This window comes from Leuresthes tenuis, unplaced genomic scaffold (assembly GCF_036924035.1).
Source record: "Leuresthes tenuis unplaced genomic scaffold, fLeuTen1.0.hap1 SCAF_4, whole genome shotgun sequence".
Lineage (NCBI taxonomy): Eukaryota > Metazoa > Chordata > Actinopteri > Atheriniformes > Atherinopsidae > Leuresthes > Leuresthes tenuis.
Genome location: NW_027325358.1, coordinates 32,544,840 through 32,616,928, shown reverse-complemented (window position 1 = coordinate 32,616,928; position 72,089 = coordinate 32,544,840). Strand labels below are relative to the sequence as shown.

General features: G+C 44.2%; 9 non-coding genes across 9 annotated transcripts; 3 read left to right on the top strand and 6 right to left on the bottom strand.

Annotated features, from left to right (window-relative positions):
* Positions 1 to 43,053: 43,053 nt before the first annotated feature.
* LOC140306139 (U2 spliceosomal RNA) lies at positions 43,054 to 43,241 on the bottom strand. The gene has a single exon (XR_011915496.1). It is a non-coding gene; the product is annotated as a U2 spliceosomal RNA (small nuclear RNA).
* A 275-nt stretch (positions 43,242 to 43,516) lies between these two features.
* LOC140306372 (U5 spliceosomal RNA) lies at positions 43,517 to 43,630 on the bottom strand. Its single transcript, XR_011915687.1, has one exon. It is a non-coding gene; the product is annotated as a U5 spliceosomal RNA (small nuclear RNA).
* Positions 43,631 to 44,018: 388 nt separating this feature from the next.
* Positions 44,019 to 44,209, bottom strand: LOC140306047 (U2 spliceosomal RNA). Its single transcript, XR_011915411.1, has one exon. It is a non-coding gene; the product is annotated as a U2 spliceosomal RNA (small nuclear RNA).
* An 11,473-nt stretch (positions 44,210 to 55,682) lies between these two features.
* On the top strand, positions 55,683 to 55,873 carry LOC140306052 (U2 spliceosomal RNA). Its single transcript, XR_011915416.1, has one exon. It is a non-coding gene; the product is annotated as a U2 spliceosomal RNA (small nuclear RNA).
* Positions 55,874 to 56,284: 411 nt separating this feature from the next.
* LOC140306376 (U5 spliceosomal RNA) lies at positions 56,285 to 56,398 on the top strand. The gene has a single exon (XR_011915691.1). It is a non-coding gene; the product is annotated as a U5 spliceosomal RNA (small nuclear RNA).
* A 271-nt stretch (positions 56,399 to 56,669) lies between these two features.
* LOC140306206 (U2 spliceosomal RNA) lies at positions 56,670 to 56,857 on the top strand. Its single transcript, XR_011915557.1, has one exon. It is a non-coding gene; the product is annotated as a U2 spliceosomal RNA (small nuclear RNA).
* A 5,888-nt stretch (positions 56,858 to 62,745) lies between these two features.
* Positions 62,746 to 62,933, bottom strand: LOC140306138 (U2 spliceosomal RNA). The gene has a single exon (XR_011915495.1). It is a non-coding gene; the product is annotated as a U2 spliceosomal RNA (small nuclear RNA).
* A 275-nt stretch (positions 62,934 to 63,208) lies between these two features.
* On the bottom strand, positions 63,209 to 63,322 carry LOC140306297 (U5 spliceosomal RNA). The gene has a single exon (XR_011915618.1). It is a non-coding gene; the product is annotated as a U5 spliceosomal RNA (small nuclear RNA).
* A 411-nt stretch (positions 63,323 to 63,733) lies between these two features.
* On the bottom strand, positions 63,734 to 63,924 carry LOC140306044 (U2 spliceosomal RNA). Its single transcript, XR_011915409.1, has one exon. It is a non-coding gene; the product is annotated as a U2 spliceosomal RNA (small nuclear RNA).
* Positions 63,925 to 72,089: the final 8,165 nt, after the last annotated feature.

Genomic DNA, 72,089 nt, shown 5'->3' with positions numbered 1-72,089 from the left:
TTGTCTGGGTCCCGTTAAAACATGTATTTTTCCCATCTAATTCCTTGTTTGCTTTAAAACAAGTATTCCCCATTTTCTATCCCTTCAGTAGCCAACCAGTTTGTATGGAGTACACTGGAGCAACTTGACTGATCAGTAAAACACTGCTTTTGTTGTCACCGCAAGGCTTCCCCCGTCGGTTGTTTCACTGAGACACTACTGAGTAACTATAACTCAACACAGTTTATACACATAACATTCATATACATACTAACAAACAAACAAACAATTATTTATCGCAATTTTCTCATCTCTGTTTGAACGTACACCCAGGTAAATATTCCTGTAGTCTTCTCATACCGACTATGGACCCATTCATTGTTTAACTTCACTGTTTTGCAAATCCTAATTGAATATTACACATTGACATTGAACTTTACTTGATAAGCAGGTCTTCATTGCATTCAGCAGCCTATATGTGAGCATCTATGTGTAAGCTGTTCTTCTTTGCATTTATCAGCAGCAAGCAATTCTTCATTGCACATGCATATGAAAATAGTAAAACAATTCCAATGCGTTAGCGAAACCTTCTATATCAGGAGTGTCCATCATGATGCTGGGAATAAAACCTCTTTCCTAGAATATTTCAACCTTCATTACTCAACTGATCATAACTCCGCAATGAGCACATTTCAAAGTATCATTCCTCTACATGTATTCAAAAATCTATGTGTAAATGTTTAATATTTCTTATATTTGTTGATGTCATTCTGTGTGCATGTGGCCTAAACCCAATCTCTGTGTGGCAATTTTAATTTAAACAAGTTGAACTCTGCCTCTGATCATTTAAAAAAGGTGTGTACCAATATCAACCTTTCTCAGGTAATTACAGATCCTACAAAACCAAAGAGATCCTTCAAGGTTGTCCCTGATTGGCTCAATCTTAGCAAATCAAAGGTAGAAAATCCGCAGTATCTGAACTTGGTGTTAGTTATCACTGCTCAATAGCCTGTATCAGAATTGCAAAAATGAAAACATTAGGTCCACGCTTGGTATCCAGATCCTGAAACATCTCCATGAGCAGGCTTTTTTTTAACTGATCTGTTGAATAGTTATATGACACTGTTAAAATCCCAGATGAAGATCTAGCACTTGACCATTTTTGTAAATCTTCTAATTCCATAGTTGATAAACACGCCCCTTTTAAAAAGTATAGAACTTAGAACAGGTCTATCCCTGGCTTTCGGCAGAACTGTCTTCTTTACTTTTTTTTCCCCTTGTCCTGTTCAGCATTATGTCAGAAGAATTGTAGTCTGAATACCTTTGATGCCAAACAGATTTGTTTTGCCAAGGGAAGTTTTATAAATGTAAAGCTCCCCTTGATGCCCATTTATTTATTTCTGTTTACAATATATGACATGAACTGAACTGAACCGGACCGGGGGACAAGGAAAGAAGAAGAGGAAAGAAGAGGAAACAGAACAAAAATAGAAACAAAAACCAGACAACCAGCTGCTACACCTGTAAAAAACAAAACAGACAACAATCCATGGCTTATGAGGGGAATCCAGCCTTAGCGCCACCAGGAGCACCTGAAAGCAGACAAGCAGAGAAAAAACACACACAAACAAAAACAAGCACAAGAAGCGGCAATCGCATACAACACAGCTGTGGATATAGATGACCTGAGACGACATGATAATACATCAACTGCTTAGTGACCATGCTACTGGACTAATGAATGTGTGTGTGTGAGAACATGCAACACCCATGGCACAGGACCTACATGATAACCGTGCTTAGTTATGAGTGTATAAGCGTACAGGGCCACAATCCACAGCCCCCCCCCCCAAGCAATCAGAAGCAGGCAGAGAGGGCCACAAGACCCAGGCCACCAGCAGCCCCCACAGAGCACAGAACCCAGGCAGCCCACTGCAGGGGCAACCACGCATCCACCCAGAAGACTGCAGAGGAAGCCCCCGGAAAGAGCCCCCATAAGCATAGGGCAGAGGCACTCCGGGAACCAGGGGTAACAGCCCACCGACCCCGCCAGGCCCCAGCCGCCCAGACATGGGCCGTGCACTGGACCTGGGCCCCAGGAGCCCGAGCGCCCCCAAACCCCCCGGCAGAGGCCCCACCCAATACCCAGGAGGGCCAAGAGCCCCAGACAGCCACAAAGTGGGTCAGCGCCTGCCCCAGCGCCCCTGGCCAAGTGCCCTGGGAGTCAAGACGTGCCCACAGGTGGGTGAAGTCGCGAGCAGTGGGGAGAGGCAACGCTGATGCCCCATCGGGAGAAACACAGGCAGGCCAGGCGACAGCAAGTCCCAGATCCAGGCCCAATCATTACCACACACACTTTCACGTCCCATACATCCACACATCCTACCTCCCTCGACTCTGCTGGGGTGTAGTGCAGCGGGCACACCAGGAGGCCAGCAACCCCCCAGCCACCAAAGACCCCGAACCAGCAGAACAATTAATTAATCCTCCTGCCCCAAGCAGACACCAGGAAGCAGGGGTGTGCGAAGAAGACCCCTCCCCTCACCCTTCTGGCTCTTCAATATTTTCTAATAGTGAGCAATTAAAATTGAGGGGCAGCCAAACTTGTAGAACTGGGAGCGCGGCACTCTGGGCAGCCTACATACCCAAAGAGCCCCGCCCACCAGATGCCACTCAGTGTAACCACCCCCCAAGACCTAATGTGTGTGTGTGAGTGTGTTTGATAAGTACTAATGTCTAAGGTGTAATTAAAACAGGGGCAGGGAACTGCAGAGTGCAACCAAAGGGGACCACCTACGTGGCCCCATCCACTACACCCCACCGAACACACACGCCCCCAAAACCCTTCATGTGTGAGTGTGTGCTGTGTACAGGAGCCAGAAGGGAGAGGGGTATGGGGATATATACCGGGGGAGCTACTCTCCCCCAGAGAGGGCAGCCAGGGACTGGCTGCAATAGGCATCCCCGCTACCTGGGAGCCAACAATGGGCAGGAGGGCCTGATGTCCACCAGGCTCGGGGCCTGCAGCGACCATATTCCGGGAGCTACTGTACCCCCAGAAGGTACCCATCCCGCCCAACCCCACTCAACCCAACCCCACCCAGGAGGACCTCTACAAAAAACAAACAAACAACATCAAAAAACAAACAAACAAACCACCCGGTCACACCAGTCGCAGCAGCCCGGGCCTGAGACCCACCATCACCCAGCAACCCACCACCACCACTATGTGATAAAACTAATCAGAGGGGACCAGAGAGAATGAAATTCAGCCAATTGATGTTTTGAGGAGGCAGACATTGTTTCCATGCTAATATAATCTAAAAGAAAATTTCTAAACTGGTTAATACACAGATTGTTCTTCGCTTTCCAGTTCATGAGAATAGTTTTCTTTGCGATACATAACACTGTGACAACCATGTGTGCTGATTTAATTTCCATGTTGATGTTGTCTAAGTCACCCAGTATGCACAGTGTGGGGCATGCAGGGATGCTACACTTTAGCCATGTTGATAGGTCCTCACAGACTTCAAGCCAGAACTTCTGGACAGGCGCACAAAACCACAAAGCGTGTGCATAATCATCAGGTGTGTTATCTGTGCAATGTGAGCAGATGTTTGAGTGTGTTAGACCCATCCTGAACATCCTTTGTCCTGTATAGTGTGTTCTATGAAGGATTTTGTATTGTATGAGCTGTAAATTAGGATTTCGAGTCTTTATGAAGGTGTTCAAACATATTTGTGGTTAGAAGCTATGACCAGAACTGATGGATAAATCTGCCTCCAATTTTGAGGATGGAAGAGACATTGTGTCATCTATCTTAGACAATAATTTATATATTTTTGATAGTAGATTTGGGGTACAGATGCTTAGAAATTCTGCTACCCTAGTCGGGGGTTGTAAGTCTGGTTGGTGGAGGATATATCCATCCATCCATCCATCATCTGCCGCTTATCCGGGGGTCGGGTCGCGGGAGCAGCAGCTTGAGCAGAGAAACCCAGACGTCTCTGTCCCCGGCCACTTCCTCCAGCTCTTCCGGGGGGCCCCCGAGGCGTTCCCAGGCCAGCCGAGAGACATAGTCTCTCCAACGTGTCCTGGGTCTCCCCCGGGGTCTCCTCCCAGTGGGACGTGCCCGGAACACCTCCCCAGGGAGGCGCCCAGGGGGCATCCTAACCAGATGCCCGAGCCACCTCATCTGACTCCTCTCAATGCGGAGGAGCAGCGGTTCTACTCCGAGCCCCTCCCGGATGACTGAGCTTCTCACCCTATCTCTAAGGGAGAGCCCAGACACCCTGCGGAGGAAACCCATTTCGGCCGCTTGTATTCGCGATCTTGTTCTTTCGGTCACTACCCACAACTCGTGACCATAGGTGAGGATGGGAACGTAGATTGACCAGTAAGTAGAGAGCTTCGCCTTCTGGCTCAGCTCCCTCTTCACAACGACGGGTCGGTGCAGAGCCTGCAACACTGCAGGCGCCGCACCGATCCGCCCGTCAATCTCCCGCTCCATTCGTCCGTCACTCGTGAACAAGACCCCGAGATACTTGAACTCCTCCTCTTGGGGAAGGATCTCATTCCCGACCCGGAGAGAGCATTCCACCCTTTTCCGGCTGAGAACCATAGTCTCGGATTTGGAGGTGCTGATTCTCATCCCAGCCGCTTCACACTCGGCTGCGAATCACTCCAGTGAGAGCTGAAGGTCACGGCCTGACGACGCTAACAGAACCACATCATCTGCAAAAAGCAGAGACCCGATTCTGAGGTCGCCAAATGGGACACCCTCAACGCCCTGGCTCCGCCTAGAAATTCTGTCCATAAAAGTTAGGAACAGAATCGGTGACAAAGGGCAGCCCTGACGGAGTCCAACTCTCACCAGAAACGTATCCGACTTACTGCCGGAAATGCGGACCAAACTCTGGCACCGGTCATACAGAGACCGAACGGCCCCTATCAAGGGGTCCGGCACTCCATATTCCCGGAGCACCCCCCACAGGACTCCACGAGGGACACGGTCGAACGCTTTCTCCAAGTCCACAAAACACATGTAGACTGGTTGGGCGAACTCCCATGCACCCTCCAGGATCCTGCCGAGGGTATAGAGCTGGTCCACTGTTCCACGGCCAGGACGAAAGCCACACTGCATCTCCTGAATCCGAGGCTCGATTATCCGACGGATCCTCCTCTCCAATACCCCCGAATAGACCTTACCAGGGAGGCTGAGGAGTGTGATACCCCTATAGTTGGAACACACCCTCCGGTCCCCCTTTTTAAAGAGGGGGACCACCACCCCAATCTGCCAGTCCAGAGGCACTGTCCCCGATGTCCACGCGATACTGCAGAGGCGTGTCAGCCAAGACAGCCCTACAACATCCAGAGCCTTGAGAAACTCAGGACGGACCTCATCCACCCCCGGGGCCTTGCCACCGAGGAGCTTTTTAACCACCTCGGCAACCTCAGCCCCAGAAATGGGAGGCCCCGTCTCCGAGCTCTCCGACTCTGCCTCTTCCGAGCACGTGTTGGTAGGATTGAGGAGTTCCTCGAAGTACTCCCCCCACCGACTCACAACATCCCTAGTTGAGGTCAGCAAAGCCCCGTCCCCACTGTAAACAGTGTTGACTGTGAGCCGCCCCCCCCCCCCCTGAGACGCCGGATGGTGGACCAGAATCTTTTCGAGGCCGTCCGGAAATCGTTCTCCATGGTCTCACCGAACTCCTCCCAGGCCCGAGTTTTTGCCTCAGCAACCGCCGAAGCCGTGGCCCGTCTGGCCCGTCGGTACCTATCAGCTTCTTCCAGGGTCCCACTGGCCAAAAAGGCCCGATAGGACTCCTTCTTCAGCTTGACGGCTTCCCTCACCACTGGTGTCCACCAGCAGGTTCGAGGGTTGCCGCCACGACAGGCACCGACCACCTTACGGCCACAACTCCGACCAGCTGCCTCGGCAATGGAGTCACGGAACATGGCCCATTCGGACTCAATGTCCCCCACCTCAAATATGGTTGAAGCTCTGCCGGAGGTGGGAGTTAAAGCTCCTTCTGACGGGGGATTCTGACAAACGTTCCCAGCAGACCCTCACAATACGTTTGGGCCTGCCAGGTCTGATCGGCATCCTCCCCCACCAGCGGAGCCAACTCACCACCAGGTGGTGATCAGTTGACAGCTCCGCCCCTCTCTTCACCCAGTGTCCAGGACATACGGCCGCAAGTCCGATGATACAACCACAAAGTCGATCATCGAACTGCGGCCAAGGGTGTCCTGGTGCCAAGTGCACATATGGACACCCTTATGCCTGAACATGGTGTTCGTTATGGACAGTCTATGACTGGCACAGAAGTCCAACAACATAACACCACTCTGATTCAGATCGGGGGGGCCGTTCCTCCCAATCACACCCCTCCAGGTCTCACTGTCATTGCCCACGTGAGCATTGAAGTCCCCCAGCAGAATGAGGGAGTCTCCGGTAGGAGCATTCTCCAGTGCCTCCCCCAGAGACTCCAAAAAGGGTAGGTACTCTGAACTGCTGTTTGGCGCATAGGCACAAACAACAGTCAGGACTCGTCCCCCCACCCAAGGCGGAGGGAGGCTACCCTCTCGTTCACTGGGGTAAACCCCAATGTACTGGCACACAGCCGGGGGGCAATAAGTATGCCCACACCTGCTCTGCGCCTCTCACCACGGGCAACTCCAGAGTGGAAGAGAGACCAACCCCTCTCAAGAGTACTGGTTCCAGATCCCAAGCCGTGCGTCGAGGTGAGTCCGACTATATCTAACGGTCTGATGAAGTTTCAACAATAAACAACAAACTTTGTATTATGAGAAAGAACCAGACTCATTCTTTAGAATTCAGAAAATAAGCTCTATTTTACGAGTTATGCACGAATTCGGATTCTCCTATAAAACGAATTCCTTAACTCAAACCAAGTTAAGACTGCTTTGTCCTTCATATTTATTCATGTCTAATCAAGTTTCAATGATAAACAACGTTGTACTTTGTAGAATGAGAAAGAACTTCTTCAGCAATAAGCATCTCTCGACAAATGACGAAATACAGATTTTGCTATAAAATTAATTGCTATCAGCCTGACTTAAAACTGTTTGTCTTCCTTATTTATCCACTTCAAATCAAGTTTCAACAATTCACGGCCGATCAGACCTGGCAGGCCCAAACGTATTGTGAGGGTCTGCTGGGAACGTTTGTCAGAATCCCCCGTCAGAAGGAGCTTTAACTCCCACCTCCGGCAGAGCTTCAACCATATTTGAGGTGGGGGACATTGAGTCCGAATGGGCCATGTTCCGTGACTCCATTGCCGAGGCAGCTGGTCGGAGTTGTGGCCGTAAGGTGGTCGGTGCCTGTCGTGGCGGCAACCCTCGAACCTGCTGGTGGACACCAGTGGTGAGGGAAGCCGTCAAGCTGAAGAAGGAGTCCTATCGGGCCTTTTTGGCCAGTGGGACCCTGGAAGAAGCTGATAGGTACCGACGGGCCAGACGGGCCACGGCTTCGGCGGTTGCTGAGGCAAAAACTCGGGCCTGGGAGGAGTTCGGTGAGACCATGGAGAACGATTTCCGGACGGCCTCGAAAAGATTCTGGTCCACCATCCGGCGTCTCAGGGGGGGGGGAGCGGCTCACAGTCAACACTGTTTACAGTGGGGACGGGGCTTTGCTGACCTCAACTAGGGATGTTGTGAGTCGGTGGGGGGAGTACTTCGAGGAACTCCTCAATCCTACCAACACGTGCTCGGAAGAGGCAGAGTCGGAGAGCTCGGAGACGGGGCCTCCCATTTCTGGGGCTGAGGTTGCCGAGGTGGTTAAAAAGCTCCTCGGTGGCAAGGCCCCGGGGGTGGATGAGGTCCGTCCTGAGTTTCTCAAGGCTCTGGATGTTGTAGGGCTGTCTTGGCTGACACGCCTCTGCAGTATCGCGTGGACATCGGGGACAGTGCCTCTGGACTGGCAGATTGGGGTGGTGGTCCCCCTCTTTAAAAAGGGGGACCGGAGGGTGTGTTCCAACTATAGGGGTATCACACTCCTCAGCCTCCCTGGTAAGGTCTATTCGGGGGTATTGGAGAGGAGGATCCGTCGGATAATCGAGCCTCGGATTCAGGAGATGCAGTGTGGCTTTCGTCCTGGCCGTGGAACAGTGGACCAGCTCTATACCCTCGGCAGGATCCTGGAGGGTGCATGGGAGTTCGCCCAACCAGTCTACATGTGTTTTGTGGACTTGGAGAAAGCGTTCGACCGTGTCCCTCGTGGAGTCCTGTGGGGGGTGCTCCGGGAATATGGAGTGCCGGACCCCTTGATAGGGGCCGTTCGGTCTCTGTATGACCGGTGCCAGAGTTTGGTCCGCATTTCCGGCAGTAAGTCGGATACGTTTCTGGTGAGAGTTGGACTCCGTCAGGGCTGCCCTTTGTCACCGATTCTGTTCCTAACTTTTATGGACAGAATTTCTAGGCGGAGCCAGGGCGTTGAGGGTGTCCCATTTGGCGACCTCAGAATCGGGTCTCTGCTTTTTGCAGATGATGTGGTTCTGTTAGCGTCGTCAGGCCGTGACCTTCAGCTCTCACTGGAGTGATTCGCAGCCGAGTGTGAAGCGGCTGGGATGAGAATCAGCACCTCCAAATCTGAGACTATGGTTCTCAGCCGGAAAAGGGTGGAATGCTCTCTCCGGGTCGGGAATGAGATCCTTCCCCAAGAGGAGGAGTTCAAGTATCTCGGGGTCTTGTTCACGAGTGACGGACGAATGGAGCGGGAGATTGACGGGCGGATCGGTGCGGCGCCTGCAGTGTTGCAGGCTCTGCACCGACCCGTCGTTGTGAAGAGGGAGCTGAGCCAGAAGGCGAAGCTCTCTACTTACTGGTCAATCTACGTTCCCATCCTCACCTATGGTCACGAGTTGTGGGTAGTGACCGAAAGAACAAGATCGCGAATACAAGCGGCCGAAATGGGTTTCCTCCGCAGGGTGTCTGGGCTCTCCCTTAGAGATAGGGTGAGAAGCTCAGTCATCCGGGAGGGGCTCGGAGTAGAACCGCTGCTCCTCCGCATTGAGAGGAGTCAGATGAGGTGGCTCGGGCATCTGGTTAGGATGCCCCCTGGGCGCCTCCCTGGGGAGGTGTTCCGGGCACGTCCCACTGGGAGGAGACCCCGGGGGAGACCCAGGACACGTTGGAGAGACTATGTCTCTCGGCTGGCCTGGGAACGCCTCGGGGGCCCCCCGGAAGAGCTGGAGGAAGTGGCCGGGGACAGAGACGTCTGGGTTTCTCTGCTCAAGCTGCTGCTCCCGCGACCTGACCCCCGGATAAGCGGCAGATGATGGATGGATGGATGGATATATCCTCCACCAACCAGACTTACAACCCCCGACTAGGGTAGCAGAATTTCTAAGCATCTGTACCCCAAATCTACTATCAAAAATATATAAATTATTGTCTAAGATAGATGACACAATGTCTCTTCCATCCTCAAAATTGGAGGCAGATTTATCCATCAGTTCTGGTCATAGCTTCTAACCACAAATATGTTTGAACACCTTCATAAAGACTCGAAATCCTAATTTACAGCTCATACAGCTCAAAATCCTTCATAGAACACACTATACAGGACAAAGGATGTTCAGGATGGGTCTAACACACTCAAACATCTGCTCACATTGCACAGATAACACACCTGATGATTATGCACACGCTTTGTGGTTTTGTGCGCCTGTCCAGAAGTTCTGGCTTGAAGTCTGTGAGGACCTATCAACATGGCTAAAGTGTAGCATCCCTGCATGCCCCACACTGTGCATACTGGGTGACTTAGACAACATCAACATGGAAATTAAATCAGCACACATGGTTGTCACAGTGTTATGTATCGCAAAGAAAACTATTCTCATGAACTGGAAAGCGAAGAACAATCTGTGTATTAACCAGTTTAGAAATTTTCTTTTAGATTATATTAGCATGGAAACAATGTCTGCCTCCTCAAAACATCAATTGGCTGAATTTCATTCTCTCTGGTCCCCTCTGATTAGTTTTATCACATAGTGGTGGTGGTGGGTTGCTGGGTGATGGTGGGTCTCAGGCCCGGGCTGCTGCGACTGGTGTGACCGGGTGGTTTGTTTGTTTGTTTTTTGATGTTGTTTGTTTGTTTTTTGTAGAGGTCCTCCTGGGTGGGGTTGGGTTGAGTGGGGTTGGGCGGGATGGGTACCTTCTGGGGGTACAGTAGCTCCCGGAATATGGTCGCTGCAGGCCCCGAGCCTGGTGGACATCAGGCCCTCCTGCCCATTGTTGGCTCCCAGGTAGCGGGGATGCCTATTGCAGCCAGTCCCTGGCTGCCCTCTCTGGGGGAGAGTAGCTCCCCCGGTATATATTCCCATACCCCTCTCCCTTCTGGCTCCTGTACACAGCACACACTCACACATGAAGGGTTTTGGGGGCGTGTGTGTTCGGTGGGGTGTAGTGGATGGGGCCACGTAGGTGGTCCCCTTTGGTTGCACTCTGCAGTTCCCTGCCCCTGTTTTAATTACACCTTAGACATTAGTACTTATCAAACACACTCACACACACACATTAGGTCTTGGGGGGTGGTTACACTGAGTGGCATCTGGTGGGCGGGGCTCTTTGGGTATGTAGGCTGCCCAGAGTGCCGCGCTCCCAGTTCTACAAGTTTGGCTGCCCCTCAATTTTAATTGCTCACTATTAGAAAATATTGAAGAGCCAGAAGGGTGAGGGGAGGGGTCTTCTTCGCACACCCCTGCTTCCTGGTGTCTGCTTGGGGCAGGAGGGGCCAGGAGGATTAATTAATTGTTCTGCTGGTTCGGGGTCTTTGGTGGCTGGGGGGTTGCTGGCCTCCTGGTGTGCCCGCTGCACTACACCCCAGCAGAGTCGAGGGAGGTAGGATGTGTGGATGTATGGGACGTGAAAGTGTGTGTGGTAATGATTGGGCCTGGATCTGGGACTTGCTGTCGCCTGGCCTGCCTGTGTTTCTCCCGATGGGGCATCAGCGTTGCCTCTCCCCACTGCTCGCGACTTCACCCACCTGTGGGCACGTCTTGACTCCCAGGGCACTTGGCCAGGGGCGCTGGGGCAGGCGCTGACCCACTTTGTGGCTGTCTGGGGCGCTTGGCCCTCCTGGGTATTGGGTGGGGCCTCTGCCGGGGGGTTTGGGGGCGCTCGGGCTCCTGGGGCCCAGGTCCAGTGCACGGCCCATGTCTGGGCGGCTGGGGCCTGGCGGGGTCGGTGGGCTGTTACCCCTGGTTCCCGGAGTGCCTCTGCCCTATGCTTATGGGGGCTCTTTCCGGGGGCTTCCTCTGCAGTCTTCTGGGTGGATGCGTGGTTGCCCCTGCAGTGGGCTGCCTGGGTTCTGTGCTCTGTGGGGGCTGCTGGTGGCCTGGGTCTTGTGGCCCTCTCTGCCTGCTTCTGATTGCTTGGGGGGGGGGGCTGTGGATTGTGGCCCTGTACGCTTATACACTCATAACTAAGCACGGTTATCATGTAGGTCCTGTGCCATGGGTGTTGCATGTTCTCACACACACACACACACATTCATTAGTCCAGTAGCATGGTCACTAAGCAGTTGATGTATTATCATGTCGTCTCAGGTCATCTATATCCACAGCTGTGTTGTATGCGATTGCCGCTTCTTGTGCTTGTTTTTGTTTGTGTGTGTTTTTTCTCTGCTTGTCTGCTTTCAGGTGCTCCTGGTGGCGCTAAGGCTGGATTCCCCTCATAAGCCATGGATTGTTGTCTGTTTTGTTTTTTACAGGTGTAGCAGCTGGTTGTCTGGTTTTTGTTTCTATTTTTGTTCTGTTTCCTCTTCTTTCCTCTTCTTCTTTCCTTGTCCCCCGGTCCGGTTCAGTTCAGTTCATGTCATATATTGTAAACAGAAATAAATAAATGGGCATCAAGGGGAGCTTTACATTTATAAAACTTCCCTTGGCAAAACAAATCTGTTTGGCATCAAAGGTATTCAGACTACAATTCTTCTGACATAATGCTGAACAGGACAAGGGGAAAAAAAAGTAAAGAAGACAGTTCTGCCGAAAGCCAGGGATAGACCTGTTCTAAGTTCTATACTTTTTAAAAGGGGCGTGTTTATCAACTATGGAATTAGAAGATTTACAAAAATGGTCAAGTGCTAGATCTTCATCTGGGATTTTAACAGTGTCATATAACTATTCAACAGATCAGTTAAAAAAAAGCCTGCTCATGGAGATGTTTCAGGATCTGGATACCAAGCGTGGACCTAATGTTTTCATTTTTGCAATTCTGATACAGGCTATTGAGCAGTGATAACTAACACCAAGTTCAGATACTGCGGATTTTCTACCTTTGATTTGCTAAGATTGAGCCAATCAGGGACAACCTTGAAGGATCTCTTTGGTTTTGTAGGATCTGTAATTACCTGAGAAAGGTTGATATTGGTACACACCTTTTTTAAATGATCAGAGGCAGAGTTCAACTTGTTTAAATTAAAATTGCCACACAGAGATTGGGTTTAGGCCACATGCACACAGAATGACATCAACAAATATAAGAAATATTAAACATTTACACATAGATTTTTGAATACATGTAGAGGAATGATACTTTGAAATGTGCTCATTGCGGAGTTATGATCAGTTGAGTAATGAAGGTTGAACTATATGGGAAAGAGGTTCTATTCCCAGCATCATGATGGACACTCCTGATATAGAAGGTTTCGCTAACGCATTGGAATTGTTTTACTATTTTCATATGCATGTGCAATGAAGAATTGCTTGCTGCTGATAAATGCAAAGAAGAACAGCTTACACATAGATGCTCACATATAGGTTGCTGAATGCAATGAAGACCTGCTTATCCAGTAAAGTTCAATGTCAATGTGTAATATTCAATTAGGATTTGCAAAACAGTGAAGTTAAACAATGAATGGGTCCATAGTCGGTATGAGAAGACTACAGGAATATTTACCTGGGTGTACGTTCAAACAGAGATGAGAAAATCGCGATAAATAATTGTTTGTTTGTTTGTTAGTATGTATATGAATGTTATGTGTATAAACTGTGTTGAGTTATAGTTACTCAGTAGTGTCTCAGTGAAACAACCGACGGGGGATGCCTTGCGGTGACAACAAAAGCAGTGTTTTACTGATCAGTCAAGTTGCTCCAGTGTACTCCATACAAACTGGTTGGCTACTGAAGGGATAGAAAATGGGGAATTCTTGTTTTAAAGCAAACAAGGAATTAGATGGGAAAATTACATGTTTTAACGGGATCCAGACAATATTAAATACTCAGACAGATGGGATAAGAAGTGTAGTTTTGTAGGAAATCACAAAATTATTACATGAAATTAGTGAAATCAATTGAAGAATGCCTTTCTGAAGAGCTGTTTACCACAGATGAGCAGCTTTGCGACCAAGCACAATGTAGATCGCTTTACTGCCAAAATGATCTAATTTAATGGATTGGTTTAGACATGCATAACAGCATTTTAAGAACAAAGAGAGAAACAAAAAGGGACAACGCTTCATGGTGGAAGGTGATGTATAAATAAAAGTGTATATGATGAAGGGGGTGGCAACACCCATTCCGAAATCCCGCCATTCCGACATCCCGCTATTCCGACATACCACCATTCCGACATACCACCATTCCGACATACCACCATTCCGACATGCAAACGTCCCACCATTCCGACATTCAAATGTCCCACCATTCCGACAAGGCTTTCTGTATAAGGAAATGTGTGTTACTCAACAGGTGAGTCCCTTCTTTCTGTTCATGCAATTTATATGTTTAACACATGTTTATAGACAAGCGTTATTAAAAACACAAAGTCTCGGCAACTGGAGGAGGAGAAGCAGTCCGCGGTGGTTTTCAATCACACACTCCAATGCCACTTGTTTCAACTTCCGAAAATTTAATCCAGGAAAAAAAGGCTTACAAACATGGACCAAAACGGCTTCATAACACGCACAAGAATCCAAAAGAAACGAAAGTTAACTAAAAGAAAGCAAATAAACAGTATGAAGTGGTCAAAATTGGTTTTACGCATGCCTATGTGCGTCTGGCACATGCGTCTTCGGGCTCTCCCACATTGGTTTGTGGATGAAAGCTATATGTTCAGCTGTAATGTCATGTAAAAACAATCTCTACATGACATTTACTCCCAGGTGTGACCAGTTACGTCCTTAAGATATCAACAGGCTGTATAAAGCCTTGCGCAACGGCTGTGTGTTTGTGCCAAATGCGCAAAGCCCATCCGCGCTTCCCAAAATTGGAGCGAGTACTCATAAATCACGTGAATAACATGAATAAACGGTTTTACTGCATTTTGTTGTGTTTTATACGTTCTATGCTGTCATTTCTCTCTTCTCCTATTGGCAAGGCAAGGCAGAGTGCTCGCAACTGTGTCCTGTGCAGTAGCCGTGATATCTGTAATTGCAATTATTACTTTTGCATATGATGACAGCGTGCAAAAGACGCATGGGCTCTGTGGAGAGCTCCGCTCCAGCTGGCTGCTGTGACAGCTCACTGACACTGTATTTCTGCTTAATCAGTTTCAGTCTCGCCAGAGTTACATTAATATCTGTATTTTTATATTTGAAATTCAGGGGATTTTGATAATAGATTATTAAAGTTTGTTTGCGAGGCTGTGGCCTCTGCATGTGCAGAGCTTGTGCGCCAAACTGTAGGGCGTATTTGCGCCGGCATATCATTAGTGCAAAATGTTTTGGGTAAAAAATAGGCTATTAAAAGGAACTGTCGGAATGGCGGTATGTTAAAAAAAAAAAAACATACCGCCATTCCGACCATAGGAGGAAAAAAGTGTCGGAATGGTGGGACGTTTGATAAAAAATTAAGTGTCGCCATTCCGACAATTGGAGACCCATGTCGGAATGGCGAGATGTCGGAATGGCAGCATGTAACCATGATGAAGGAGAGACCATTTGAGCAGCACAGCCATTTCGCAGCACAGGGACAGCAGTCCAAGTTACAGGATCTCCCACGTGGTATCACCTGTCACATTGTGTCAAGGCATCAAAAGAAGAAAAAATCACCAAACTCAAGGACAAAAAGACGAAGACGCCGGTGAACGAAGAGAGAGTACTGACAAACCAGAAATACAAAAGGATTCTCGATATCAAAATCCAGAAGAAGAGGCTAACAATGCCACGAACACTTACGATGCTGGGAATGATGCCAGCAATGAACAGAGAAGAAGATTCAGTGTCATCAATCTGCAACACGTGCCTCTAATGAGGGGGTGAATATAGAATCCTCAACGATTACAACGTCTCTGGGAACTGTGACAAAAACAAGGTTTAAACCATTTTGATATATATTGTAACCTATTGGCTAAGGAATAGTGCTGAAAATGAGGTAAATCTAATCCACCATTGTCCTTGGTCTTCTGTAGGGTTTTTAAACTAATACGTGGTGGTTTGTTTTTCCACAGAAATTTGGAGATGCATGAATCTAGTTACTTAAACCAAGTAGCAGATGGTTTTATGGGGATCATTGAGAACAAATAGTTAACTTTTGGTAGTATCATCATTTTAATGGATGTAACTCTCCCCATAAGTGATATAGGTAAGGACTTCCAACGAGAGATCGTCCTCTACTGTCTTTAATAATTGCACATAATTTAGCTTTGTTAGCTCTGAGAGCCTGGAGGAAATGTTTATGCCTAAATATCTAATATTTACTGACTGTAAAGTGATCGCAGGTATATTATGGACCCTACAGTTAATGGGCAGAACTGTGGTCTTAGACCAGTTGATAGAGTAGTCAGAAAGTGTTGAGAATTTATTTATGAGTGTGATCGTGTGAGTGAGAGACGTCTGTGAGTTCTGAAGGAAAAGTAATACATCATCAGCATAAAGACTTATTTTATGCTCAATATTTTGGGATTAATTACTCACAAACGGGTAAGAAAAGGTAGTATTGCCAGACCATACATGATCAAAACAGGGAGCGGAGGTCGTTCAGCTGCAAGAAGGTGTGAATGTCCAACTAAAGTTTATAAAAAGCGGGTAAGACAAGGTGCGAATGCCCGACAATGCATGATCAAAAGAGGGAGCGGAGGTTTTCGGCTGCAAGAAGGTCTGAATGTCCACCCATAATTCCTGAAAAATGGGTAAAAAAAGGGTGCGAATGCCAAACCATACATCATCAAAAGCAGGAGTGGATGTGTTCGGCTAGAAGAAGGTTTGAATGTCCGACCATAGTTTGTAAAAAGCGGGTAAGAAAAGGTTCGAATGCCCAAACATAGACCATCAAAAGAGGGAGCGGAGGTGTTCCGCTGTAAGAAGGTGTAAATGTCCGACCATAGTTGGTAAAAAGCGGGTAAGAAAAGGTTAAAATACCCGACTGTACACAATCAATAGCGGGAGCGGAGTTGTTCGGCTACAAGAAGGTGTGAAAGTCCAACCATGGTTTGTAAAAAGCGGGTAAGAAAAGGTTCGAATGCCCGAATATATACCATCAAAAGCGGAAGCGGAGGTGTTCGGCTGCAAGAAGGTGTGAACGTCCGACCAAAGTTTGTAAAAAGCAGTTAAGAAAAGGTTCGAATATCCAACCAAACATAATCAAAAGCGGGAGCAGAGCTATTCGACTGCAAGTAGGTGTGAATGTCCAGCCATAATTACTCACAAACGGGTAAGAAAAGGTAGTATTGCCATACCATACATGATCAAAACAGGGAGCTGAGGTGGTTCAGCACCAAGGTGTGAATGTCTGACTATAGTTTGTACAAAGCGGGTAAGATAAGGTGCGAATGCCCGACAATGTATAATCAAAAGAGGGAGCAGAGGTTTTCGGCTACAAGAAGGTTTGAATGTCCGACCATAGTTTGTAAAAAGCGGGTAAGAAAAGGTTCAAATGCCTGACTATACACCATCAAAAGAGGGAGCGGAGATGTTCCGCTGTAAGACGGTGTGAATGTCCGACCATAGTTGGTAAAAAGCGGGTAAGAAAAGGTTAAAATACCCGACTGTACACAATCAATAGCGGGAGCGGAGTTGTTCGGCTACAAGAAGGTGTGAAAGTTCAACCATGGTTTGTAAAAAGCTGCTAAGTAAAGGTTCAAATGCCCGAATATATACCATCAAAAGCGGAAGCGGAGGTGTTCGGCTGCAAGAAGGTGTGAACGTCCGACCAAAGTTGGCAAAAAGCAGTAAAGAAAAGGTTCGAATATCCAAACATAATTAAAAGCGAGAGAGATTGTGTTCAGCTGCAAGTAGGTGTGAATATCCAGCCATAATTACTCACAAACGGGTAAGAAAATGTAGTATTGCCAGACCATACCTGATCAAAACAGGGAGCGGAGGTGGTTTAGCTGCAAAAAGGGGTGAATGTCCAACTAAAGTTCAAATATATTAACAAAAGCGGGAGGAGAGGTCTTCGGATTAGAGTGGTTGAGAATTTCCAACCATAATCTATAAAATGTGGTGAAAAAAAAAGGTGTGAAGGAATGAATTTTATAGCAAAATCCGAAATCATGCATAACTCCGCATAAGGAACGTATTGCTCAATCTCTTCTTTCTCATTCAGGGTAATATGAGGAACTTTATGCTTGATACATTTTAGACATGGATAACTATGAAGGACAAAGCAATTTTAACTTGGTTTGAGCAAAGCAATTAATTTTATAGGAAAATCCGAAATCGTGCAGGACTCATGAAAGTAAGCTTTTTCTCGGATTCCTGATCCTCCATTGTTGCTCTTTCCTATAATGAAAAATACAGCCTTGTTCTTTGTTGAAATTTATATAGACATTGTTAAATATGAAGAACAAAGCAGTTTCCACTTTGTTTGAGTGAAGGAATTAATTTTATAGCAAAATCCCAAATCAAGCAGAACGTATGAAAATAAGCTTGTTTTCGGATTCCTGATCCTTCAGTGTTGCTATTTCTTCTACTGCAAAATACAATGTTGTTCTTTGTTGAAGTAAATCTAGACATTGATAAATATGAAGGACAAAGCAGTTTTCACTTGGTTTGAGTGAAGGAATTCATTTTATACATAAAATCCCAAATCATGCAAAACGTATGAAAAGAAGCTTATTCTCGGATTCCTGATCCTTCAGTGTTGCTTTTTCTTCTACTGCAAAATACAATGTTGTTCTTTGTTGAAGTCGATCTAGACATTGATAAATATGAAGGACAAAGCAGTTTTAACTTGGTTTGAGTGAAGGAATTCATTTTATACATAAAATCCCAAATCATGCAGAACGTATGAAAATAAGCTTATTCTCGGATTACTGATGCTTCAGTGTTGCTCTTTCTTCTACTGCAAAATCCAGTGTTGTTCTTTGTTGAAGTCAATCTAGACATTGATAAATATGAAGGACAAAGCAGTTTTAACATAGTTTGAGTGAAGGCGTTCATTTATAGTAAAATCAATAATCGTGCAGAACTCATGAAAATAAGCTTATTCTCGGATTCCTAAAACTTTTGATTTGCTCTTTCTTTACTACAAAGTACAATGTTGTTCTTTGTTGAAGTCGATCTAGACATTGATAAATATGAAGGACAAAGCAGTTTTCACTTGGTTTGAGTGAAGGATTTGCAGCTGAAAACCTCCCGCTCCCGCTTTTGATTGTGTATAGTCGGGCTTTCGAGCCTTTTCTTACCCGGTTTTTAGAAATTATGGTTGGACATTCAGACCTTGCAGCCGAAGACCTCCACTCCCTCTTTTGATCATACATTGTCGGGCATTCGCACCTTGTCTTACCCGCTTTTTACAAACTATAGTCAGACATTCACACCTTGCAGCTGAACCACCTCAGCTCCCTGTTTTGATCATGTATGGTCTGGCAATACTACCTTTTCTTACCCGTTTGTGAGTAATTATGGCTGGACATTCACACCTACTTGCAGTGGAACAGCTCTGCTCCCGCTTTTGATGGTATATATTCGGGCATTCGAACCTTTTCTTAACTGCTTTTTGCAAACTTTGGTCGGACGTTCACACCTTCTTGCAGCCGAACACCTCCGCTTCCGCTTTTGATGGTATATATTCGGGCATTTGAACCTTTACTTAGCAGCTTTTTACAAACCATGGTTGAACTTTCACACCTTCTTGTAGCCGAACAACTCCACTCCCGCTATTGATTGTGTACAGTCAGGTATTTTAACCTTTTCTTACCCGCTTTTTACCAACTATGGTCGGACATTCACACCGTCTTACAGCGGAACACCTCCGCTCCCGCTTTTGATGGTGTATAGTCAGGCATTTGAACCTTTTCTTACCCGCTTTTTACAAACTATGGTCGGACATTCAAACCTTCTTGTAGCCGAAAACCTCCGCTCCCTCTTTTGATCATACATTGTCGGGCATTCGCACCTTTTCTTACCCGTTTTTTTACAAACCATGGTCGGACTGTCACACATTCTTGTAGCCAAACACATCCGCTCCCGCTATTGATTGTGTACAGTCGGGTATTTTAACCTTTTCTTACCCGTTTTTTACCAACTATGGTCGGACATTCACACCTTCTTACAGCGGAACACCTCCGCTCCCTCTTTTGAGGGTGTATGTTTGGGCATTCGAACCTTTTCTTACCCGCTTTTTACAAACTATGCTCGGACATTCAAACCTTGTAGCCGAACACATCCACTCCTGCTTTTGATGATGTATGGTTGGGCATTCAAACCTACTTGTTGCCCGCTTTTCATTAATTTTGGGTGGACATTCACACCTTGTCACAGCCAAACACCTCCGCTCCCTGTTTTGATCATGTATGGTTTGACATTCGCACCTTTTCTCACCCGCTTTTTGCCAACTATGGTCGGCTGTTCACAGCTTCCTCTCCACCATACTTGTATGGTGGGATATTCACACCCACTTGCATCCGAAGACCTTTTGTTGATATTTAGTCGGTCATTCGCAGCTTACCCGCTTTTGGCAAACTATGGCCTTCATGCAGCCAAACACCTCTGATCTCGCTTTTGATGATGTAAGGTTGGGCATTCAGACCTTGCTTCACCTGCTTTTCACCAAATATAGTCGGACATTCACACCTTCTTGCAGCCGAACACTTCCGCTCCACCTTTTAGTGTTCTATCACACCTTTTTTTTCACCGCATTTTATAGATTATGGTTGGAAATTCTCAACCACTCTCATCCGAAGACCTCTCCTCCCGCTTTTGTTAATATATTTGAACTTTAGTCGGACATTCACACCTTCTTGCAGCTGAACCACCTCCGCTCCCTGTTTTGATCATGTATGGTCTGGCAATACTACCTTTTCTTACCCGTTTGTTAGTAATTATGGCTGGACATTCACACCTACTTGCAGCCGAACACCACCTCTCCCGCTTTTGATGATGTTTGGACCGGCATTCTTACCTTTTCTAACACATTTTTCAGCAATTATGGTCGGAGATTCACACTTACTCACAGCCGAACAACTCCGCTCCCGCATTTGATTGTGTATAGTCGGGCTTTCGAGCCTTTTCTTACCCGGTTTTTAGAAATTATGGTTGGACATTCAGACCTTGCAGCCGAAGACCTCCACTCCCTCTTTTGATCATACATTGTCGGGCATTCGCACCTTGTCTTACCCGCTTTTTACAAACTATAGTCAGACATTCACACCTTGCAGCTGAACCACCTCAGCTCCCTGTTTTGATCATGTATGGTCTGGCAATACTACCTTTTCTTACCCGTTTGTGAGTAATTATGGCTGGACATTCACACCTACTTGCAGTGGAACAGCTCTGCTCCCGCTTTTGATGGTATATATTCGGGCATTCGAACCTTTTCTTAACTGCTTTTTGCAAACTTTGGTCGGACGTTCACACCTTCTTGCAGCCGAACACCTCCGCTTCCGCTTTTGATGGTATATATTCGGGCATTTGAACCTTTACTTAGCAGCTTTTTACAAACCATGGTTGAACTTTCACACCTTCTTGTAGCCGAACAACTCCACTCCCGCTATTGATTGTGTACAGTCAGGTATTTTAACCTTTTCTTACCCGCTTTTTACCAACTATGGTCGGACATTCACACCGTCTTACAGGGGAACACCTCCGCTCCCGCTTTTGATGGTGTATAGTCAGGCATTTGAACCTTTTCTTACCCGCTTTTTACAAACTATGGTCGGACATTCAAACCTTCTTGTAGCCGAAAACCTCCGCTCCCTCTTTTGATCATACATTGTCGGGCATTCGCACCTTTTCTTACCCGTTTTTTTACAAACCATGGTCGGACTGTCACACATTCTTGTAGCCAAACACATCCGCTCCCGCTATTGATTGTGTACAGTCGGGTATTTTAACCTTTTCTTACCCATTTTTTACCAACTATGGTCGGACATTCACACCTTCTTACAGCGGAACACCTCCGCTCCCTCTTTTGATGGTGTATGTTTGGGCATTCGAACCTTTTCTTACCCGCTTTTTACAAACTATGCTCGGACATTCAAACCTTGTAGCCGAACACATCCACTCCTGCTTTTGATGATGTATGGTTGGGCATTCAAACCTACTTGTTGCCCGCTTTTCATTAATTTTGGTAGGACATTCACACCTTGTCACAGCCAAACACCTCCGCTCCCTGTTTTGATCATGTATGGTTTGACATTCGCACCTTTTCTCACCCGCTTTTTGCCAACTATGGTCGGCTGTTCACAGCTTCCTCTCCACCATACTTGTATGGTGGGATATTCACACCCACTTGCATCCGAAGACCTTTTGTTGATATTTAGTCGGTCATTCGCAGCTTACCCGCTTTTGGCAAACTATGGCCTTCATGCAGCCAAACACCTCTGATCTCGCTTTTGATGATGTAAGGTTGGGCATTCAGACCTTGCTTCACCTGCTTTTCACCAAATATAGTCGGACATTCACACCTTCTTGCAGCCGAACACTTCCGCTCCACCTTTTAGTGTTCTAACACACCTTTTTTTTCACCGCATTTTATAGATTATGGTTGGAAATTCTCAACCACTCTCATCCGAAGACCTCTCCTCCCGCTTTTGTTAATATATTTGAACTTTAGTCGGACATTCACACCTTCTTGCAGCTGAACCACCTCCGCTCCCTGTTTTGATCATGTATGGTCTGGCAATACTATCTTTTCTTACCCGTTTGTTAGTAATTATGGCTGGACATTCACACCTACTTGCAGCCGAACACCACCTCTCCCGCTTTTGATGATGTATGGACCGCCATTCTTACCTTTTCTAACACATTTTTCAGCAATTATGGTCGGAGATTCACACTTACTCACAGCCGAACAACTCCGCTCCCGCATTTGATGGTGTATAGTCGGGCATTCTCACCCTTTCTCATCAGCTTTTTTCAAATTATGATCTGACATTCACACCTGCTTTTGGTAATGTATGGTTGGGCATTCGCACCTTTTCTTACCCATTTTTCAGGAATTATGGGTGGACATTCACACCTTCTTGCAGCTGAACACCTCCTCTCCCGCTATTGATTGTGTACAGTCGGGTATTTTAACCTTTTCTTACCCGCTTTTTACCAAATATGGTCGGACATTCACACCGTCTTACAGCGGAACACCTCTGCTCCCGCTTTTGATGGTGTATAGTCAGGCATTTGAACCTTTTCTTATCCGCTTTTTACAAACTATGGTCGGACATTCAAACCTTCTTGTAGCCGAAAACCTCCGCTCCCTCTTTTGATTATACATTGTTGGGCATTCGCACCTTATTTACAAACTATAGTCAGACATTCACACCTTGCAGCTGAGCCACCTCCGCTCCCTGTTTTGATAGTGTATGTTCGGGCATTCGAACCTATTCTTACCCCCTTTTTACAAACTATGCTCGGAGATTCACACCTACTCACAGCCGAACAACTCCGCTCCCGCATTTGATGATGTATTGTCCGGGCATTCTCACCCTTTCTCATCAGCTTTTTGCAAATTATGATCTGACATTCACACCTACTTGCAGTCGAACAGCTCTGCTCCCGCTTTTGATTATGTTTGGTTGGATATTCGAACCTTTTCTTAACTGCTTTTTACAAACTTTGGTCGGACGTTCACACCTTCTTGCAGCCGAACCCATCCACTTCCACTTTTGATGGTATATATTCGGGCATTCGAACCTTTTCTTACCCGCTTTTTACAAACCGTGGTCGGACTTTCACACCTTCTTGTAGCCAAACAACTCCGCTCCCGCTATTGATTGTGTACAGTCGGGTATTTTAACCTTTTCTTACCCGCTTTTTTACCAACTATGGTCGGACATTTACACCTTCTTACAGCGGAACACCTCCGCTCCCTCTTTTGATGGTCTATGTTCGGGCATTCAAACCTTTTCTTACCCGCTTTTTACAAACTATGGTCGGACATTCAAACCTTCTTGTAGCCGAACACATCCACTCCTGCTTTTGATGATGTATGGTTGGGCATTTTCACCTTTTCTTACCCATTTTTCAGTAATTATGGGTGGACATTCACACCTTCTTGCAGCTGAACAACTCCTCTCCCGCTTATGATCATGTGCGGTTTGATATTCGAAAATTTTCTTTCATGTTTTAAAGCAATTATTGCTGGACATTCAAATCTTCTTGTAGCCGAACACATCCACTCCTGCTTTTGATGATGTATGGTTTGGCATTCGCACCCTTTTTTTACCCATTTTTCAGGAATTTTGGGTGGACATTCAGACCTTCTTGCAGCCGAAAACCTCCGCTCCCTCTTTTGATCATACATTGTCGGGCATTCGCACCTTATCTTACCCGCTTATTACAAACTATAGTCAGACATTCACACCTTGCAGCTGAACCACCTCCGCTCCCTGTTTTGATCATGTATGGTCTGGCAATACTACCTTTTCTTACCCGTTTGTGAGTAATTAATCCCAAAATATTGAGCATAAAATAAGTCTTTATGCTGATGATGTATTACTTTTCCTTCAGAACTCACAGACGTCTCTCACTCACACGATCACACTCATAAATAAATTCTCAACACTTTCTGACTACTCTATCAACTGGTCTAAGACCACAGTTCTGCCCATTAACTGTAGGGTCCATAATATACCTGCGATCACTTTACAGTCAGGAAATATTAGATATTTAGGCATAAACATTTCCTCCAGGCTCTCAGAGCTAACAAAGCTAAATTATGTGCAATTATTAAAGACAGTAGAGGACGATCTCTCTCGTTGGAAGTCCTTACCTATATCACTTATGGGGAGAATTACATCCATTAAAATGATGATACTACCAAAAGTTAACTATTTGTTCTCAATGATCCCCATAAAACCATCTGCTACTTGGTTTAAGTAACTAGATTCATGCATCTCCAAATTTCTGTGGAAAAACAAACCACCACGTATTAGTTTAAAAACCCTACAGAAGACCAAGGACAGTGGTGGATTAGATTTACCTCATTTTCGGCACTATTCCTTAGACAATAGGTTACAATATATATCAAAATGGTTTAAACCTTGTTGTTGTCACAGTTCCCAGAGACGTTGTAATCGTTGAGGATTCTATATTCACCCCCTCATTAGAGGCAAGTAATGCAGATTGATGACACTGAATCTTCTTCTCTGTTCATTGCTGGCATCATTCCCAGCATCGTAAGTGTTCGTGGCATTGTTAGCCTCTTCTTCTGGATCTTGATATCGAGAATCCTTTTGTATTTCTGGTTTGTCAGTCCTCTGTCTTCATTCACCGGAGTCTTTGTCTTTTTGTCCTTGAGTTTGGTGATTTTTTCTTCTTTTGAAGCCTTGACACAATGTGACAGGTGATACCACGTGGGAGATCCTGTAACTTGGACTGCTGTCCCTGTGCTGCGAAATGGCTGTGCTGCTCAAATGGTCTCTCCTTCATCATGGTTACATGCTGCCATTCCGACATCTCGCCATTCCGACATGGGTCTCCAATTGTCGGAATGGCGACACTTAATTTTTTATCAAACGTCCCACCATTCCGACACTTTTTTCCTCCTATGGTCGGAATGGCGGTATGTTTTTTGTTTTTTTTAACATACCGCCATTCCGACAGTTCCTTTTAATAGCCTATTTTTTACCCAAAACATTTTGCACTAATGATATGCCGGCGCAAATACGCCCTAAAGTTTGGCGCACAAGCTTTGCACATGCAGAGGCCACAGCCTCGCAAACAAACTTTAATAATCTATTATCAAAATCCCCTGAATTTCAAATATAAAAATACAGATATTAATGTAACTCTGGCGAGACTGAAACTGATTAAGCAGAAATACAGTGTCAGTGAGCTGTCACAGCAGCCAGCTGGAGCGGAGCTCTCCACAGAGCCCATGCGTCTTTTGCACGCTGTCATCATATGCAAAAGTAATAATTGCAATTACAGATATCACGGCTACTGCACAGGACACAGTTGCGAGCACTCTGCCTTGCCTTGCCAATAGGAGAAGAGACAAATGACAGCATAGAACGTATAAAACACAACAAAATTCAGTAAAAACGTTTATTCATGTTATTCACGTGATTTATGAGTACTCACTCCAATTTTGGGAAGCGCGGATGGGCTTTGCGCATTTGGCACAAACACACAGCCGCAACGGTTGTAGCTTTATACAGCCTGTTGATATCTTAAGGACCTAACTGGTCACACCTGGGAGTAAATGTCATGTAGAGATTGTTTTTACATGACATTACAGCTGAACATATAGCTTTCATCCACAAACCAACGTGGGAGAGCCCGAAGACGCATGTGCCAGACGCACATAGGCATGCGTAAAACCAATTTTGACCACTTCATACTGTTTATTTGCTTTCTTTTAGTTAACTTTCGTTTCTTTTGGATTCTTGTGCGTGTTATGGAGCCGTTTTGGTCCATGTTTGTAAGCCTTTTTTTCCTGGATTAAATTTTCGGAAGTTGAAACAAGTGGCATTGGAGTGTGTGATTGAAAACCACCGCGGACTGCTTCTCCTCCTCCAGTTGCCGAGACTTTGTGTTTTTAATAACGCTTGTCTATAAACATGTGTTAAACATATAAATTGCATGAACAGAAAGAAGGGACTCACCTGTTGAGTAACACACATTTCCTTATACGGAAAGCCTTGTCGGAATGGTGGGACATTTGAACGTCAGAATAGCGGGATGTCGCAATGGTGGGATGTCGGAATGGTGGGACGTTTGCATGTCGGAATGGTGGTATGTCGGAATGGTGGTATGTCGGAATGGTGGGATGTCGGAATAGCAGGATGTCGGAATGGCGGGATTTCGGAATGGGTGTTGCCACCCCCTTCATCATATACACAGTTATTTATACATCACCTTCCACCATGAAGCGTTGTCCCTTTTTGTTTCTCTCTTTGTTCTTAAAATGCTGTTATGCATGTCTAAACCAATCCATTAAATTAGATCATTTTGGCAGTAAAGCGATCTACAATGTGCTTGGTCGCAAAGCTGCTCATCTGTGGTAAACAGCTCTTCAGAAAGGCATTCTTCAATTGATTTCACTAATTCTATGTAATAATTTTGTGATTTCCTACAAAACTACACTTCTTCTCCCATCTGTCTGAGTATTTAATATTGTCTGGGTCCCGTTAAAACATGTATTTTTCCCATCTAATTCCTTGTTTGCTTTAAAACAAGTATTCCCCATTTTCTATCCCTTCAGCAGCCAACCAGTTTGTATGGAGTACACTGGAGCAACTTGACTGATCAGTAAAACACTGCTTTTGTTGTCACCGCAAGGCTTCCCCCGTCGGTTGTTTCACTGAGACACTACTGAGTAACTATAACTCAACACAGTTTTTACACATAACATTCATATACATACTAACAAACAAACAAACAATTATTTATCGCAATTTTCTCATCTCTGTTTGAACGTACACCCAGGTAAATATTCCTGTAGTCTTCTCATACCGACTATGGACCCATTCATTGTTTAACTTCACTGTTTTGCAAATCCTAATTGAATATTACACATTGACATTGAACTTTACTTGATAAGCAGGTCTTCATTGCATTCAGCAGCCTATATGTGAGCATCTATGTGTAAGCTGTTCTTCTTTGCATTTATCAGCAGCAAGCAATTCTTCATTGCACATGCATATGAAAATAGTAAAACAATTCCAATGCGTTAGCAAAACCTTCTATATCAGGAGTGTCCATCATGATGCTGGGAATAGAACCTCTTTCCCAGAATAGTTCAACCTTCATTACTCAACTGATCATAACTCCGCAATGAGCACATTTCAAAGTATCATTCCTCTACATATATTCAAAAATCTATGTGTAAATGTTTAATATTTCTTATATTTGTTGATGTCATTCTGTGTGCATGTGGCCTAAACCTAATCTCTGTGTGGCAATTTTAATTTAAACAAGTTGAACTCTGCCTCTGATCATTTAAAAAAGGTGTGTACCAATATCAACCTTTCTCAGGTAATTACTGATCCTACAAAACCAAAGAGATCCTTCAAGGTTGTCCCTGATTGGCTCAATCTTAACAAATCAAAGGTAGAAAATCCGCAGTATCTGAACTTGGTGTTAGTTATCACTGCTCAATACCCTGTATCAGAATTGCAAAAATGAAAACATTAGGTCCACGCTTGGTATCCAGATCCTGAAACATCTCCATGAGCAGGCTTTTTTTTAACTGATCTGTTGAATAGTTATATGACACTGTTAAAATCCCAGATGAAGATCTAGCACTTGACCATTTTTGTAAATCTTCTAATTCCATAGTTGATAAACACGCCCCTTTTAAAAAGTATAGAACTTAGAACAGGTCTATCCCTGGCTTTCGGCAGAACTGTCTTCTTTACTTTTTTTCCCGCTTGTCCTCTTCAGCATTATGTCAGAAGAATTGTAGTCTGAATATCTTTGATGCCAAACAGATTTGTTTTGCCAAGGGAAGTTTTATAAATGTAAAGCTCCCCTTGATGCCCATTTTTTTATTTCTGTTTACAATATATGACATGAACTGAACTGAACCGGACCGGGGGACAAGGAAAGAAGAAGAGGAAAGAAGAGGAAACAGAACAAAAATAGAAACAAAAACCAGACAACCAGCTGCTACACCTGTAAAAAACAAAACAGACAACAATCCATGGCCTATGAGGGGAATCCAGCCTTAGCGCCACCAGGAGCACCTGAAAGCAGACAAGCAGAGAAAAAACAAACACACAAACAAACAAAAACAAGCACAAGAAGCGGCAATCGCATACAACACAGCTGTGGATATAGATGACCTGAGACGACATGATAATACATCAACTGCTTAGTGACCATGCTACTGGACTAATGAATGTGTGTGTGTGTGTGTGAGAACATGCAACACCCATGGCACAGGACCTACATGATAACCGTGCTTAGTTATGAGTGTATAAGCGTACAGGGCCACAATCCACAGCCCCCCCACAAGCAATCAGAAGCAGGCAGAGAGGGCCACAAGACCCAGGCCACCAGCAGCCCCCACAGAGCACAGAACCCAGGTAGCCCACTGCAGGGGCAACCACGCATCCACCCAGAAGACTGCAGAGGAAGACCCCGGAAAGAGCCCCCATAAGCATAGGGCAGAGGCACTCCGGGAACCAGGGGTAACAGCCCACCGACCCCGCCAGGCCCCAGCCGCCCAGACATGGGCCGTACACTGGACCTGGGCCCCAGGAGCCCGAGCGCCCCCAAACCCCCCGGCAGAGGCCCCACCCAATACCCAGGAGGGCCAAGCGCCCCAGACAGCCACAAAGTGGGTCAGCGCCTGCCCCAGCGCCCCTGGCCAAATGCCCTGGGAGTCAAGACGTGCCCACAGGTGGGTGAAGTCGCGAGCAGTGGGGAGAGGCAACGCTGATGCCCCATCGGGAGAAACACAGGCAGGCCAGGCGACAGCAAGTCCCAGATCCAGGCCCAATCATTACCACACACACTTTCACGTCCCATACATCCACACATCCACACATCCTACCTCCCTCGACTCTGCTGGGGTGTAGTGCAGCGGGCACACCAGGAGGCCAGCAACCCCCCAGCCACCACAGACCGCGAACCAGCAGAACAATTAATTAATCCTCCTGGCCCCTCCTGCCCCGAGCAGACACCAGGAAGCAGGGGTGTGCGAAGAAGACCCCTCCCCTCACCCTTCTGGCTCTTCAATATTTTCTAATAGTGAGCAATTAAAATTGAGGGGCAGCCAAACTTGTAGAACTGGGAGCGCGGCACTCTGGGCAGCCTACATACCCAAAGAGCCCCGCCCACCAGATGCCACTCAGTGTAACCACCCCCCAAGACCTAATGTGTGTGTGTGAGTGTGTTTGATAAGTAGTAATGTCTAAGGTGTAATTAAAACAGGGGCAGGGAACTGCAGAGTGCAACCAAAGGGGACCACCTACGTGGCCCCATCCACTACACCCCACCGAACACACACGCCCCCAAAACCCTTCATGTGTGAGTGTGTGCTGTGTACAGGAGCCAGAAGGGAGAGGGGTATGGGGATATATACCGGGGGAGCTACTCTCCCCCAGAGAGGGCAGCCAGGGACTGGCTGCAATAGGCATCCCCGCTACCTGGGAGTCAACAATGGGCAGGAGGGCCTGATGTCCACCAGGCTCGGGGCCTGCAGCGACCATATTCCGGGAGCTACTGTACCCCCAGAAGGTACCCATCCCGCCCCACCCCACTCAACCCAACCCCACCCAGGAGGACCTCTACAAAAAACAAACTAACAACATCAAAAAACAAACAAACAAACAACCCGGTCACACCAGTCGCAGCAGCCCGGGCCTGAGACCCACCATCACCCAGCAACCCACCACCACCACTATGTGATAAAACTAATCAGAGGGGACCAGAGAGAATGAAATTCAGCCAATTGATGTTTTGAGGAGGCAGACATTGTTTCCATGCTAATATAATCTAAAAGAAAATTTCTAAACTGGTTAATACACAGATTGTTTTTCGCTTTCCAGTTCATGAGAATAGTTTTCTTTGCGATACATAACACTGTGACAACCATGTGTGCTGAGTTAATTTCCATGTTGATGTTGTCTAAGTCACCCAGTATGCACAGTGTGGGGCATGCAGGGATGCTACACTTTAGCCATGTTGATAGGTCCTCACAGACTTCAAGCCAGAACTTCTGGACAGGTGCAGAAAAACCACAAAGCGTGTGCAAAATCATCAGGTGTGTTATCTGTGCAATGTGAGCAGATGTTTGAGTGTGTTAGACCCATCCTGAACATCCTTTGTCCTGTATAGTGTGTTCTATGAAGGATTTTGTATTGTATGAGCTGTAAATTAGGATTTCGAGTCTTTATGAAGGTGTTCAAACATATTTGTGGTTAGAAGCTATGACCAGAACTGATGGATAAATCTGCCTCCCATTTTGAGGATGGAAGAGACATTGTGTCATCTATCTTAGACAATAATTTATATATTTTTGATAGTAGTTTTGGGGTACAGATGCTTAGAAATTCTGCTACCCTAGTCGGGGGTTGTAAGTCTGGTTGGTGGAGGATATATCCATCCATCCATCCATCATCTGCCGCTTATCCGGGGGTCGGGTCGCGGGGGCAGCAGTTTGAGCAGAGAAACCCAGACGTCTCTGTCCCCGGCCACTTCCTCCAGCTCTTCCGGGGGGACCCCGAGGCGTTCCCAGGCCAGCCGAGAGACATAGTCTCTCCAACGTGTCCTGGGTCTCCCCTGGGGTCTCCTCCCAGTGGGACGTGCCCGGAACACCTCCCCAGGGAGGCGCCCAGGGGGCATCCTAACCAGATGCCCGAGCCACCTCATCTGACTCCTCTCAATGCGGAGGAGCAGCGGTTCTACTCCGAGCCCCTCCCGGATGACTGAGCTTCTCACCCTATCTCTAAGGGAGAGCCCAGACACCCTGCGGAGGAAACCCATTTCGGCCGCTTGTATTCGCGATCTTGTTTTTTCGGTCACTACCCACAACTCGTGACCATAGGTGAGGATGGGAACGTAGATTGACCAGTAAGTAGAGAGCTTCGCCTTCTGGCTCAGCTCCCTCTTCACAACGACGGGTCGGTGCAGAGCCTGCAACACTGCAGGCGCCGCACCGATCCGCCCGTCAATCTCCCGCTCCATTCGTCCGTCACTCGTGAACAAGACCCCGAGATACTTGAACTCCTCCTCTTGGGGAAGGATCTCATTCCCGACCCGGAGAGAGCATTCCACCCTTTTCCGGCTGAGAACCATAGTCTCGGATTTGGAGGTGCTGATTCTCATCCCAGCCGCTTCATACTCGGCTGCGAATCACTCCAGTGAGAGCTGAAGGTCACGGCCTGACGACGCTAACAGAACCACATCATCTGCAAAAAGCAGAGACACGATTCTGAGGTCGCCAAATGGGACACCCTCAACGCCCTGGCTCCGCCTAGAAATTCTGTCCATAAAAGTTAGGAACAGAATCGGTGACAAAGGGCAGCCCTGACGGAGTCCAACTCTCACCGGAAACGTATCCGACTTACTGCCGGCAATGCGGACCAAACTCTGGCACCGGTCATACAGAGACCGAACGGCCCCTATCAAGGGGTCCGGCACTCCATATTCCCGGAGCACCCCCCACAGGACTCCACGAGGGACACGGTCGAACGCTTTCTCCAAGTCCACAAAACACATGTAGACTGGTTGGGCGAACTCCCATGCACCCTCCAGGATCCTGCCGAGGGTATAGAGCTGTTCCACTGTTCCACGGCCAGGACGAAAGCCACACTGCATCTCCTGAATCCGAGGCTTGATTATCCGACGGATCCTCCTCTCCAATACCCCCGAATAGACCTTACCAGGGAGGCTGAGGAGTGTGATACCCCTATAGTTGGAACACACCCTCCGGTCCCCCTTTTTAAAGAGGGGGACCACCACCCCAATCTGCCAGTCCAGAGGCACTGTCCCCGATGTCAACGCGATACTGCAGAGGCGTGTCAGCCAAGACAGCCCTACAACATCCAGAGCCTTGAGAAACTCAGGACGGACCTCATCCACCCCCGGGGCCTTGCCACCGAGGAGCTTTTTAACCACCTCGGCAACCTCAGCCCCAGAAATGGGAGGCCCCGTCTCCGAGCTCTCCGACTCTGCCTCTTCCGAGCACGTGTTGGTAGGATTGAGGAGTTCCTCGAAGTACTCCCCCCACCGACTCACAATATCCCTAGTTGAGGTCAGCAAAGCCCCGTCCCCACTGTAAACAGTGTTGACTGTGAGCCGCTTCCCCCCCCCCTGAGACGCCGGATGGTGGACCAGAATCTTTTCGAGGCCGTCCGGAAATCGTTCTCCATGGTCTCACCGAACTCCTCCCAGGCCCGAGTTTTTGCCTCACAACCGCCGAAGCCGTGGCCCGTCTTGCCCGTCGGTACCTATCAGCTTCTTCCAGGGTCCCACTGGCCAAAAAGGCCCGATAGGACTCCTTCTTCAGCTTGACGGCTTCCCTCACCACTGGTGTCCACCAGCAGGTTCGAGGGTTGCCGCCACGACAGGCACCGACCACCTTACGGCCACAACTCCGACCAGCTGCCTCGGCAATGGAGTCACGGAACATGGCCCATTCGGACTCAATGTCCCCCACCTCAAATATGGTTGAAGCTCTGCCGGAGGTGGGAGTTAAAGCTCCTTCTGACGGGGGATTCTGACAAACGCTCCCAGCAGACCCTCACAATACGTATGGGCCTGCCAGGTCTGATCGGCATCCTCCCCCACCAGCGGAGCCAACTCACCACCAGGTGGTGATCAGTTGACAGCTCCGCCCCTCTCTTCACCCGAGTGTCCAGGACATACGGCCGCAAGTCCGATGATACAACCACAAAGTCGATCATCGAACTGCGGCCAAGGGTGTCCTGGTGCCAAGTGCACATATGGACACCCTTATGCCTGAACATGGTGTTCGTTATGGACAGTCTATGACTGGCACAGAAGTCCAACAACATAACACCACTCTGATTCAGATCGGGGGGGCCGTTCCTCCCAATCACACCCCTCCAGGTCTCACTGTCATTGCCCACGTGAGCATTGAAGTCCCCCAGCAGAATGAGGGAGTCTCCGGTAGGAGCATTCTCCAGTGCCTCCCCCAGAGACTCCAAAAAGGGTAGGTACTCTGAACTGCTGTTTGGCGCATAGGCACAAACAACAGTCAGGACTCGTCCCCCCACCCAAAGGCGGAGGGAGGCTACCCTCTCGTTCACTGGGGTAAACCCCAATGTACTGGCACACAGCCGGGGGGCAATAAGTATGCCCACACCTGCCCTGCGCCTCTCACCACGGGCAACTCCAGAGTGGAAGAGAGTCCAACCCCTCTCAAGAGTACTGGTTCCAGATCCCAAGCCGTGCGTCGAGGTGAGTCCGACTATATCTAACGTTCTGATGAAGTTTCAACAATAAACAACAAACTTTGTATTATGAGAAAGAACCAGACTCATTCTTCAGGAATCCGAAAATAAGCTCTATTTTACGAGTTATGCACGAATTCGGATTCTCCTATAAAACGAATTCCTTAACTCAAACCATGTTAAGACTGCTTTGTCCTTCATATTTATTCATGTCTAATCAAGTTTCAATGATAAACAACGTTGTACTTTGTAGAATGAGAAAGAACTTCTTCAGCAATAAGCATCTCTCGACAAATGACGAAATAAAGATTTTGCTATAAAATTAATTGCTATCAGCCTGACTTAAAACTGTTTGTCTTCCTTATTTATCCACTTCAAATCAAGTTTCAACAATTAAAAAAATTTTATAGTTTGAGAAAGAACAACTTAATCTTGAGCAATCAGTATAAAAAGAGGGTAAGCAAAGGTGCGAATGTCAAACCATACATGATCAAAACAGGGAGCGGAGGTGTTTGGCTGAGACAAGGTGTGAATGTCCACCCATAATTAATGAAAAGCGGGCAACAAGTAGGTTGGAATGCCCAACCATACATCATCAAAAGCAGGAGTGGATATGTTCGGCTACAAGAAGGTTTGAACGTCTGACCATAGTTTGTAAAAAGCGGGTAAGAAAAGGTTCGAATGCCCGAACATACACCATCAAAGGAGGGAGCGGAGGTGTTCCGCTGTAAGAAGGTGTGAATGTCCGACCATAGTTGGTAAAAAACGGGTAAGAAAAGGTTAAAATACCCGACTGTACACAATCAGTAGCGGGTGCGGAGTTGTTCGGCTACTAAAAGGTGTGAAAGTCCGACCATGGTTTGTAAAAAGCGGGTAAGAAAAGGTGCGAATGCCCGAAAATGTATGATCAAAAGAGGGAGCGGAGGTGTTTGGCTGCAAGAAGGTGTGAATGTACACCCATAATTACTGAAAAATGGGTAAGAAAAGGTGCGAATGCCCAACTATACATAATCAAAAGCAGGAGTGGATGTGTTCGGCTCCAAGAAGGGTTGAATGTCTGACCATAGTTTGTAAAAAGCAGGTAAGAAAAGGTTTGACTGCCCGAACATACACCATCAAAAGAGGGAGCGGAGGTGTTCCGCTGTAAGAAGGTGTGAATGTCCGACCATAGTTGGTAAAAAGCGGGTAAGAAAAGGTTAAAATACCCGACTGTACACAATCAATAGCGGGAGCGGAGTTGTTCGGCTACTAAAAGATGTGAAAGTCCGACTATGGTTTGTAAAAAGCGGGTAAGAAAAGGTGCTAATGCCCGACAATGTATGATCAAAAGAGGGAGCGGAGGTGTTCGGCTGCAAGAAGGTCTGAATGTCCAACCATAATTTGTAAAAACCGGGAAGGAAAGGCTCGAAAGCCCGACTATACACCATCAAAAGCGGGAGCAGAGTGGTTCAGCTGCAAGAAGGTCTGAATGTCCATCAATAATTGCTTTAAAACATGAAAGAAAATTTTCGAATATCATCCGCACATGATCATAAGAAGGAGAGGAGGTGTTCAGCTGCAAGAAGGTGTGAATGTCCATCCATAATTCCTGAAAAATGGGTAAAAAAAGGTGCGAATGCCCAACCATACATTATCAAAAGCAGGTGTGAATGTCAGATCATAATTTGCAAAAAGCTGATGAGAAAGGGTGAGAATGCCTGACTATACACCATCAAATGCGGGAGCGGAGGTGTTCGGCTCTGAGTAGGTGTGAATGTCCGACCATAATTGCTGAAAAATGTGTTAGAAAAGGAAAGAATGCCGGACCATACATCATCAAAAGCGGGAGAGGTGGTGTTCGGCTGCAAAAAGGTGTAAATGTTCGACTAAAGTTTGTAAAAAGCGGGTAAGACATGGTGCGAATGCCTGACAAGGTATGATCAAAAGCAGGAGCGGAGGTGTTCAGCTGCAAGAAGGTCTAAATGTCCATCAATAATTGCTAGAAAACATGAAAGAAAATTTTCTAAAATCAAACCGCACATGATCATAAGTGGGAGAGGAGGTGTTCAGCTGCAAGAAGGTGTGAATGTCCACCCATTATTCCTGACAAATGGGTAAAAAAAAGGTGCGAATGCCCAACCATACATCATCAAAAGCAGGAGTGGATGTGTTCGGCTACAAGAAGGTGTGAACGTCCAACAAAAATTTGTAAAAAGCAGTTAAGAAAAGGTTTGAATATCCAACCAAACATAATCAAAAGCGGGAGCATAGCTTTTCGACTGCAAGTAGGTGTGAATGTCAGATCATAATTTGCAAAAAGCTGATGAGAAAGGGTGAGAATGTCCGACTGCACACCATCAAATGCGGGAGCGGAGTTGTTCGGCTGTGAGTAGGTGTGAATCTCCGACCGTAATTTCTGAAAAATGTGTTAGAAAAGGTAAGAATGCCGGTCCATACATCATCAAAAGCGAGAGAGGTGGTGTTCGGCTGCAAGTAGGTGTGAATGTCCAGCCATAATTACTCACAAACGGGTAAGAAAAGGTAGTATTGCCAGACCATACATGATCAAAACAGGGAGCGGAGGTGGTTCAGCTGCAAGAAGGTGTGAATGTCTCACTAAAGTTCAAATATATTAACAAAAGCGGGAGGAGAGGTCTTCGGATGAGAGTGGTTGAGAATTTCCAACCATAATCTATAAAATTCGGTGAAAAAAAGGTGTGATAGAACACTAAAATGTGGAGCGGAAGTGTTCGGCTGCAAGAAGGTGTGAATGTCCGACTATATTTGGTGAAAAGCAGGTGAAGCAAGGTCTGAATGCCCAACCTTACATTATCAAAAGCGAGATCAGAGGTGTTTGGCTGCAAGAAGGCCATAGTTTGCCAAAAGCGGGTAAGCTGCGAATGACCAACTAAATATCAACAAAAGTGGGGGCGGAGGTCTTCGGATGCAACTGGGTGTGAACATCCCACCATACAAGTATGGTGGAGAGGAAGCTGTGAACAGCCGACCAGAGTTTGCAAAAAGCGGGTGAGACAAGGTGCGAATGTCCAACCATACATGATCAAAACAGGGAGAGGAGGTGTTTGGCTGTGACAAGGTGTGAATGTCCACACAAAATTAATGAAAAGCGGGCAAAAAGTAGGTTTGAATGCCCAAGCATACATCATCAAAAGAAGGAGTGGATGTGTTCGGCTACACGAAGGTTTCAATGTCCGAGCATAGTTTGTAAAAAGCGGGTAAGAAAAGGTTCGAATGCCCGAACATACACAATCAAAAGCGGGAGCCGAGGTGTTTCGCTGCAAGAAGGTGTGAATGTCCGAGCATAGTTTGTAAAAAGTGGGTAAGAAAAGGTTCGAATGCCAGAACATACACCATCAAAAGAGGGAGCGGAGGTGTTCCGCTGTAAGAAGGTGTGAATGTCCGACCATAGTTGGTAAAAAGCGGGTAAGAAAAGGATAAAATACCCGACTCTACACAATCAATAGCGGGAGCGGAGTTGTTCGGCTAAAAGAAGGTGTGAAAGTCCGACCATGGTTTGTAAAAAGCGGGTAAGAAAAGGTTCGAATGCCAAAATATACACCATCAAAAGCGGAAGCCGAGGTGTTCGGCTGCAAGTAGGTGTGAATGTCAGATCATAATTTGCAAAAAGCTGATGAGAAAGGTGTGAATGACCGACAATAATTGCTGAAAAATGTGTTAGAAAAGGTAAGAATGCCGGACCATTCATCATCAAAAGCGGGAGAAGAGGTGTTCGGCTGCAAGAAGCTGTGAATGTCCAGCCATAATTACCTAAAAACCGGTAAGAAAAGGTAGTATTGCCAGACCATAAATGATCAAAAGAGGGAGCGGAGGTGTTCCGCTGAAAGAAGGTGTGAATGTCCGACCATAATTGGTAAAAAGCGGGTAAGAAAAGGCTAAAATACCCGACTGTACACAATCAATAGCGGGAGCGGAGTTGTTTGGCTACTAAAAGGTGTGAAAGTCCAACCATGGTTTGTAAAAAGCGGGTAAGAAAAGGTGTGAATGCCGGAAAATGTATGATCAAAAGAGGGAACGGAGGTTTTCGGCTGCAAGAAGGTCTAAATGTCCAACCATAATTTGTAAAAACCGGGGAAGAAAAGGCTCGGAAGCCCGACTATACACCATCAAAAGCGGGAGCGGAGGTGTTCAGCTGCAAGAAGGTCTGAATGTCCATCAATAATCGCTAGAAAACATGAAAAAAAAATTTCGAATATCCAACCGCACATGATCATAAGTGGGAGAGGAGGTGTTCAGCTGCAAGAAGGTGTGAATGTCCTCCCATAATTCCTCAAAAATGGGTAAAAAAAAAGGTGCGAATGCCCAACCATACATCATCAAAAGCAGGACTGGATGTGTTCGGCTACAAGAAGGTTTGAATGTCCGACCATAGTTTGTAAAAAGCGGGTAAGAAAAGGTTCGAATGCCCGAACATACACCATCAAAAGAGGCAGCGGAAGTGTTCCGCCATAAGAAGGTGTGAATGTCCGACCGTAGTTGGTAAAAAGTGGGTAAGAAAAGGTTAAAATACCCGACTGTACACAATCAATAGCGGGAGCGAATGTGTTCGGCTACAAGAAGGTGTGAAAGTCCGACCATGTTTTGTAAATAGCGGGTAAGAAAAGGTGCGAATGCCCGACAATGTATGATCAAAAGAGGGAGCAGAGGTTTTCGGCTAAAAGAAGGTCTGAATGTCCAACCATAATTTGTAAAAACCGGGGAAGAAAAGGCTCGAAAGCCCGACTATACACCATCAAAAGCGGGAGCAGAGGGGTTCAGCTGCAAGAAGGTCTGAATGTCCATCAATAATTGCTAGAAAACATGAAAGAAAATTTTCGAATATCAAACCGCACATGATCATAAGTGGGAGCGGAGGTGTTCAGCTGCAAGGTGTGAATGTCAACCCATAATTGCTCAAAAATGGGTAAAAAAAAAGGTGCGAATGCCCAACCATACATCATCAAAAGCAAGTGTGAATGTCAGATCATAATTTGCAAAAACCTGATGAGAAATGGTGAGAATGCCCGACTATACACCATCAAATGCGGGAGCGGAGGTGTTCGGCTGTGAGTAGGTGCGAATGTCCGACAAAGCAGTTTTCACTTGGTTCTAGTGAAGGAATTCATTTTATATTAAAATCCGAAATTGTGTAGAACTCGTGGAAATAAGTTTATTCTCGGATTCCTAAAGGTTTAGTGTTGTTCTTTGGTATACTGCAAAGTAATACTTTCTATTTTGTTGAAACCGATTCAGACATGGATAAATATCAAGGACAAAGCAGTTTTAACTTGGTTTGAGTGAAGGAATTCAATTTTATATCAAAATCCGAAATTGTGTAGAACTCGTCCATCGACGCTTATTCTCGGATTCCTGAAAAGGTTTAGAGTTGTTCTTTCCTATCCTGCAAAGTACAACGTTCTTTTTTTGTTTAAAGCTATTTAGACATGGATAAATATGAAGGACAAAGCAGTTCCTTCTGTGGGTACAGTAGCTCCCGGAATATGGTGACTGCAGGCCCTGAGCCTGGTGGACATAAGGCCCTCCTGCCCTGTGTTGGGTCCCAGGTTGCGGGGATGCCTATTGCAGCCAGTCTCTGGCTGCCCTCTCCGGGGTGGGAGGGACCAGGCGGATGAATTAATTCTTCTGCTAGTTTATATATTTTAAACATAAACAATAAACATTTATAAAACTTCCCTTGGCAAGGCAAATCTGTTTGGCATAAAAGGTATTCAGACTACAATTCTGCTGCCATAATGCACAACTCTGGATTTTGATATAAAATGAATTCCTTCACTCAAACCAAGTTAAAACTGCTTTGTCCTTCATATTTATCCATGTCATAATAGCTTTAAAGAAAAAAAGAACGTTGTACTTTGCAGGATAGGAAAGAACAACACTAAACCTTTAGGAATCCGAGAATAATCTTATTTTCACGAGTTCTACACAATTTCGGATTTTGATATAAAATGAATTCCTTCACTCAAACCAAGTTAAAACTGCTTTGTCCTTCATATTTATCCATGTCTGAATAGCTTTAAACAAAAAAAGAAGGTTGTACTTTGCAGGATAGGAAAGAACAACTCTAAACCTTTTCAGGAATCCGAGAATAAGCTTCTTTTCACGAGTTCTACACAATTCCGGATTTTGATATAAATTGAATTCCTTCACTCAAACCAAGTTAAAACTGCTTTGTCCTTAATATTTATCCATGTCTGAATATGTTTCAACAAAAAACGAAAGTATTACTTTGCAGTATACCAAAGAACAACACTAAACCTTTAGTAATCCGAGAATAAGCTTCTTTTCACCAGTTCTACACAATTTCGGATTTTGATATAAAATGAATTCCTTCTCTCAAACCAAGTTAAAACTGCTTTGTCCTTCATATTTATCCATGTCTGAATCGGTTTCAACAAAATAGAAAGTATTACTTTGCAGTATACCAAAGAACAACACTAAACCTTTAGGAATCCGAGAATAAACTTATTTCCACGAGTTCTACACAATTTCGGATTTTGATATAAAATGAATTCCTTCACTCAAACTGAAGTGAAAACTGCTTTGTCATATTTTTCAGCAAGTATGGTCGGACATTCACACCTACTCACAGCCGAACACCTTCGCTCCCGCATTTGATGGTGTATAGTCGGGCATTCTCACCATTTCTCATCAGGTTTTTGCAAATTATGATCTGACATTCACACCTGCTTTTGATGATGTATGGTTGGGCATTCGCACCTTTTTTTACCCATTTTCACACCATCTTGCAGCTGAACACCTCCTCTCCCTTATATGATCATGTGCGGTTTGATATTCGAAAATTTTCTTTCATGTTTTCTAGCAATTATTGATGGACATTCAGACCTTCTTGCAGCTGAACACCTCTGCTCCCGCTTTTGATGGTGTATAGTCGGGCTTTCGAGCCTTTTCTTCCCCGGTTTTTACAAATTATGGTTGGACATTCAGACCTTCTTTTAGCCGAAAACCTCCGTTCCCTCTTTTGATCATACATTGTCCGGCATTCGCACCTTTTCTTACCCGCTTTTTACAAACCATGGTTGGACTTTCACACCTTTTAGTAGCCAAACAACTCCGCTCCCGCTATTGATTGTGTACAGTCGGGTATTTTAACCTTTTCTTACCCGCTTTTTACCAATTATGGTCGGACATTCACACCTTCTTACAGCGGAACACCTCCGCTCCCTCTTTTGATCATTTATGGTCTGGCAATACTACCTTTTCTTACCCGTTTTTGAGTAATTATGGCTGGACATTCACAGCTTCTTGCAGCCGAACACCTCTTCTCCCGCTTTTGATGATGAATGGTCCAACATTCTTACCTTTTCTAACACATTTTTCAGCAATTATTGTCGGTCATTCACACCTTTCTCATCAGCTTTTTGCAAATTATGATCTGACATTCACACCTACTTGCAGCCGAACACCTCGGCTTCCGCTTTTGATGGTGTATATTTTGGCATTCGAACCTTTTCTTACCCGCTTTTTACAAACCATGGTCGGACTTTCACACCTTCTTGTAGCCGACCAACTCCGCTCCCGCTATTGATTGTGTACAGTCGGGTTTTTTAACCTTTTCTTCCCCAATTTTCACCAACTATGGTCGGACATTCGCAGCATCTTACAGCGGAACACCTCCGCTCCCTCTTTTGATGGTGTATGTTCGGGCATTCGAACTTTTTCTTACCCACTTTTTACAAACTATGGTCGGACATTCAAACCTTCTTGTAGCAGAACACATCCACTTCTTCTTTTGATGATGTATGGTTGGGCATTCGCACCTTTTCTTACCCATTTTTCAGTAATTATGGGTGGACATTCACACCTACTTGCAGTCGAATAGCTCTGCTCCCTGTTTTGATCATGTATGGTTGGACATTCGCAGCTTTTCTCACCCGCTTTTTGCAAACTTTGGTCGGACGTTCACACCTTCTTGCAGCCGAACACCTCCGCTTCCGCTTTTGATGGTATATATTCGGGCATTCGAACCTTTTCTTACCCGCTTTTTACCAACTATGGTTGGACATTCACACCGTCTTGTAGCCAAACACATCCACTCCTGCTTTTGTTGATGTATGGTTGGGCATTCGAACCTACTTGTTGCCCGCTTTTCATTAATTATGGGTGGACATTCACACCTTGTCGCAGCCAAACACCTCCGCTCCCTGTTTTGATCATGTATGGTTGGACATTCGCACCTTTTCTCACCCGCTTTTTGCAAACTATGGTCGGCCATTCATAGCTTCCTCTCCACCATACTTGTATGGTGGGATATTCACACCCACTTGCATCCGAAGACCTCCGCCCCCACTTTTGTTGATATTTAGTCGGTCATTCACACCTTACCCGTTTTCTTGCCGCCAAACACCTCTGATCTCGCTTTTGATGATGTAAGATTGGGCATTCAGACCTTGTTTTTCCTGCTTTTCACCAACTATATATATAACATTCACACCTTCTTGCAGCCGAACACTTCCGCTCCACCTTTTAGGTATCTATCACACCTTTTTTTTCACCGCATTTTATAGATTATGGTTGGAAATTCTCAACCACTCATCCGAAGACCTATCCTCCCGCTTTTGTTAATATATTTGAACTTTAGTCAGACATTCACACCTACTTGCAGCCGAACACCACCTCTCTAGCTTTTGATGATGTATGGTCCGGCATTCTTACCATTTCTAACACATTTTTCAGCAATTATGGTAGGACATTCACACCTTCTTGCAGCTGAACACCTCCGCTCCCACTTATGATCATGTGCGGATTGATTTTCGAAAATTTTCTTTCATGTTTTCTAGCAATTAAAAATGGACATTTAGACCTTCTTGCAGCTGAACACCTCCGCTCCCGCTTTTGATCATACATTGTCAGGCATTCGCACCTTGTCTTACCCGCTTTTTACAAAATTTAGTCGAACATTCACACCTTTTTGCAGCCGAACAGTTTTTTGCAGCCGAATTTGGGCATTCGAACCTTTTCATACCCACTTTTTAACAACTATGGTCGGACATTCACACCGTCTTACAGCGGAACACCTCCGCTCCCTCTTTTGATGGTGTATGTTCGGGCATTCGAACCTTTTCTTACCCACTTTTTACAAACTATGCTCGGACATTCAAACCTTCTTGTAGCCGAACACATCCACTCCTGCTTTTGATGATGTATGGTTGGGCATTCGAACCTACTTGTTGCCCGCTTTTCATTAATTATGGGTGGACATTCACACCTTGTCGCAGCCAAACACCTCCGCTCCCTGTTTTGATCATGTATGGTTGGACATTCGCACCTTTTCTCACCCGCTTTTTGCAAACTATGGTCGGCCATTCACAGCTTCCTCTCCACCATACTTGTATGGTGGGATATTCACACCCACTTGCATCCGAAGACCTCCGCCCCCACTTTTGTTGATATTTACCCGATCATTCGCACCTTACCTGCTTTTGGCCAACTATGGCCTTCTTGCAGCCAAAAACCTCTGATCTCGCTTTTGATGATGTAAGGTTGGGCATTCAGACCTTGCTTCACCTGCTTTTTACCAAATATAGTCGGACATTCACACCTTCTTGCAGCCGAACACTTCCGCTCCACCTTTTAGTTTTCTATGGGGCATTCACACCTTTTTTTACACCGCATTTTATAAAAACACCACAGGAACACCGTATTGAGGCTTTGTTATGACCGCTCATTCGGTGTCGCGTATCTTTCAAGCAATTCTCCTGGTTAGCCCGCACTCGGCTCGCTCCCAGAGCCGTGTTAAAGTCTACTTCGCATTCACTCTCTTTTCTCAGCAGATTAAAAGAAACTTCCTTCCTGCACCGCTGTTTGCTTTTTCACAAGAGCAGAGGAGAGCGCACCGTTCCCAGCGGCACTGCAGTACCGGGTCGATGCTTGGAGTGAACGGAGCAAGCTCCTTTTTCAACTCCTATTGATAAAAATCCATTTAATATGTAGTCCTTGCATAGACATATCACATATTAAACTGATAAGTACAGATACTACACTTGATCTTAGCCAAAAGGCCGAGAAGCGATATCTGTCCACTGGTTCACGTCCGAGGGCCCTTCCTGGCACAATGCGCACTTGTAGCGGTGTTCGTTTTATGGCCATAGTGTCACTTTGCACCTCTGCCCACCCGCTGCACTGAGCACTCTTCAACCCTTTTAAATGGTATAACTTTACACTACCGCACGCTCCAGCGAGCACCATTCAAGCAACATCGGCACAGTCACAACAAGTAAGGCGACTCTACTCAGAGAAGTCACTCTGCACAGTAACAAGATTTCTTTTGCACAGACAGAAAGGGCTTCACCCGCAAAGGTAAAGCCTGCCAAAAATAGAAACAATTCATAAGTGCTGCTCTCTACGGATGTCTTTAGTAAAAGGCAAAAGACTTGTACATTATGAAGAGAAACCAGTGTACGATTATCCATCACTGCGGGAGCAGGGCATCAGGCTAGTTGGCATAGCCACCTTCCCCATGGTGAGCTTTGCTTGGTTGAGACGCTTGCTCCCCCCCCTTGCTCCTCGGCTGACCAAGTAGGAACAATCGGGCCCTATTCGATGGCTGCCTTGTTTTTTACTCTGTGCAAAAGACAAGGCAGCCACAAACAACACGGGAACACCGTATTGAGGCTTTGTTCTGACTGCTCATTCGGTGTCGCGTTTCTTTCAAGCAATTCTCCTGGTTAGCCCGCACTCGGCTCGCTCCCAGAGCCGTGTTAAAGTCTACTTCGCATTCACTCTCTTTTCTCAGCAGATTAAAAGAAACTTCCTTCCTGCACCGCTGTTTGCTTTTTCACAAGAGCAGAGGAGAACGCACCATTCCCAGCGGCACTGCAGTACCGGGTCGATGCTTGGAGTGAACGGAGCAAGCTCCTTTTTCATCTCCTATTGATAAAAATCCATTTAATATGTAGTCCTCGCATAGAGGACATATCAGACATTAAACTGATAAGAACAGATACTACACTTGATCTTAGCCAAAAGGCCGAGAAGCGATAACTGTCCACTGGTTCACGTCCGAGGGCCCTTCCTGGCACAATGCGCACTTGTAGCGGTGTTCTTTTTATGGCCATAGTGTCACTTTGCACCTCCGCCCACCCGCTGCACTGAGCACTCTTCAGCCCTTTTAAATGGTATAACTTTACACTAACACACGCTCCAGCGAGCACCATTCAAGCAACAACTTTGCACTCCAGCTTCGAACATCGGCACAGTCGCAACAAGTAAGGCGACTCTACTCAGAGAAGTCACTCTGCACAGTAACAAGATTTCTTTTGCACAGACAGAAAGGGCTTCATCCGCAAAGGTAAAGCCTGCCAAAAATAGAAACAACTCATTAGTGCTGCTCAACGTTGTACTTTGCAGTAAAAGAAAGAGCAAATCTAAAGTTTTAGGAATCCGAGAATAAGCTTACTTTCATGAGTTCTTCACGATTTCGGATTTTGCTATAAAATGAATTCCTTCACTCAAACTAAATTAAAACTGCTAAACCGCTAATCTGTTACATACAAGGCAGATGTCAAATTCACCGAAATAGGATCTAAGGGTATTTGGCCAATCGAGCTGTAGCAACTTCGGTAAAAGAGTATAAGTTGAAGAGTTTGTGAATAAAGGTGTGCGCACACATAGTGAGTTGTAGGAAAATAGGCAGGGAGCAATGCCGGCTGGGGTATATGTTCTTGTATGTTGTCTGACTGTTTGATTTGAATGTGTTGTGTAAGTGTCCTGTTGAATGTTACATGTTTGGGCTTTGACACGCTTCACTGTGGTTGTTAACTGTGTGGTGTGTCCTGAAATGTTATATGTTTGGGCTGTGTGACATGCTTAATGCTTTTCAGTAGCAACCCACTTATTCATATATAGCAACTGACAACATAAGAAGTCCGGACATACTTTGATAGTAGTTGTAGAAGTATCCTTATTGATAATAGATAAACTAATTCATAGTGATAGAACAGTAGATGAACAGGTGCCTGCACATGTCTCATGAAAATAAAATGGGTGTATGATTGCTGACGGCAGAGCAATACTGCCAAACTCATGAGTTCTTGTGGCAAACTTGATTCAGTGTCTTGACGTGTATACGTTGTTTCGCTGACTTGTCACAAGAAACAAAGTGTGTTTGATAAGATCCGACCATTTTATTACGGGAGGATCAGTATGTATGGATTCTGATGTGACTGATAAACCCATTCATATCTTAAGCATAATCTAATACGTGAGACAACGCCCTGGCACACAATCAAAAAAAAAAAGAGAGAGAGCGGTTTTGTGTCCCCATAGTCCATAATGTAGAAAAGAGAGAAAAAAGCCTTTCTGATTTGGTGTGTGTGCTCACAGTGCAGAGTGTAGAGAAAAGAGAGAAAAGAAAGCCATTTTGGTGTCACGGGTGTTGTGACTTACACACACACATTTCTGAATTGAGAAAGGAAATTATTTTAGAGAAAGCACTAGAGTTTAGATCCCACATTTTTTGATAGGCATTCATTTAATTTTTCTTTTAATCAGTTTTAAAGTGAAAACTAACTGAGAAATGAAAAAGGTGAAGAGTTTAGAAGCTTGGTTCAAGAGCAAAACTTGTTTTATGATCAGCTGAGTCTCTAAACAGAACAGCAAAGGGCTTCATCGAACATTTAAAAAAGATTCAGATTGTTAGAATATCCAGAATTTATAGGAATGGTGGTGATTACTCTTATTTTCTAGAATGGAAATAACTGCACCATGTCTGTTTTATGAATTTAAGGGGCTAAAAAGTTTTGTTCTCGTTTTTCTATGATTAACCGAATGTATGTGAGAGTCCAAACAGACAGAAGGGTTACGGCCGAGCGCTGGACCTTCCAAAAAAGATGAGACAGGCTGGACCTGTGCCATACTAGTTAAGACCTGCCTGTGGATAACAGGTTCTTTAAACTCTCACACACACAAACTCACACACGTTTGCACACATACACCCATACACACACACATTCTTGAACTTGCTGCAAGATTAAACATTTGCATTAACTGACTCCAGCAACTCTGAGTCTCATTGAGAGACTTTTCTCAACAATTGGGTCCTCAAACCAGATCTCAACGTTTTTTCCGCTTTCCAGGGTCGGAGCTGAAACCGTGCACGGGGGAGTCCAGTACTCCTAATGAAAGACCCCCTGCTGAATTGCGGTAATTAGGGGCCAGTGTCCACTGAAAGGGGGAAAAAGGGACGAGATCGTACTTTTGAATCAATGGCCAGAAGCCATTGGCAGTGCAGGCATCAACAATAATGGTGTTATTTCACCCATTAACACTTAAGGTACCTCATGCAGTGGCTGTGATATGTTTACTTAACAAAATATCTTTACCAGACATCTCTCCTACATAACAGTTCTTCTTTCACAGCCACACCTTGTTGTCGAGAGATGTGCTACACTTAATCCATCCACACTGCTACCTACCCCACAGATGGAAAGCCTCATGATTGCATGTCAGAAATAACCATCAGTGTTTTACCCAGGCCAGACTTAACTGATATACGTTATGAAAATGCAGAAATAACTATATTTATTAAACAGGTCAAGCAAAAAACCCTGATGGCACAAATCCTACAGGATTTGCAGTAGTAACAGAAACTGAAGTTTTCTTAAAACAACCACTACCAAAAAATTACTCTGTTCAAGCAGTCGAATTGGTAGCTTTAACTGAAGCTTGTAAATTAAATAACAAAAAGGTTGTTAACGTTTACACTGACAGTCAGTATGCCTTCTCAACTGTACATGTGTTAACACAGCATTGGAAAAACAGGTATGTTGACATCCACAGCTAAATGTATAAACTACAAATATTTTAGCATTATTAGATGTTATTCAATTGCCATCTACAATAGACTCGTATGAATGACCGGAAGGAAAACCATACTGCCAAAGAATTTGTTTAAATATGCTGCAGTATTGAGCCACGCACCATGTCATGTCTCAACAGGAGGGATGGAAGCAATAATGAACAAGGTTTTTACAGCATATGGTTTTACTAATTATTGAATTTTTTTTTTTAGAATAAATAAATGAATAAAGTTTTGTCTAGCAGGTCAAATATGTGCAAAATACATTCCACAGGGCAATCTAAGACCAAAACTAAGATAATTCCCTAAGCCAGTGTATCTTTTTCAACATATTTGTTTGGATTTCATTATTTCATTATTGTGTAGATTTCATTGAACTAAATTAATGTTAAGGGAAACGATTCTGCTCAGTGACAACAGAGGTTTTTACCAAATGGTCTGAAATATTTCCATGTGCACAAGCAGATGCACTCTCAGTAGCAAAATCACGCGTAAAATAACTCATTTCTAGATTTGAAATTCCTGAAAAGATCTTCAGTGATAATTTGACACACTTTGTAAACTATGTCATCTCACTGATGGCAAAGAACTTAAAATAGATCTTAGAAACCACTGTGATATAGAAGGTTTCGCTAACACATTGGAATTGTTTTACTATTTACATATGCATGTGCAGTGAAGAATTGCTTGCTCCTGATAAATGCAAAGAAGAACAGCTTACACATAGATGCTCACATATAGGCTGCTGAATGCAATGAAGACCTGCTTATCCAGTAAAGTTCAATGTCAATGTGTAATATTCAATTAGGATTTGCAAAACAGTGAAGTTAAACAATGAATGGGTCCATAGTCGGTATGAGAAGACTACAGGAATATTTACCTGGGTGTACGTTCAAACAGAGATGAGAAAATTGCGATAAATTATTGTTTGTTTGTTTGTTAGTATGTATATGAATGTTATGTGTATAAACTGTGTTGAGTTGTAGTTACTCAGTAGTGTCTCAGTGAAACAACCGACGAGGGAAGCCTTGCGGTGACAACAAAAGCAGTGTTTTACTGATCAGTCAAGTTGCTCCAGTGTACTCCATACAAACTGGTTGGCTACTGAAGGGATAGAAAATGGGGAATACTTGTTTTAAAGCAAACAAGGAATTAGATGGGAAAAATACATGTTTTAACGGGACCCAGATAATATTATATAGATGTCGCCACTGAAGTAAAGAACATTTACGTGGGATGGTGTGAGGGTCCTCATTTGGCTGACGTTCGCCGATATGCTCGCCATGCTCAGAACCAAGTTGAGACGCGTAAGACAACCAAAAGGGACAAGTGTGAAAAGAAGCTGCATTTGGCAACCATGACCATGTATTACGCAGTTGGTGTAAACAGAGGACGAGGCCGAAGTCGAAGACGTGGACGTGTGGGAGAGGAGGTCGAAATGGGCCACGCCAGAGCTATGATCCGAATATTTGTTTTTACTGTGGCTGTGTCCACAGCTGAAAATTGATGAAATTGGGCAAAAGGCTGACTGAGGGTGGGAGGCAGGTTCTGGACGTCACGCGGCAGCGGAGCCTCCACTAATGGGTGATAGCACAAACACACTCACACATTTTTCCTGCTCTGTGTAGTGAAGAAACGCTTGCCGACTGTGATTCACGTAGTAAAGTTTTGCATGCTATTTCCGTCCTAGAGCAAAGATATTTCTCTCAGAATATAGGAACTTATGTTCATCAGTAGTGACGTCAGGGGAGTTTGATTGTCCTCCAAAGTTAAGTGGAAACCACGTTTACTCTATGTCTGCATCAGGCCAGGTTGTGAAGGAGAAAATGACATCGCCCATTGCGTGTGTCACTCCCGATGGGCTCTCCTTCAAACACTCATTTTTGTTATCAGAGTTGTGTCCCATTAACCTGATGGGCTGTGATCTCATGTGTAAATTAGGCATTATTTTAACTTCTACACCAGAGGGTGTTAACGTTATGTTACAGCCTGACAAAGTTTTCACAGCAGTGCAGTTTGATTCATCTGCACTTACATATGCTTATGAGTGGAAACTTCCCAGCTCTCCTTTTTCACAACAACTAGTGGAAGAAGCAAAAGCGTTAGTTTCACCCCTTTCTGATTTCATGCAACCTGCTGATTTGCACTGCACATCACACATTTCTTTGGGGCCTGACAATGACTATGAGAAGAAGTGAAAAAATATGTGCGCCTACTTTATTGGATGTGTCGCTCACTCCAGAGCAATTCGATTTTTTTAATGTTTGTGGTACTCGCCCTCACATTTCCTTGGCCAAACCTACACACTGGCATTGACAAGGTGTGGGAGAGTTTGTTGCTACATGTCAGAAAGAAACAGATTGGACCGTTTCACCTGCTGATCCAAATTTGATGTTTTCTGAACGATTGTCAGCATACAAAAAAACATTTTTGAGTACAATGCATTGTCAAAGAACTGTGGAATTAATTCCTACCACAGAATCACATTTTGAAGCATGTTTTTAATCTGAAAAAGATTTGTCTTCGATACCCATGTTGGCGGAAGTGCCCAATGATCTTTGGGCGAAGAGCAAATATGATGTGGGGTTTGTTTATTGTTGAAACTAGATTAGAAGTAGATAAATATGAAGGACAAAGCAGTTTGAACTTGGTTTGAGAAAAGGAATTCATTTTATTGCAAAATCCGAATTCATGCATAACTCGTCAAATAGATAGTGATGTGTCGTTCGTGAGCGATTCGTTCGATATGAACAAATTTTTTATATGACTCGGGAGTAACGAGTTGTCTCAGTGAGTGATTCGTTCATTTTCATGCAGTACCCTTCCTCACCACATGGCAGGCGGCAGCTTCATAAGCTCAGTCAGCAGGACAGGAAACAGTATTGATTCGTTCATGACTCAACTCCTCGACTGACGGGTCCTCGCACAGGAAACAGTATTGATTAGTTTACGACTCAACTCCTTGGGTCTTCGTTCATTTGTCACGTTTTAAATTCTACGTTTCATTTGACAGGCTGAAGAGCAGTAGGCACAACAGTTCGTTCACAAACCGGATCATTAATCTCATAGACTATTCTACCATCAACAACTTGGAAACCACAATCGACTCTCTAGATGCAGAAAAAGCATTTAATGGAGTGAACTGGAAATTTTTATTCGCAGCATAAAACAAATTCGGGTTTGGGTCACACTTCATCAACTGGATAAGGATATTATATAGCTCCCCAAATGCAAGTGTCAGGACAAATGATCAAACTTCTCCAAGCTTCAGACTGCAGAGAGGTACAAGACAGGGTTGCTCACTTTCTCCCTCACTTTTTGCTATTTTCATCAAACCTTTAGCAGCTGCTATCAGACAAGATAGAAATATTAAAGACAACAACCCCAAAATATTGAGCATAAAATAAGTCTTTATGCTGATGATGTATTATTTTTCCTTCAGAACTCAGAGACGTCTCTCACTCACACGATCACACTCATAAATAAATTCTCGGCACTTTCTGACTACTCTATCAAATGGTCTAAGACCACAGTTCTGCCCATTAACTGTAGGGTCCAGAATATACCTGCGATCACTTTACAGTCAGGAAATATTAGATATTTAGGCATAAACATTTCCTCCAGGCTCTCAGAGCTAACAAAGCTAAATTATGTGCAATTATTAAAGAGAGTAGAGGACGATCTCTCTCGTTGGAAGTCCTTACCTATATCACTTATGGGGAGAGTTACAACCATTAAAATGATGATACTACCAAAAGTTAACTATTTGTTCTCAATGATCCCCATAAAACCATTTGCTACTTGGTTTAAGTCACTAGATTCATGCATCTCCAAATTTCTGTGGAAAAACAAACCACCACGTATTAGTTTAAAAACCCTACAGAAGACCAAGGACAGTGGTGGATTAGATTTACCTCATTTTCAGCACTATTCCTTAGCCAATAGGTTACAATATATATCAAAATGGTTTAAACCTTGTTGTTGTCACAGTTCCCAGAGACGTTGTAATCGTTGAGGATTCTATATTCACCCCCTCATTAGAGGCACGTGTTGCAGATTGATGGCACTGAATCTTCTTCTCTGTTCATTGCTGGCATCATTTCCAGCATCGTAAGTGTTCGTGGCATTGTTAGCCTCTTCTTCTGGATCTTGATATCGAGCATCCTTTTGTATTTCTGGTTTGTAAGTCCTCTCTCTTCGTTCACCGGAGTCTTCGTCTCTTTGTCCTTGAGTTTGGTGATTTTTTCTTCTTTTGATGCCTTGACACAGTGTGACAGGTGATACCACGTGGGAGATCCTTTAACTTGGACTGCTGTCCCTGTGCTGCGAAATGGCTGTGCTGCTGAAATGGTCTCTCCTTCATCATATACACAGTTATTTATACATCACCTTCCACCATGAAGCGTTGTCCCTTTTTGTTTCTCTCTTTGTTCTTAAAATGCTGTCATGCATGTCTAAACCAATCCATTAAACTAGATCATTTTGGCAGTAAAGCGATCTACAATGTGCTTGGTCGCAAAGCTGCTCATCTGTGGTAAACAGCTCTTCAGAAAGGCATTCTTCAATTGATTTCACTGATTTTATGTAATAATTTTGTGATTTCCTACAAAACTACACTTCTTCTCCCATCTGTCTGAGTATTTAATATTGTCTGGGTCCCGTTAAAACATGTATTTTTCCCATCTAATTCCTTGTTTGCTTTAAAACAAGTATTCCCCATTTTCTATCCCTTCAGTAGCCAACCAGTTTGTATGGAGTACACTGGAGCAACTTGACTGATCAGTAAAACACTGCTTTTGTTGTCACCGCAAGGCTTCCCCCGTCGGTTGTTTCACTGAGACACTACTGAGTAACTACAACTCAACACAGTTTATACACATAACATTCATATACATACTAACAAACAAACAAACAATAATTTATCGCAATTTTCTCATCTCTGTTTGAACGTACACCCAGGTAAATATTCCTGTAGTCTTCTCATACCGACTATGGACCCATTCATTGTTTAACTTCACTGTTTTGCAAATCCTAATTGAATATTACACATTGACATTGAACTTTACTTGATAAGCAGGTCTTCATTGCATTCAGCAGCCTATATGTGAGCATTTATGTGTAAGCTGTTCTTCTTTGCATTTATCAGCAGCAAGCAATTCTTCACTGCACATGCATATGTAAATAGTAAAACAATTCCAATGTGTTAGCGAAACCTTCTATATCACAGTGGTTTCTAAGGTCTATTTTAAGTTCTTTGCCATCAGTGAGATGACATTGTTTACAAAGTGTGTCAAATTATCACTGAAGATCTTTTCAGGAATTTCAAATCTAGAAATGAGTTATTTTACGCGTGATTTTGCTACTGAGAGTGCATCTGCTTGTGCACATGGAAATATTTCAGACCATTTGGTAAAAACCTCTGTTGTCACTGAGCAGAATCGTTTCCCTTAACATTAATTTAGTTCAATGAAATCTACAAAATAATGAAATAATGAAATCCAAACAAATATGTTGAAAAAGATACACTGGCTTAGGGAATTATCTTCGTTTTGGTCTTAGATTGCCCTGTGGAATGTATTTTGCACATATTTGACCTGCTAGACAAAACTTTATTCATTTATTTATTCTAAAATATTTTTTGTAATAATTAGTAAAACCATATGCTGTAAAAACCTGGTTCATTATTGCTTCCATCCATCCTGTTGAGACATGACATGGTCCGTGGCTCAATACTGCAGCATATTTAAACAAATTCTTTGGCAGTATGGTTTTCCTTCCGGTCATTCATACGAGTCTATTGTAGATGGCAATTGAATAACATCTAATAATGCTAAAATATTTGTAGTTTATACATTTAGCTGTGGATGTCAACATACCTGTTTTTCCAATGTTGTGTTAACACTTGTACAGTTGAGAAGGCATACTGACTGTCAGTGTAAACGTTAACAACCTTTTTGTTATTTAATTTACAAGCTTCAGTTAAAGCTACCAATTCGACTGCTTGAACAGAGTAATTTTTTGGTAGTGGTTGTTTTAAGAAAACTTCAGTTTCTGTTACTACTGCAAATCCTGTAGCATTTGTGCCATCAGGGTTTTTTGCTTGACCTGTTGAATAAATATAGTTATTTCTGCATTTTCATAACGTATATCAGTTAAGTCTGGCCTGGGTAAAACACTGATGGTTATTTCTGACATGCAATCATGAGGCTTTCCATCTGTGGGGTAGGTAGCAGTGTGGATGGATTAAGTGTAGCACATTTCTCGACAACAAGGTGTGGCTGTGAAAGAAGAACTGTTATGTAGGAGAGATGTCTGGTAAAGATATTTTGTTAAGTAACCATATCACAGCCACTGCATGAGGTACCTTAAGTGTTAATGGGTGAAATAACACCATTATTGTTGATGCCTGCACTGCCAATGGCTTCTGGCCATTGATTCAAAAGTACGATCTCGTCCCTTTTTCCTCCTTTCAGTGGACACTGGCCCCTAATTACCGCAATTCAGCAGGGGGTCTTTCATTAGGAGTACTGGACTCCCCCGTGCACGGTTTCAGCTCCGACCCTGGAAAGCAGAAAAAACGTTGAGATCTGGTTTGAGGACCCAATTGTTGAGAAAAGTCTCTCAATGAGACTCAGAGTTGCTGGAGTCAGTTAATGCAAAGGTTTAATCTTGCAGCAAGTTCAAGAATGTGTGTGTGTATGGGTGTATGTGTGCGAACGTGTGTGAGTTTGTGTGTGTGAGAGTTTAATGAACCTGTTATCCACAGGCAGGTCTTAACTAGTATGGCACAGGTCCAGCCTGTCTCATCTTTTTTGGAAGGTCCAGCGCTCGGCCGTAACCCTTCTGTCTGTTTGGACTCTCACATACATTCGGTTAATCATAGAAAAACGAGAACAAAACTTTTTAGCCCCTTAAATTCATAAAACAGACATGGTGCAGTTATTTCCATTCTAGAAAATAAGAGTAATCACCACCATTCCTATAAATTCTGGATATTCTAACAATCTGAATCTTTTTTAAATGTTCGATGAAGCCCTTTGCTGTTCTGTTTAGAGACTCAGCTGATCATAAACCAAGTTTTGCTCTTGACCCAAGCTTCTAAACTCTTCACCTTTTTCATTTCTCAGTTAGTATTCACTTTAAAACTGATTAAAAGAAAAATTACATGAATGCGTATCAACAAATGTGGGATCTAAACTCTAGTGCTTTCTCTAAAATAATTTCCTTTCTCAATTCAGAAATGTGTGTGTGTAAGTCACAACACCCGTGACACCAAAACGGCTTTCTTTTCTCTCTTTTCTCTACACTCTGCACTGTGAGCACACACACCAAATCAGAAAGGCTTTTTTCTCTCTTTTCTACATTATGGACTGTGGGGACACAAAACCGCTCTCTCTCTTTTTTTTTTTGATTGTGTGCCAGGGCGTTGTCTCACGTATTAGATTATGCTTAAGATACGAATGGGTTTATCAGTCACATCAGAATCCATACATACTGATCCTCCCGTAATAAAATGGTCGGATCTTATCAAACACACTTTGTTTCTTGTGACAAGTCAGCGAAACAGCGTATACACGTCAAGACACTGAATCAAGTTTGCCACAAGAACTCATAAGTTTGGCAGTATTGCTCTGCCGTCAGCAATCATACACCCATTTTATTTTCATGAGACATGTGCAGGCACCTGTTCATCTACTGTTCTATCACTATGAATTAGTTTATCTATTATCAATAAGGATACTTCTACAACTACTATCAAAGTATGTCCGGACTTCTTATGTTGTCAGTTGCTATATATGAATAAGTGGGTTGCTACTGAAAAGCATTAAGCATGTCACACAGCCCAAACATATAACATTTCAGGACACACCACACAGTTAACAACCACAGTGAAGCGTGTCAAAGCCCAAACATGTAACATTCAACAGGACACTTACACAACACATTCAAATCAAACAGTCAGACAACATAGAAGAACATATACCCCAGCCGGCATTGCTCCCTGCCTATTTTCCTACAACTCACTATGTGTGCGCACACCTTTATTCACAAACTCTTCAACTTATACTCTTTTACCGAAGCTGCTACAGCTCGATTGGCCAAATACCCTTAGATCCTATTTCGGTGAATTTGACATCTGCCTTGTATGTAACAGATTAGCGGTTTAGCAGTTTTAATTTAGTTTGAGTGAAGGAATTCATTTTATAGCAAAATCCGAAATCGTGAAGAACTCATGAAAGTAAGCTTATTCTCGGATTCCTGAAACTTTAGATTTGCTCTTTCTTTTACTGCAAAGTACAACGTTGAGCAGCACTAATGAGTTGTTTCTATTTTTGGAAGGCTTTACCTTTGCGGATGAAGCCCTTTCTGTCTGTGCAAAAGAAATCTTGTTACTGTGCAGAGTGACTTCTCTGAGTAGAGTCGCCTTACTTGTTGCGACTGTGCCGATGTTCGAAGCTGGAGTGCAAAGTTGTTGCTTGAATGGTGCTCGCTGGAGCGTGTGTTAGTGTAAAGTTATACCATTTAAAAGGGCTGAAGAGTGCTCAGTGCAGCGGGTGGGCGGAGGTGCAAAGTGACACTATGGCCATAAAAAGAACACCGCTACAAGTGCGCATTGTGCCAGGAAGGGCCCTCGGACGTGAACCAGTGGACAGTTATCGCTTCTCAGCCTTTTGGCTAAGATCAAGTGTAGTATCTGTTCTTATCAGTTTAATGTCTGATATGTCCTCTATGCGAGGACTACATATTAAATGGATTTTTATCAATAGGAGTTGAAAAAGGAGCTTGCTCCGTTCACTCCAAGCATCCACCCGGTACTGCAGTGCCGCTGGGAACGGTGCGCTCTCCTCTGCTCTTGTGAAAAAGCAAACAGCGGTGCAGGATGGAATTTTCAGGGAGCCTAAGATGAAACTTTCTTTTAATCTGCTGAGAAAAGAGAGTGAATGCGAAGCAGACTTTAACACGGCTCTGGGAGCGAGCCGAGTGCGGGCTAACCGGGAGAATTGCTTGAAAGAAACGCGACACCGAATGAGCAGTCAGAACAAAGCCTCAATACGGTGTTCCCGTGTTGTTTGTGGCTGCCTTGTCTTTTGCACAGAGTAAAAGACAAGACAGCCATCGAATAGGGCCCGATTGTTCCTACTTGGTCAGCCGAGGAGCAAGGGGGGGGAGCAAGCGTCTCAACCAAGCAAAGCTCACCATGGGGAAGGTGGCTATGCCAACTAGCCTGATGCCCTGCTCCCGCAGTGATGGATAATCGTACACTGGTTTCTCTTCATAATGTACAAGTCCTTCGCCTTTTACTAAAGACTTCCGTGGAGAGCAGCACTAATGAATTGTTTCTATTTTTGGCAGGCTTTACCTCTGCGGGTGAAGCCCTTTCTGTCTGTGCAAAAGAAATCTTGTTACTGTGCAGAGTGACTTCTCTGAGTAGAGTGGCCTTGTTGCGACTGTGCCGATGTTGCTTCAATGGTGCTCGCTGGAGCGTGCGGTAGTGTAAAGTTATACCATTTAAAAGGGTTGAAGAGTGCTCAGTGCAGCGGGTGGGCGGAGGTGCAAAGTGACACTATGGCCATGAAACGAACACCGCTACAAGTGCGCATTGTGCCAGGAAGGGCCCTCGGACGTGAACCAGTGGACAGATATCGCTTCTCGGCCTTTTGGCTAAGATCAAGTGTAGTATCTGTACTTATCAGTTTAATATGTGATATGTCTATGCAAGGACTACATATTAAATGGATTTTTATCAATAGGAGTTGAAAAAGGAGCTTGCTCCGTTCACTCCAAGCATCCACCCGGTACTGCAGTGCCGCTGGGAACGGTGCGCTCTCCTCTGCTCTTGTGAAAAAGCAAACAGCGGTGCAGGATGGAAGTTTCTTTTAATCTGCTGAGAAAAGAGAGTGAATGCGAAGCAGACTTTAACATGGCTCTGGGAGCGAGCGGCTGCAAGAAGGTGTGAATGTCCGACTATATTTGGTGAAAAGCAGGTGAAGCAAGGTCTGAATGCCCAACCTTACATCATCAAAAGCGAGATCAGAGGTTTTTGGCTGCAAGAAGGCCATAGTTGGCCAAAAGCGGGTAAGGTGCGAATGATCGGCTAAATATCAACAAAAGTGGGGGCAGAGGTCTTCGGATGCAAGTGGGTGTGAATATCCCACCATACAAGTATGGTGGAGAGGAAGCTGTGAATGGCCGACCATAGTTTGCAAAAAGCGGGTGAGAAAAGGTGCGAATGTCCAACCATACATGATCAAAACAGGGAGCGGAGGTGTTTGGCTGCGACAAGGTGTGAATGTCCACCCATAATTAATGAAAAGCGGGCAACAAGTAGGTTCGAATGCCCAACCATACATCATCAAAAGCAGGAGTGGATGTGTTCGGCTACAAGAAGGTTTGAATGTCCGAGCATAGTTTGTAAAAAGCGGGTAAGAAAAGGTTCGAATGCCCGAACATACACCATGAAAAGAGGGAGCGGAGGTGTTCCGCTGTAAGACGGTGTGAATGTCCGACCATAGTTGGTAAAAAGTGGGTATGAAAAGGTTCGAATGCCCAAATTCGGCTGCAAATAACTGTGTTCGGCTGCAAAAAGGTGTGAATGTTCGACTAAATTTTGTAAAAGACAAGGTGCGAATGCCTGACAATGTATGATCAAAAGCGGGAGCGGAGGTGTTCAGCTGCAAGAAGGTCTAAATGTCCATTTTTAATTGCTAGAAAACATGAAAGAAAATTTTCGAAAATCAATCCGCACATGATCATAAGTGGGAGAGGAGGTGTTCAGCTGCAAGAAGGTGTGAATGTCCTACCATAATTGCTGAAAAATGTGTTAGAAACGGTAAGAATGCCGGACCATACATCATCAAAAGCTAGAGAGGTGGTGTTCGGCTGCAAGTAGGTGTGAATGTCTGTCTAAAGTTCAAATATATTAACAAAAGCGGGAGGAGAGGTCTTCGGATGAGTGGTTGAGAATTTCTAACCATAATCTATAAAATGCGGTGAAAAAAAAGGTGTGATAGATACCTAAAAGGTGGAGCGGAAGTGTTCGGCTGCAAGAAGGTGTGAATGTTATATATATAGTTGGTGAAAAGCAGGAAAAGCAAGGTCTGAATGCCCAATCTTACATCATCAAAAGCGAGATCAGAGGTGTTTGGCGGCAAGAAAACGGGTAAGGTGTGAATGACCGACTAAATATCAACAAAAGTGGGGGCGAAGGTCTTCGGATGCAAGTGGGTGTGAATATCCCACCATACAAGTATGGTGGAGAGGAAGCTGTGAATGGCCGACCATAGTTTGCAAAAAGCGGGTGAGAAAAGGTGCGAATGTCCAACCATACATGATCAAAACAGGGAGCGGAGGTGTTTGGCTGCGACAAGGTGTGAATGTCCACCCATAATTAATGAAAAGCGGGTAACAAGTAGGTTCGAATGCCCAACCATACATCAACAAAAGCAGGAGTGGATGTGTTTGGCTACAAGGTTTGAATGTCCGAGCATAGTTTGTAAAAAGCGGGTAAGAAAAGGTGCGAATGTCCGAGCATAGTTTGTAAAAAGCGGGTAAGAAAAGGTGCGAATGCCCGACAAAGTATGATCAAAAGAGGGAGTGGAGGTTTTCGGCTACAAGAAGGTTTGAATGTACGACCATAGTTTGTAAAAAGCGGGTAAGAAAAGGTGCGAATGCCCGAACATACACCATCAAAAGAGGGAGCGGAGGTGTTCCGCTGAAAGACGGTGTGAATGTCCGACCATAGTTGGTAAAAAGCGGGTAAGAAAAGGTTCGAATGCCCGAATATATACCATCAAAAGCGGAAGCGGAGGTGTTCGGCTGTAAGAAGTTGTGAACGTCCGACCAAAGTTTGTAAAAAGCAGTTAAGAAAAGGTTCGAATATCCAACCAAACATAATCAAAAGTGGGAGCAGAGCAGTTCGACTGCAAGTAGGTGTGAATGTCAGCCCATAATTCCTGAAAAATGGGTAAGAAAAGGTGCGAATGCCCAACCATACATCATCAAAAGAAGAAGTGGATGTGTTCTGCTACAAGAAGGTTTGAATGTCCGACCATAGTTTGTAAAAAGTGGGTAAGAAAAAGTTCGAATGCCCGAACATACACCATCAAAAGAGGGAGCGGAGGTGTTCCGCTGTAAGATGCTGCGAATGTCCGACCATAGTTGGTAAAAAGCGGGTAAGAAAAGGTTAAAAAACCCGACTGTACACAATCAATAGCGGAAGCGGAGTTGTTCGACAACAAGGTGTGAAAGTCCACCAATAATTACTGAAAAATGGGTAAGAAAAGGTGTGAATGCCCAACTATACATCATCAAAAGCAGAAGTGGATGTTTTCGGCCACAAGAAGGTTTGAATGTCCGACCATAGTTTGTAAAAGGCGGGTAAGAAAAGGTTCGAATGCCCGTACATACACCATCAAAAGAGGGAGCGGAGGTGTTTCGCTGCAAGAAGGTGTGAATGTCCGAGCATAGTTTGTAAAAAGTGGGTAAGAAAAGGTTCGAATGCCAGAACATACACCATCAAAAGAGGGAGCAGAGGTGTTCCGCTGTAAGAAGGTGTGAATGTCCGACCATAGTTGGTAAAAAGCGGGTAAGAAAAGGTTCGAATGCCAAAATATACACCATCAAAAGCGGAAGCCGAGGTGTTCGGCTGCAAGTAGGTGTGAATGTCAGATCATAATTTGCAAAAAGCTGATGAGAAAGGTGTGAATGACCGACAATAATTGCTGAAAAATGTGTTAGAAAAGGTAAGAATGCCGGACCATTCATCATCAAAAGCGGGAGAAGAGGTGTTCGGCTGCAAGAAGCTGTGAATGTCCAGCCATAATTACTCAAAAACGGGTAAGAAAAGGTAGTATTGCCAGACCATAAATGATCAAAAAAGGGAGCCGAGGTTTTCCGCTGTAAGAAGGTGTGAATATCCGACCATAATTGGTAAAAAGCGGGTAAGAAAAGGTGCTCCCGCTTTTGATGGTGTATAGTCGGGCTTTCGAGGCTTTTCTTCAACGGTGTTTACAAATTATGGTTGGACATTCAGACCTTCTTTTAGCCGAAAACCTCCGCTCCCTCTTTTGATCATACATTGTCGGGCATTCGCACCTTGTCTTATCCGCGTTTTACAAACCATGGTCGGACTTTCACGCCTTCTTGTAGCTGAACAACTCCGCTCCCGCTATTGATTGTGTACAGTCGGGTTTTTTAACCTTTTCTTACCCGCTTTTTACCAACTATGGTCGGACATTCGCAGCATCTTACAGCAGAACACCTCCGCTCCCTCTTTTGATGGTGTATGTTCGGGCATTCGAACTTTTTCTTACCCACTTTTTACAAACTATGGTCGGACATTCAAACCTTCTTGTAGCAGAACACATCCACTTCTTCTTTTGATGATGTATGGTTGGGCATTCGCACCTTTTCTTACCCATTTTTCAGGAATTATGGGCTGACATTCACACCTACTTGCAGTCGAACTGCTCTGCTCCCACTTTTGATTATGTTTGGTTGGATATTCGAACCTTTTCTTAACTGCTTTTTACAAACTTTGGTCGGACGTTCACAACTTCTTACAGCCGAACACCTCCGCTTCCGCTTTTGATGGTATATATTCGGGCATTCGAACCTTTTCTTACCCGCTTTTTACCAACTATGGTCGGACATTCACACCGTCTTTCAGCGGAACACCTCCGCTCCCTCTTTTGATGGTGTATGTTCGGGCATTCGCACCTTTTCTTACCCGCTTTTTACAAACTATGGTCGTACATTCAAACCTTCTTGTAGCCGAAAACCTCCACTCCCTCTTTTGATCATACTTTGTCGGGCATTCGCACCTTTTCTTACCCGCTTTTTACAAACTATGCTCGGACATTCGCACCTTTTCTTACCCGCTTTTTACAAACTATGCTCGGACATTCAAACCTTGTAGCCAAACACATTCACTCCTGCTTTTGTTGATGTATGGTTGGGCATTCGAACCTACTTGTTGCCCGCTTTTCATTAATTATGGGTGGACATTCACACCTTGTCGCAGCCAAACACCTCCGCTCCCTGTTTTGATCATGTATGGTTGGACATTCGCACCTTTTCTCACCCGCTTTTTGCAAACTATGGTCGGCCATTCACAGCTTCCTCTCCACCATACTTGTATGGTGGGATATTCACACCCACTTGCATCCGAAGACCTCCGCCCCCACTTTTGTTGATATTTAGTCGGTCATTCACACCTTACCCGTTTTCTTGCCGCCAAACACCTCTGATCTCGCTTTTGATGATGTAAGATTGGGCATTCAGACCTTGCTTTTCCTGCTTTTCACCAACTATATATATAACATTCACACCTTCTTGCAGCCGAACACTTCCGCTCCACCTTTTAGGTATCTATCACACCTTTTATTTCACCGCATTTTATAGATTATGGTTGGAAATTCTCAAACACTCATCCGAAGACCTCTCCTCCCGCTTTTGTTAATATATTTGAACTTTAGTCAGACATTCACACCTACTTGCAGCCGAACACCACCTCTCTAGCTTTTGATGATGTATGGTCCGGCATTCTTACCGTTTCTAACACATTTTTCAGCAATTATGGTAGGACATTCACACCTTCTTGCAGCTGAACACCTCCTCTCCCACTTATGATCATGTGCGGATTGATTTTCGAAAATTTTCTTTCATGTTTTCTAGCAATTAAAAATGGACATTTAGACCTTCTTGCAGCTGAACACCTCCGCTCCCGCTTTTGATCATACATTGTCAGGCATTCGCACCTTGTCTTACCCGCTTTTTACAAAATTTAGTCGAACATTCACACCTTTTTGCAGCCGAACAGTTTTTTGCAGCCGAATTTGGGCATTCGAACCTTTTCATACCCACTTTTTACCAACTATGGTCGGACATTCACACCGTCTTACAGCGGAACACCTCCGCTCCCTCTTTTGATGGTGTATGTTCGGGCATTCGAACCTTTTCTTACCCGCTTTTTACAAACTATGCTCGGACATTCAAACCTTCTTGTAGCCGAACACATCCACTCCTGCTTTTGATGATGTATGGTTGGGCATTCGAACCTACTTGTTGCCCGCTTTTCATTAATTATGGGTGGACATTCACACCTTGTCGCAGCCAAACACCTCCGCTCCCTGTTTTGATCATGTATGGTTGGACATTCGCACCTTTTCTCACCCGCTTTTTGCAAACTATGGTCGGCCATTCACAGCTTCCTCTCCACCATACTTGTATGGTGGGATATTCACACCCACTTGCATCCAAAGACCTCTGCCCCCACTTTTGTTGATATTTAGCCGATCATTCGCACCTTACCCACTTTTGGCCAACTATGGCCTTCTTGCAGCCAAAAACCTGATCTCGCTTTTGATGATGTAAGGTTGGGCATTCAGACCTTGCTTCACCTGCTTTTCACCAAATATAGTCGGACATTCACACCTTCTTGCAGCCGAACACTTCCGATCTACCTTTTAGTTTTCTATGGGGCATTCACACCTTTTTTTACACCGCATTTTATAAAAACACCACAGGAACACCGTATTGAGGCTTTGTTCTGACCGCTCATTCGGTGTCGCGTTTCTTTCAAGCAATTCTCCTGGTTAGCCCGCACTCGGCTCGCTCCCAGAGCCGTGTTAAAGTCTGCTTCGCATTCCCTCTCTTTTCTCAGCAGATTAAAAGAAACTTCCTTCCTGCACCACTGTTTGCTTTTTCACAAGAGCAGAGGAGAGCGCACCGTTCCCAGCGGCACTGCAGTACCGGGTCGATGCTTGGAGTGAACGGAGCAAGCTCCTTTTTCAACTCCTATTGATAAAAATCCATTTAATATGTAGTCCTTGCATAGACATATCACATATTAAACTGATAAGTACAGATACTACACTTGATCTTAGCCAAAAGGCCGAGAAGCGATATCTGTCCACTGGTTCACGTCCGAGGGCCCTTCCTGGCACAATGCGCACTTGTAGCGGTGTTCGTTTTATGGCCATAGTGTCACTTTGCACCTCCGCCCACCCGCTGCACTGAGCACTCTTCAACCCTTTTAAATGGTATAACTTTACACTACCGCACGCTCCAGCGAGCACCATTCAAGCAACATCGGCACAGCCACAACAAGTAAGGCGACTCTACTCAGAGAAGTCACTCTGCACAGTAACAAGATTTCTTTTGCACAGACAGAAAGGGCTTCACCCGCAAAGGTAAAGCCTGCCAAAAATAGAAACAATTCATTAGTGCTGCTCTCCACGGAAGTCTTTAGTAAAAGGCAAAAGACTTGTACATTATGAAGAGAAACCAGTGTACGATTATCCATCACTGCGGGAGCAGGGCATCAGGCTAGTTGGCATAGCCACCTTCCCCATGGTGAGCTTTGCTTGGTTGAGACGCTTGCTCCCCCCCCTTGCTCCTCGGCTGACCAAGTAGGAACAATCGGGCCCTATTTGATGGCTGCCTTGTCTTTTACTCTGTGCAAAAGACAAGGCAGCCACAAACAACACGGGAACACCGTATTGAGGCTTTGTTCTGACTGCTCATTCGGTGTCGCGTTTCTTTCAAGCAATTCTCCCGGTTAGCCCGCACTCGACTCGCTCCCAGAGGCGTGTTAAAGTCTGCTTCGCATTCACTCTCTTTTCTCAGCAGATTAAAAGAAAGTTTCATCTTAGGCTCCCTGAAACTTCCATCCTGCACCGCTGTTTGCTTTTTCACAAGAGCAGAGGAGAGCGCACCGTTCCCAGCGGCACTGCAGTACCGGGTCAATGCTTGGAGTGAACGGAGCAAGCTCCTTTTTCATCTCCTATTGATAAAAATCCATTTAATATGTAGTCCTCGCATAGAGGACATATCAGACATTAAACTGATAAGAACAGATACTACACTTGATCTTAGCCAAAAGGCCGAGAAGCGATAACTGTCCACTGGTTCACGTCCGAGGGCCCTTCCTGGCACAATGCGCACTTGTAGCGGTGTTCTTTTTATGGCCATAGTGTCACTTTGCACCTCCGCCCACCCGCTGCACTGAGCACTCTTCAGCCCTTTTAAATGGTATAACTTTACACTACCACACGCTCCAGCGAGCACCATTCAAGCAACAACTTTGCACTCCAGCTTCGAACATCGGCACAGTCGCAACAAGTAAGGCGACTCTACTCAGAGAAGTCACTCTGCACAGTAACAAGATTTCTTTTGCACAGACAGAAAGGGCTTCATCCGCAAAGGTAAAGCCTGCCAAAAATAGAAACAACTCATTAGTGCTGCTCAACGTTGTACTTTGCAGTAAAAGAAAGAGCAAATCTAAAGTTTCAGGAATCCGAGAATAAGCTTACTTTCATGAGTTCTTCACGATTTCGGATTTTGCTATAAAATGAATTCCTTCACTCAAACTAAATTAAAACTGCTAAACCGCTAATCTGTTACATACAAGGCAGATGTCAAATTCACCGAAATAGGATCTAAGGGTATTTGGCCAATCGAGCTGTAGCAGCTTCGGTAAAAGAGTATAAGTTGAAGAGTTTGTGAATAAAGGTGTGCGCACACATAGTGAGTTGTAGGAAAATAGGCAGGGAGCAATGCCGGCTGGGGTATATGTTCTTGTATGTTGTCTGACTGTTTGATTTGAATGTGTTGTGTAAGTGTCCTGTTGAATGTTACATGTTTGGGCTTTGACACGCTTCACTGTGGTTGTTAACTGTGTGGTGTGTCCTGAAATGTTATATGTTTGGGCTGTGTGACATGCTTAATGCTTTTCAGTAGCAACCCACTTATTCATATATAGCAACTGACAACATAAGAAGTCCGGACATACTTTGATAGTAGTTGTAGAAGTATCCTTATTGATAATAGATAAACTAATTCATAGTGATAGAACAGTAGATGAACAGGTGCCTGCACATGTCTCATGAAAATAAAATGGGTGTATGATTGCTGACGGCAGAGCAATACTGCCAAACTTATGAGTTCTTGTGGCAAACTTGATTCAGTGTCTTGACGTGTATACGCTGTTTCGCTGACTTGTCACAAGAAACAAAGTGTGTTTGATAAGATCCGACCATTTTATTACGGGAGGATCAGTATGTATGGATTCTGATGTGACTGATAAACCCATTCGTATCTTAAGCATAATCTAATACGTGAGACAACGCCCTGGCACACAATCAAAAAAAAAAAGAGAGAGAGCGGTTTTGTGTCCCCACAGTCCATAATGTAGAAAAGAGAGAAAAAAGCCTTTCTGATTTGGTGTGTGTGCTCACAGTGCAGAGTGTAGAGAAAAGAGAGAAAAGAAAGCCGTTTTGGTGTCACGGGTGTTGTGACTTACACACACACATTTCTGAATTGAGAAAGGAAATTATTTTAGAGAAAGCACTAGAGTTTAGATCCCACATTTGTTGATACGCATTCATTTAATTTTTCTTTTAATCAGTTTTAAAGTGAATACTAACTGAGAAATGAAAAAGGTGAAGAGTTTAGAAGCTTGGTTCAAGAGCAAAACTTGGTTTATGATCAGCTGAGTCTCTAAACAGAACAGCAAAGGGCTTCATCGAACATTTAAAAAAGATTCAGATTGTTAGAATATCCAGAATTTATAGGAATGGTGGTGATTACTCTTTTCTAGAATGGAAATAACTGCACCATGTCGGTTTTATGAATTTAAGGGGCTAAAAAGTTTTGTTCTCGTTTTTCTATGATTAACCGAATGTATGTGAGAGTCCAAACAGACAGAAGGGTTACGGCCGAGCGCTGGACCTTCCAAAAAAGATGAGACAGGCTGGACCTGTGCCATACTAGTTAAGACCTGCCTGTGGATAACAGGTTCTTTAAACTCTCACACACACAAACTCACACACGTTTGCACACATACACCCATACACACACACATTCTTGAACTTGCTGCAAGATTAAACATTTGCATTAACTGACTCCAGCAACTCTGAGTCTCATTGAGAGACTTTTCTCAACAATTGGGTCCTCAAACCAGATCTCAACGTTTTTTCCGCTTTCCAGGGTCGGAGCTGAAACCATGCACGGGGGAGTCCAGTACTCCTAATGAAAGACCCCCTGCTGAATTGCGGTAATTAGGGGCCAGTGTCCACTGAAAGGGGGAAAAAGGGACGAGATCGTACTTTTGAATCAATGGCCAGAAGCCATTGGCAGTGCAGGCATCAACAATAATGGTGTTATTTCACCCATTAACACTTAAGGTACCTCATGCAGTGGCTGTGATATGGTTACTTAACAAAATATCTTTACCAGACATCTCTCCTACATAACAGTTCTTCTTTCACAGCCACACCTTGTTGTCGAGAGATGTGCTACACTTAATCCATCCACACTGCTACCTACCCCACAGATGGAAAGCCTCATGATTGCATGTCAGAAATAACCATCAGTGTTTTACCCAGGCCAGACTTAACTGATATACGTTATGAAAATGCAGAAATAACTATATTTATTCAACAGGTCAAGCAAAAAACCCTGATGGCACAAATGCTACAGGATTTGCAGTAGTAACAGAAACTGAAGTTTTCTTAAAACAACCACTACCAAAAGATTACTCTGTTCAAGCAGTCGAATTGGTAGCTTTAACTGAAGCTTGTAAATTAAATAACAAAAAGGTTTACACTGACAGTCAGTATGCCTTCTCAACTGTACATGTGTTAACACAGCATTGGAAAAACAGGTATGTTGACATCCACAGCTAAATGTATAAACTACAAATATTTTAGCATTATTAGATGTTATTCAATTGCCATCTACAATAGACTCGTATGAATGACCGGAAGGAAAACCATACTGCCAAAGAATTTGTTTAAATATGCTGCAGTATTGAGCCACACACCATGTCATGTCTCAACAGGAGGGATGGAAGCAATAATGAACAAGGTTTTTACAGCATATGGTTTTACTAATTATTGAATTTTTTTTTTTAGAATAAATAAATGAATAAAGTTTTGTCTAGCAGGTCAAATATGTGCAAAATACATTCCACAGGGCAATCTAAGACCAAAACGAAGATAATTCCCTAAGCCAGTGTATCTTTTTCAACATATTTGTTTGGATTTCATTATTTCATTATTTTGTAGATTTCATTGAACTAAATTAATGTTAAGGGAAACGATTCTGCTCAGTGACAACAGAGGTTTTTACCAAATGGTCTGAAATATTTCCATGTGCACAAGCAGATGCACTCTCAGTAGCAAAATCACGCGTAAAATAACTCATTTCTAGATTTGAAATTCCTGAAAAGATCTTCAGTGATAATTTGACACACTTTGTAAACTATGTCATCTCACTGATGGCAAAGAACTTAAAATAGATCTTAGAAACCACTGTGATATAGAAGGTTTCGCTAACACATTGGAATTGTTTTACTATTTACATATGCATGTGCAGTGAAGAATTGCTTGCTGCTGATAAATGCAAAGAAGAACAGCTTACACATAGATGCTCACATATAGGCTGCTGAATGCAATGAAGACCTGCTTATCCAGTAAAGTTCAATGTCAATGTGTAATATGCAATTAGGATTTGCAAAACAGTGAAGTTAAACAATGAATGGGTCCATAGTCGGTATGAGAAGACTACAGGAATATTTACCTGGGTGTACGTTCAAACAGAGATGAGAAAATTGCGATAAATTATTGTTTGTTTGTTTGTTAGTATGTATATGAATGTTATGTGTATAAACTGTGTTGAGTTGTAGTTACTCAGTAGTGTCTCAGTGAAACAACCGACGGGGGAAGCCTTGCAGTGACAACAAAAGCAGTGTTTTACTGCTCAGTCAAGTTGCTCCAGTGTACTCCATACAAACTGGTTGGCTACTGAAGGGATAGAAAATGGGGAATACTTGTTTTAAAGCAAACAAGGAATTAGATGGGAAAAATACATGTTTTAACGGGACCCAGACAATATTATATAGATGTCGCCACTGAAGTAAAGAACATTTACGTGGGATGGTGTGAGGGTCCTCGTTTGGCTGACGTTCGCCGATATGCTCGCCATGCTCAGAACCAAGTTGAGACGCGTAAGACAACCAAAAGGGACAAGTGTGAAAAGGAGCTGCATTAGGCAACCATGACCATGTATTACGCAGTTGGTGTAAACAGAGGACGAGGCCGAAGTCGAAGACGTGGACGTGTGGGAGAGGAGGTCGAAATGGGCCACGCCAGAGCTATGATCCGAATATTTGTTTTTACTGTGGCCAGACTGGACACTGGAAGAAGGACTGTCCACAGCTAAAAAGTGAAGAAATTGGGCAAAAGGCTGACTGAGGGTGGGAGGCAGGTTCTGGACGTCACGCGGCAGCGGAGCCTCCACTAATGGGTGATAGCACAAACACACTCACACATTTTTCCTGCTCTGTGTAGTGAAGCAACGCTTGCCGACTGTGATTCACGTAGTAAAGTTTTGCATGCTATTTCCGTCCTAGAGCAAAGATATTTCTCTCAGAATATAGGAACTTATGTTCATCAGTAGTGACGTCAGGGGAGTTTGATTGTCCTCCAAAGTTAAGTGGAAACCACGTTTACTGTATGTCTGCATCAGGCCAGGTTGTGAAGGAGAAAATGACAATGCCCATTGCGTGTTGTCACTCCCGATGAGCTCTCCTTCAAACACTCATTTTTGTTATCAGAGTTGTGTCCCATTAACCTGATGGGCTGTGATCTCATGTGTAAATTAGGCATTATTTTAACTTCTACACCAGAGGGTGTTAAGGTTATGTTACAGCCTGACAAAGTTTTCACAGCAGTGCAGTTTGATTCATCGGCACTTACATATGCTTATGAGTGGAAACTTCCCAGCTCTCCTTTTTCACAACAACTAGTGGAAGAAGCAAAAGCGTTAGTTTCACCCCTTTCTGATTTCATGCAACCTACTGATTTGCACTGCACATCACACATTTCTTTGGGGCCTGACAATGACTATGAGAAGAAGTGAAAAAATATGTGCGCCTACTTTTATTGACTCCAGAGCACTTCGATTTTTTTAATGTTTGTGGTACTCGCCCTCACTTTTCCTTGGCCAAACATACACACTGGCAGTGACAAGGTGTGGGAGAGTTTGTTGCTACATGTCAGAAAGAAATGGAGTGGACTGTTTCACCTGCTGATCCAAATTTGATGTTTTCTGAACGATTGTCAGCATACAAAAAAACATTTTTGAGTACAATGCATTGTCAAAGAACTGTGGACTTAATTCCTACCACAGAATCACATTTTGAAGCATGTTTTTTATCTGAAACAGATTTGTCTTCGATACCCATGTTGGCTGAAGTGCCCAATGATCTTTGGGCTAAGAGCAAATATGATGTGGGGTTGATAAAAGGCTGTGAACCAGTAATTGTCACCCCTAAATCAGACTTTTGTCCATGTAAAAAACAATACCCTTTTAAGCCTGAAGCAATTAAAGGGATTAAACCTGTTTTTCAATCTTTTCAGAAAACAGGCGTTATTGTTCCTTTTGAAAATTCACCTGTGCTTACTCCATTGTTTCCTGTTAAAAAGATTAAAGATGCTGGCCAGCCAGATGAATGGCGTTTTGTACAGGACCTCCAAGCGGTGAATGCTGCAGTTCAGCCACATGCTCCTACTGTGCACAACCCACACACTATTTTGTCTCAAATTACATCAGATGCACAGTTTTTCTCAGTGGTTGACTTGTCGCCAGTGCACCCTGATAGCCCATTTTGGTTTGCTTTTTAGTTTGAAGGGAGATCTTGGACTTTTACCCGGTTATGCCAGGGGTACTGTGAAAGTCCCACTATTTACAATGCTGCCCTCAAAGCTAGTCTGGATTAACTTCAATCAACCACAGGCTCTGCTCTTTTGCAGTATGTGGATGACATCCTTTTATGTAGTCCATCTAAACAACAGTGTGAAAAAGACCAAATGACTCAAATAACTTTCTTGCTTTCAAAATCTTTCCTCTAGTGACGCTGACTTAGAGAGGGATGAAGATTATCATGTTTAATAGTTCATGTTTTGATTGTTTATCATTGGACCCTTTATTACTATGATGCCTGCATTTTAAACTCACGTTGTGTGCAAATGCAGGCTGATGTTTTACAGATAAAGTTATTATTTTCCTTGTTTCTTTTGGGTTGATTAATATAATGGTATTATTATAATCAAAAGGGAGGAATGTAATGGAAAATAATTCTTATATGCATTGTATTGAGTGTTACTGTGTATAACCTGCAAATGACCGAACTGCAAGGTACCACCCTGCCCTGTTTTCTTAAATTCCTCTTTACAATGGTGGGCTTGTTATAATGAGATAGCTGCACTTTAGGGGGGACAGGGTTAGGCTGGTATTTACGAGTGTGTCTGGGTAACCTCAACTGATGGTTGGGGAGGAAAGTTAGAAGAACAATCAATTATACCCAAAAACAGATGACGTGATGAGCGGGCAATATAACTGTGTGTTTTTGCTTCAGTGGTCAGAGCAACTCTGTATTCTGTACTGTGTTGTTCTCTCTTGCAAGATATTATTATTAAAGCCTCTTATCTCCTCACAAGAAAATAACTGACTCCCCAAATGCAAGTGTCAGGACAAATGATCAAACTTCTCCAAGCTTCAGTCTGCAGAGAAGTACAAGACAGGGTTGCTCACTTTCTCCCTCACTTTTTGCTATTTTCATCAAACCTTAAGCAGCTGCTATCAGACAAGATAGAAATATTAAAGACAACCAACCCCAAAATATTGAGCATAAAATAAGTCTTTATGCTGATGATGTATTACTTTTCCTTCAGAACTCACAGACGTCTCTCACTCACACGATCACACTCATAAATAAATTCTCAGCACTTTCTGACTACTCTATCAATTGGTCTAAGACCACAGTTCTGCCCATTAACTGTAGGGTCCAGAATATACCTGCGATCACTTTACAGTCAGGAAATATTAGATATTTAGGCATAAACATTTCCTCCAGGCTCTCAGAGCTAACAAAGCTAATTTATGTGCAATTATTAAAGACAGTAGAGAACAATCTCTCTCGTTGGAAGTCCTTACCTATATCACTTATGGGGAGAGTTACAACCATTAAAATGATGATACTACCAAAAGTTAACTATTTGTTCTCAATGATCCCCATAAAACCAACCTGCTACTTGGTTTAAGTCACTAGATTCATGCATCTCCAAATTTCTGTGGAAAAACAAACCACCACGTATTAGTTTAAAAACCCTACAGAAGACCAAGGACAGGGTGGATTAGATTTAGCTAATTTTCAGCACTATTCCTTAGCCAATAGGTTACGGTATATATCAAAATGGTTTAAACCTAGCCCAATAGATGAACATGGATAAATATAGAACAAGCATTGTGTGATAATCTGGAAATCTCTCACCTGCCACTTATTAGTCAAAACGTAAAAAATCACAAATGTTTCAAAAGCATTAACATCAGCACCTCTCTGACAGCCTGGTGGGAATTTCTTAAAATAACAAAGTCTTCACTTGTCCCGTGTAAGCTTACACCCATCTGGAACAATCCTGACATCCTGCAAAACAAAAAAATGCTAAACTTTACTCTGTGGAAGATCAAAGGAATCAAACATCTGGAACATATAATCCAAAATGGACATTTTATTTCATTTGATGAGCTCATATCACAACATGAGATAGGCAGCAATAAATTCCTAGAATATCAACAACTTAAGTCTATAATAACAAAGAAATATATCCTCCACCAACCAGACTTACAACTCCCGATTAGGGTAGCAGAATTTCTAAGCATCTGCACCCCAAAACTACTATCAAATATATATAAATTATTGTCTAAGATAGATGACACAATGTCTCTACCGTCCTCAAAATGGGAGGCAGATTTATCCATCAGTTCTAGTCATAGCTTCTGGCCACAAATATGTTTGAACACCTTCAGAATGACTCAAAATCCTAATTTACAGCTCATACAATACAAAATTCTTCATAGAACACACTATACAGGACAAAGGATGTTCAGGATGGGTCTAACACACTCAAACATCTGCTCACATTGCACAGATAACACATCTGATGATTATGCACACGCTTTGTGGTTTTGTGCGCCTGTCCAGAAGTTCTGGCTTGAA